This window comes from Cuculus canorus, chromosome 39 (genome assembly GCF_017976375.1).
Source record: "Cuculus canorus isolate bCucCan1 chromosome 39, bCucCan1.pri, whole genome shotgun sequence".
Taxonomy (NCBI): domain Eukaryota; kingdom Metazoa; phylum Chordata; class Aves; order Cuculiformes; family Cuculidae; genus Cuculus; species Cuculus canorus.
In genome coordinates, this window is record NC_071439.1 from 22,037 (window position 1) to 82,984 (window position 60,948).

Below are 60,948 nucleotides of genomic sequence, written 5' to 3' on the forward strand. Positions count from 1 at the left end.
CTGTTTTCCATACTGGATTCTCTTGTGTTTCTAATGGAGCACTGATCCAGTAGTGAGCCCACACTTGTGCCTTACTTGTCCATACAGCTGCTATACAGCATATTGGTGTCTGTACTGGTGTCCCTAGTGTCTATATTAGGAGTACTGGTCCCATACTGGTTGCGCACTGGTGCCTTACTAGTTCATACTGGGAGCACTGGTACCGTAATGGTTACACAATTGAATCATACTGGTCTGTGGTGATGCTGCACTGGGATCACTGGGAGCACTGGTGTACATACTGGAATCACTTGTCCCATCCTGTTCCCAGATAGGTGCCTTACTAGTCCATACTGGTGCCATACCTGGAACACTGGTAAGACTGGTGTCCATACTTGGAGCACTGTTCCCATACTGGTGCCACACTGGTGACTTACTGGTCTGTACTGTAACTGGGAGCCTTGTTGTTCATCCTGGTGTCTCTGCTGTCCATACTGGGAGTACTTGTCCCATACTGGTCTCATGCTTGAGTCTTACTGGTCTGTACTGGGAGCACTGGAAGCCCTGCTGTCAATACTGGGAGCACTGGTCTCATGTTAGTCCCATTCTGATGCCTTACTGGCCTGTACTGAGTGCCCGATTGTCCATACTGGTGTCTCTGCTGTCCATGCTGGGAACACCTGTGTCCATAATGGTGCCTTACTGGTCTGTACTGGGAGCACTGGTGCTGCACTGGGGACTGTGGTGCCCATATTGGTCTCGGTGGTGTCCATACTGGGAATACTGGCTCCATATTTGTCCCACACTTGTGTCTTAGTGGTGCCATGCTGAGGGCACTCTTAGAATCATAGAACCATGGCATGGGTTGGGTTGGAAGGGACCTCAAAGCCCATCCATCCCGACCCACTGTCATGGGCGGGGACACCTCCCACTGGAAAACATTCTCCAAGCCCCATCCAATGTGGCCTTCAACACCTCCAGGGATGGGGCAGCCTCCACTGCTCTGGGCAACCTGGGCCAGGGCCTCCCCATCCTCATGGTGAAGAATGTCCTCCTCATGGCTGGCAGTATCCCAGCAACATCCATAATAACTGTGACTTCAGCAAGAAGAGAAACTGAGAAACGACAGCTGGTGGATCAAAGGAAAATTCAAAACTTGCTGGATGTCAAGAAACACAAGAAGAGGAGTAAAAAAATAAGGAAATTCCATCAGTGTATAAATTACAGAATGAGAAAAAGCTTCCCTGCCCCTCCCCCTCCCTGGGTCCCAACCCTTGTCTGTGCCCAATGACAGCTCAAAGAGGGACGTGGCTCTGGGAGGTCAAACACCAACTGTTCATGCTGTCTGTGCTCCAGTTCCCCTCAGAGAAGGGCCTGGAGAGAAAGCTTAGGCTGGAGATGCCTGGGGAGGTGAAAAGGACTGAGTCCCATCCCTCCACTGTGGGGATCTACATTTGTACAGCCTGGTGTGGCCCCAGGGCCTAAAACACTGGAGGACTGATTCTGACCAAGGAAGCCTTCAGCAACAGCCACCAACGCAAACAACCCTTCCTGCCCTTGGGTGAGGCTCAGGCAGTCCTTGATTTCCTTCTCTGAAACCCATCAACATACAGGCGGTCCTATCAGGGTGTCCAACAAAGCCAGGATCAGGACAGTGAGGCCTTATCCCAGCAGGATCCCCAAATCAGAAAGGCTACAAAGAGGCAACAGCGTGAGTTGGAGCCACCATGGGCAAATCCAGGCACTGTGGGGTGATTCCTTCTGTGAGACACGTAGGACTGTCGGTATGGGGAGAAAGAGGAGTCAGAGGAGCTGCTGCATGAGGAACTGCCTGTCCACAGCCTGGGTGTCTGTCACAGTCAGTGTTGTAAAAAAGAACGGAAAAGTGGTTCATTTGACCCAAAAAGTCTGACTTGGGTGGCACAGAGTGGCACCTGCAGATCATGAGGGAGCAGTCGGCAGTTCCTTATGCTCCCATGTCTTGATCTGGAATGACAAGGTGATAGGAGGATGCTCATCAGCCCCAGTTGTGCTGCCTCTAGAACCACATCTGTTTTATTTCTGACATTACCATGGTATCCTTGGAACAATGTGAAATTACTGCTGTGGTCCCATTGCTGCTGTTGGCCTGGGAAGATGGGATACTGTCACGGCTAGTTCTGAGTTAGTCAGCGTTTGAGTGCAGGTTCGAGAGAGGGCTCCGGAAATGGTTTAAATTTGGGTTTGAGTTTCTGGAAAGGTCATCACCCTCTCCCCCATCTCACTAAGAGCACATTGCTTTTGTCGGTATTTAATTACTCATCATCAACATTCCACTCCATCGGATTCCTTTCATTGCAAAAAGTTGTCAGTTATTTTTCCCAAAGTGGTGCTAACAAATCTGTACAGTGTTAGCTCTATATCAGACCCTCATCTCCGTACATTCCAGCTCTTTTTGATATGAAACTGAGTTTTCTACTCCAAGCACTGGGTTTGATTATCTTTCTTTTTCACTCCTTCAAAATGATGCTGTTCCATGAGGGATAATTGCTAATTGATGCTTGATTGAGAGATGCCAAATCACCACTTGCTCTCAGTGCATTGCGGAGGAGGAAACACCTCACCCTTAGAGCATCAGGGTCTCATGGCTTCCTCATCCCCACCCAGGAGCCTGAGAGGGGTTCTTTCCACAGTCCTGTCCTTGGCATTGCACATCCCCACATGCCACTGTCCCAGGATGAGACCTGAGGAATGAGTGAGGGACAGGATCTCCATTACCAGGGGCTGAGGGGTCAGGGTTTGGCCCTTTGGATTCTTGAAACACATCCAGGTTGACTCAGCATCAGAGCCACCTTGACCTTGCTTTTCCCAACCTTTCATCACTGCCTCCACTTTCCTGCTCTAACGGGGCCCTGGAGATGCTTTCTCAGCAGTGCCCTCAGTGGGACCCATTAACACCACAAGAAACTTTGGAGCTTGAATTTGACTTTGACTTCTGGAGAAGTTTGTCCCACTTCCTCTCAGGGTCTGAGGTTCATGGACTCGGCATCAAAGCCACCAGAGGGGTCATTACAATGCCCTGGGCTGCTCCTCTGCTGCTGAGCTGGGCTGGGCTCTTGGCACTGAGGGAGCTCCTGCTCTGCCCAGGAACTCTGCAAAGCCCAGCAGGGCTGAGGGCACTCCCAGGGTTTCTCGGAGAGATGATGGAGGCAGAGAGAGCTTAAAGGTGGTCAGGAGTGGGAGGATGACTGAGAGCTGATGGGAGGAGTAACCTTGGCAGTCCTGGACACGGTGAGTGTGGGTGCAGGGCAATGCAGGTGTGGATCCTGGTGGGCTCTCCTCAAGCTGGCACAGCCCCCAGATCATGGGATGTGTGAGGCAGTCTGAAGGGCTGTGAATCCAGGGGGTGCAGCCAGGGGTGCCGCGGATGGTTCTGAGGTGACTTTTCAAGGGGAAGGACATTGAAGATAAGGAGCTTTCCTGATTCTTTCTTTTCAGTTTTCTACTCTTGGGGAGTTCAGGGAGAGGAATGGAAGAAGAGGTCCTCATGCTTGAACAAATCATTGAGACTCCTCAGCTGTAACTGTGAGTGAACAATGAGTCTGATGGGAGCCTTCTAAAGCACCTCGAGCCACTCCTCTGCCTATGGACAGCAGCAGCATCACCTCTGCTGGAGTCACCAGGTTGTTCTACTCTTTGGAAGACCCAAACAGGACCATATGCCCAGGCAGAGTCCTGCATACAGGAAGGTTTGTGTAGGGGAATGCCCAGAGTCTGAGATGGGGTCTGTGAGCAGGGTATGAACAGTAGACAGGGAAACAGCTCTAAGGAGAAATTTCTCCATGCATCAGGAATAGGATCAGGGAATGAGAGGAAACTTAAACAGAGATGTGGGAGGGAGAACCCAGAATGTTCTATCTGATCCCCTCCAGGGCAGCCCCTTCCTCTAAGCAAGCCCCCTTGCCTCCTCTCCCACCCAGCAAAGCCTCTGCCCTCAGGGCTCTGGGCTCCAGGGCTGAACCCCCTCCTCTGCAGCCACAGCTCCAGTGCCCTCTCCAGAGCCCAGGGGCTGAGAGCAACTGCCCGGCAAGGTTGGTGTCTGGGAGGGGGTGAGCACAGCTGGGGAAGGGGAACGCTGTCTGTGTGCCCGGCTGCCTCTGCCCTGGCCTCTCACAGCCAGACACTCACTCTCTTTCTCCCTATTTCTCCCCTTGTCTCTGTTCTTGCTGTTATGCTCTTGTTCTCTCTCTCAGGCTCTCTGGGGATGGGAATTGCAGCTTTGATGTTCTTCAGAGATATCTCCTGTAACTTGGCAGCATCTTTTTCTTCATGTTCAGTGCTTCACATGCAGAGGCAGCAGATGTCCAACAGTAGCTCCATCACCCAGTTCCTCCTCCTGGCATTCGCAGGCACACGGGAGCTGCAGCATTTCCACTTCTGGCTCTTCCTGGGCATCTACCTGGCTGCCCTCCTGGGAAACGGCCTCATCATCACCACCATCGTCTATGACCACCACCTCCACACCCCCATGTACTTCTTCCTCCTCAACCTCTCTATTCGTGACCTGGGATCCATCTCCACTACTCTCCCCAAATCCATGGCAAATTCTTTCTGGGACACCAGGGGCATCTCCCATGCAGGATGTGTTGCCCAATTCTTTCTCTTTCTGTTTTTTATTGCAGCAGAATATTTTCTCCTCACCATCATGTCCTACGACCGCTACGTTGCCATCTGCAAACCCCTGCACTACGGGACCCTCCTGGGCAGCAGAGCTTGTGTCCACATGGCAGCAGCTGCCTGGGGCGCTGCGTTTCTCAATGCTCTGCTGCACACGGCCAATACATTTTCCCTGCCCCTCTGCCAGGGCAATGCTGTGGAACAGTTCTTCTGTGAAATCCCCCACATCCTCAAGCTCTCCTGCTCACACTCCTACCTCAGGGAAGCTGGGATCAGTGTGTCTGTTGTCTGTTTAGGTTTTGGCTCTTTTGTTTTCATTGTGGTGTCTTATGTACAGATCTTCAGGGCTGTGCTGAGGATCCCCTCTGAGCAGGGACGGCACAAAGCCTTTTCCATGTGCCTCCCTCACCTGGCTGTGGTCTCCCTATTTGTCAGCACTGGAGCATTTGCCTACCTGAAGCCCCACTCCCTCTCCTCTCCATCACTGGACCTGGTGGTGTCAGTTCTATACTCAGTTGTGCCTCCAGCATTGAACCCCGTCATCTACAGCTTGAGGAATCAGCAGCTCAAGGATGCAGTGTGGAAACTGATATCTGGATGGGTCTCTGAAGCAATACATCGCTCATCATGTACTGCATAGCTGTTTTCATGAAACTCATAGCACACCCAGTCTCGCTTCTGTATATTTTGGGGTTTTTTTAGTTATCATGATGTCCTTTCTCTTTCATTGTTTACTGTTCTTGTCTGACTGAGCTCTGCAACTGAGGAGCTGCGCTCCCTCTCTGTTGAAACCAAATAGAACACCTTCAGTGATGGTTTTGTTGTTCCTGAGAACTTTCCCTTTTCTTACTGGTCGGCTGTGTAAATGAGGAGCTGTGCTCTCTGTGTGTTTCAACAAAATAAAGAGATATTCAATGACGTTTCTTTCCTGATATCTTTCCTCCAAGGCGTTTTTTGACCTGCAGGGACAGTTTCTATGGGCAGGGGTGGAGGGGAAGGTGTCCCAGCACGGCAGCACTGCCAGGCACCAGCGCTTGATCTCCCAGAACTCTTCTCTCTCCACTTGCACACTCTGCTCCTCACCCCTTGCTTTGCTGTAAGGCCTGAGGGCTCTGAGCTTGGTCACAGCGGTGCTGCGTGGCAGTGCTGTGCCCGCAGGCAGGGACAGGCAGAGGGTATTTGTGACAGAAATGCCTCCAGAACAGCCTTCGCATAAAGAAAGGGGATCTCCTCAGGGCAGGTTGTGAGGGCTTAAGCCCTCTTCCAAGGATTCTCTTAAGAACATTGCCAAGAATATTTCTCGCCGATACAAACACCAATGTGCAGATCAGCAGTTGTCTGTGCAGGGTTGGGACAGGCTACTACAACCAGGCCTCCTGTGAGAGACCTGAAGAAGCGGCAGAGCAGGGTCTGGTCTGTGCCCAGGTGTGTCTGAAACCCTGGGACAGCTGCCCCATGGCAATCATCCCAGAGCAGCCCCTCACAACCACCAATGGTCTCTCACCCCAGTTTGCGTGAGGGGAGATGAACCCAAGTGAGACCAGACTTGAGACCAAGTGTTCCTTGGAGTCCATGAAGGACTGTGGGAATGATATTTCCTTGAGGTCACTTCACACTGAAAGTAAAATCCCGTGGGAAATTGCCTGAACTTGGATGTTCTTCCTTGAACCGAGATCCCTCTGCCCATTTCTCACGACGTGGGGCATCTCAGAGAAATGCAGGTCAGGGCGACACACTGCAGGGCTGAGGTGTTTCCCATCTTACGGGATTGACAACCAGAAGCCAGAGAGACACTGTGACTCCTGAAGTGCCTCTGTGTGCGGAAGGGACAGATCTCGCCAGTGAATATCCTCGGGTGCATTAGAGGTGCACAAGGCCAGCTCAGATGAGGACTCCTGACAGAACCCTGGCATTTCTGTGTGTGACTTCAGGAAGACACCCCACCGGCTCAGGGAGATTCATCTCAGCTGCCTTGGACAGCCTTTTCAAAAAAAGGCCTTTTTGAAGGTCCCCGATTCCCAAAAACCCACAAAAAGCATTTACTACTCTCACCCAGGAACCCCGAGAGCTCAGAGTCAGCACTTCTATGCAATTTATAGCTAGATGACAATGAAGATCATGGTGTGGACCCCATTTCTCCCCCGTACGGTGCCGTAAGGTCATCGTATAGCGCAATTGGTATTAATTCCCAATAATTACGGGATGGACACCCCTGATTCTCACCAACACTATCAAAGGAGGGTTCGGATCTACCGGGGATCCACAAATCTTGTGGGTGCAGTCTATCTCCCCGAAAGTGACCTCTATGTCAGCGTACCCTCGTTCGCGGGGAAACAACAAATAGGGATTATTGACACCGGAGCTGATGTTACTGGAATATCTCGGGCCAAATGGCCACCACGATGGCCTTTAGCCGCTGGAATCGGCGGGACCGGTAGCGGTCACCGAAGTCACCAAGTACACAGCCTCCATTATGCCTTCTGTATGGCCCATTCCGATGATTTTGTGGGGGCGAAATGCGTTGTCCCAGTGGGGGATGTCTATTCAGACCCATTTTTAGATGGGGGTTTAGCGCGTGACCCCCCTGAAAATAACCCGGAGGACTGAGACCCCCATTTGGGTTAATCCATGGCTCCTTCCGCCGGAAAAGCTTTGCGGCCCTCCAAGAATCAGCGGCCGAACAACTGCTGAAAGGACATATTGTGCCTTCCGCCACTTCTTGGAATTCACCGAATAACGAAATGAACATTGAGGGTCATCCGTAGTCAACGCAGGTCAATGCGATCGAAGGTAACACTCCGTCGGCCCTCGGTTGTGTGGGGGCACAGTAATGGACGCCATCGGGGGTCGCCTCAGTGGTAAAGAGAAGGTGGTGAAGGGGCTTTCCCCACCGAAACGGTTAAAGAAGTCCCTCCCAGTCCCTCCCAGTCCCTCCCAGTCTCTCCCAGCCCCTCCCAGCCCCTCCCAGTCCCTCCCAGTCCCGCCCAGTCCCTCCCAGGCCCTCCCAGTCCCTCCCAGTCCCTCCCAGTCTCTCCCAGGCCCTCCCAGGCCCTCCCAGTCCCTCCCAGTCTTTCCCAGGCCCTCCCAGGCCCTCCCAGTCTCTCCCAGGCCCTCCCAGGCCCTCCCAGTCTCTCCCAGGCCCTCCCAGTCCCCTCCCAGTCCCCTCCCAGTCCCTCCCAGTGATTTGGGGAGGAAATGGTGGATTCTGAGAGGGAAAATGGGAGTGGAAGGGAGGGAAAGGGGCGATTTTGAGGGGAAAATGGAAAATTTGGGGAGAAAAATGTCGATTTTGAGGGAAAAGCGGAAGATTTGGGGAGGAAATGGTGGATTCTGAGAGGGAAAATGGGAATTTAAGGAAAAAAAGGACAATTTTGAGGGGAAAGTGGAAAATTTGGGGAGGAAATGGTGGATTCTGAGAGGGAAAATGGGAGTTGAAGGGAGGAAAAGGCGATTTTGGGGGGAAAGTGGAGAATTTGGGGAGAAAAATGTCGATTTGGAGGGAAAAGTGGAAGATTTGGGGAGGGAAAAGTGAGTTCTGAGAGAAAAAATGGGAGTTTAAGGAAAAAAAGGACAATTTTGAGGGGAAAGTGGAAGATTTGGGGAGGAAATGGTGGATTCTGAGAGGAAAATGGGAGTTCAAGGGGGGGAAAGGGCGATTCTGAGGGGAAAGTGGAGAATTTGGGGAGAAAAATGTTGATTTTGAGGGAAATCAGAAAATTTGGGGAGGAAAAGGTGAGTTCTGAGAGGAAAATGGGAGTTGAAGGGATGAAAAGGGCGATTTTGGGGGGAAAGTGGAAAATTTGGGGAGAAAAATGTGAATTGTGAACGAAAAATGGGAATTTAAGGAATAAAAATTACAATTTTGAGGGAAAAGTGGAAAATTTCTGGGGGAAAATGGGAAATTTGAGGGGAAATGTGAATTTTGAGGGAAAAGTGGAAAATTTTGGGGGGAAAAATGTCGATTTTGAGGGAAAAGCAGAAAATTTGGAGAGAAAAATGTGAATTGTGAGCGAAAAATGGGAATTTAAGGAATAAAAATGACAATTTTGAGGGAAAAGTGGGAAATTTATGGGGGAAAAAGAGGAAAATTGAGGAAAATTGGGTCCTAGTGCCCTCCCAGTCCATCCCAGTGCCCTCCCAGTATCTCCCAGTGTCTCCCAGTCCATCCCAGTGCATTCCCAGTGCCGTCCCAGTATCTCCCAGTGCCCTCCCAGTCCATCCCAGTGCCCTCCCAGTATGTCCCACTGTCTCCCAGTCCATCCCAGTACCCTCCCAGTATGTCCCAGTGTCTCCCAGTCCATCCCTGTGCCCTCCCAGTATGTCCCAGTGTCTCCCAGTCCATCCCAGTGCCCTCCCAGTATGTCCCAGTGCCCTCCCAGTATGTTCCAGTGTCTCCCAGTATGTCCCAGTGCCCTCCCAGTCCATCCCAGTACCCTCCCAGTATGTCCCAGTGCCCTCCCAGTCCATCCCAGTGCCCTCCCAGTATGTCCCAGTGCCCTCCCAGTCCATCCCAGTGCCCTCCCAGTCCGTCCCAGTGCCCTCCCAGTATGTCCCACTGTCTCCCAGTCCATCCCAGTGCCCTCCCAGTCCGTCCCAGTGCCCTCCCAGTATGTCCCACTGTCTCCCAGTCCATCCCAGTACCCTCCCAGTATGTCCCAGTGCCCTCCCAGTCCATCCCAGTGCCCTCCCAGTATGTCCCAGTGCCCTCCCAGTCCATCCCAGTGCCCTCCCAGTCCGTCCCAGTGCCCTCCCAGTATGTCCCACTGTCTCCCAGTCCATCCCAGTGCCCTCCCAGTCCGTCCCAGTGCCCTCCCAGTATGTCCCACTGTCTCCCAGTCCATCCCAGTACCCTCCCAGTATGTCCCAGTGCCCTCCCAGTCCATCCCAGTGCCCTCCCAGTATGTCCCAGTGCCCTCCCAGTCCATCCCAGTGCCCTCCCAGTACGTCCCAGTGACTCCCAGTATGTCCCAGTGCCTCCCAGTCCATCCCAGTGCCCTCCCAGTATGTCCCAGTGTCTCCCAGTCCATCCCAGTGCCCTCCCAGTCCATCCCAGTGCCCTCCCAGTATGTCCCAGTGTCTCCCAGTCCATCCCAGTGCCCTCCCAGCATGTCCCAGTGTCTCCCAGTATGTCCCAGTGCCCTCCCAGTATGTCCCAGTGACCTCCCAGTGCATCCCAGTGCCCTCCCAGTATGTCCCAGTGTCTCCGAGACCATCCCAGTGCCCTCCCAGTATCTCCCAGTCCATCCCAGTGCCCTCCCAGTACGTCCCAGTGCCGCCCAGTCCATCCCAGTGCCCTCCCAGTATGTCCCAGTATCTCCCAGTCCATCCCAGTGCCCTCCCAGTATGTCCCAGTATGTCCCAGTGTCTCCCAGTCCATCCCAATGCCCTCCCAGTATGTCCCAGTGCCCTCCCAGTGCGTCCCAGTGCCCTCCCAGTATGTCCCAGTGCCTTCCCAGTTCTCCCAGTATGGCAGCAGTGAGGTACCAGTCTGGGACCAGTGCTCCCAGTATGGACACAAACCACACCAGTACAGACACTGAGCCTCCCAGTATGGCACCAGTATGGACCAGTAAGGCACCAATGTGGGACCAGTGTGCCACCAGTGCTCCCAGTATGGACACCAGGACAGACAGCAGACCTCCCAGTACGGACCAGTATGGCTCCAGTACAGCCCAGAAAGACACCAGTACAGACACCAGTGCTTCCAGTACGGCACCAGTGCAAACCAGTAAGGGACCAGTGTACCACCAGTGCTCCCAGTATGGACACCAGTGCAAACCAGTAAGGAACCAGCGTACCACCAGTGCTCCCAGTATGGACACCAGTCCCCTCCCAGTCCCTCCCAGTCCTCTCCCAGTCCCTCCTAGTCTCTCCCAGTCCCTTCCCAGTCCCCTCCCAGTCCCTCCCAGTCTCTCCCAGTCCCTTCCCAGTCCCCCCCAGTCCCCTCCCAGTCCCTCCCAGTCTCTCCCAGTCCCTTCCCAGTCCCTCCCAGTCCCCTCCCAGTCCCTCCCAGTCCCCTCCCAGTCCCTCCCAGTCCCCTCCCAGTCCCCCCCAGTCCCTCCCAGTCCCCTCCCAGTCCCTCCCAGTCCCGTCCCAGTCCCTCCCAGTCCCGTCCCAGTCCCTCCCAGTCCCCTCCCAGTCCCTCCCAGTCTCCTCCCAGTCCCTCCCAGTCCCCTCCCAGTCTCCTCCCAGTCCCTCCCAGTCCCCTCCCAGTCCCCCCCAATCCCCTCCCAGTCCCCTCACAGTCCCTCCCAGTCTCTCCCAATCCCCTCCCAGTCTCCTCCCAGTCCTCTTCAATCCACTTCCGCGCCGCCATCTTTATTCCCTTAGCCACGCCCCCTTTCCCCCCGCGGTGCATGCTGGGAGGGGGCGGGGCGGGCAGCATGCAGACAGCGAGATCACGTGTCCAGCCCGGTCACATGACACAAGTCCAATAGGGGGTCACGTGATTGGGGGGGTGTGGTCACGTGACTCAAGCAGGGCTAATGGGGGGGTCACGTGACTCGGGGGAGGTCCAACAGGTGTCACATGACTTAAGGGTGTCCCGGAGAGATCACATGACCGAGCGAGGCCCAATCGAGGTCACGTGACCTTATAGTGTGTCCCGACGGCGATCACGTGACCCGAGAGTGTCCAGTAGAGATCACGTGACCTCAGTGAGTCCGACAGAGATCACGTGACCCAAAGCGAGTCCAGTGGAGGTCACATGACTTCAGTGTTGTCAATCCAGGTCACATGACCTTAGCGAGTCCAATAGAGATCACATGACCTCAGGTAGTGCAACAGAGATCACATGACCTAAAAGCGTCCAATGGGGTCACATGACCTAAAGGCGTCCAATAGCGATCACATGACCTCAGTGAATCCAATGGGGGTCACATGACTTAAGCCCATCCAACAGAGATCACGCGACCTCGGCGAAAAGTCTTCAATCCAGGTCACGTGACCGCAGCGAGTCCAGTAGAGGCCACGTGACCTAATGGCGTCAAATGGAAGTCACATGACCAAGAGGCGCCGAACAGAGATCACATGACCCGAGCGTGTCCAATAGAGGTCACATGAGCCGAGTGTGTCCGATTGAGGTCACATGACCAAAAAGAGCCCAACAGAGGTCACATGACCCAAGTGTGTCCAATGATGATCACATGACCCAAGCCTGTCCAGTGGAGGTCACATGACCCAAGTGTGTCCAATGATGACCACGTGACCCAAGTGTGTCCAATAGAAGTCACATGACCCAAGCGTGTCCCACCAAGGTCACATGACTGAAGTGTGTCCAATGGCGATCACATGACCCGAGTGTGTCCAATAGAGGTCACATGACCCAAGCGTGTCCGATCGAGGTCACATGACCCGAGTATGTCCAATCCAGATCACATGACCCAAGCGTGTCTGATAGAGGTCACATGACCCAACTGTGTCCTATAGAGGTCACATGATCCAAATGTGTCCAATCCAGGTCACATGACCTCAGTGTGTCCAATCCAGGTCACATGACCTCAGCGCGTCCAATAGAGGTCACATGACCCAAGCATGTCCGATCCAGGTCACATGACCCCAGCGCATCCATCCCGGTTCCCACTGCCCTCCTGAGACCCCGACGTGCTCCGCCGGCGATCACATGACCCCGGATGGGGGGGAAAGATGGCCGCCGGGTCACGTGACCGCAGGGCTTTTCAGGCGTTTCCTCCGGAGGCGCTGACGCGGACGCGGCCCCACCAGGCGGCTCGAGCCAAACACCCCCCCGCGGCCACCGCCAGCGCCGCCCACAGCGCGTGGAGGGCCCCGGCACGCAGCCACCAGCACCCCACCTGCAGGGACAGCACACACCAGTACAGACCAGTATAAACCAGTATAAACCAGTATAAACCAGTACGGACCAGTATGGACCAGTAATGGTCCCCTGTGACCCCTCGGTGCCTCCCAGTGCTGCCCCCACACCCACCACAACCCCCCCTACCAAACCAGTATAAACCAGTATGGACCAGTATAAACCAGTATAGACCAGTATAAACCAGTATGGTCCAGTACGGACCAATACAGACCAGTACGGACCAGTATGGACCAGAAATACCCCCCAGTGACCCCTCAGTGCCTCCCAGTGCCGCCCCCACACCCACCACAACCCCACCTACCAAACCAGTATAAACCAGTATGGACCAGTATAAACCAGTATGGACCAGTATAAACCAGTATAGACCAGTATGGACCAGAAATACCCCCCAGTGACCCCTCAGTGCCTCCCAGTGTGGCCCCACAGCCATCCTGACCTCACCTGCCAAACCAGTATAAACCAGTATAGACCAGTATGGACCAGTATGGACCAGTATAAAGCAATAATGCCCCCCAGAGACCCCTCAGTGTGGGGCAGAGGGACACATCTATGGGGAAGGAATCCCATCTATGGGGCAGAAATCCTCATCTATGGGGCAGAAATCCTCATCTATGGGGCAGAAATCACCCATCTATGGGGCAGAAATCCCATCTATGGGGCAGGAATCCCATCTATGGGGCAGAAATCCTCATCTATGGGGCAGAAATCCCATCTATGGGGCAGGAATCCCATCTATGGGGCAGGAATCCTCATCTATGGGGCAGAAATCCCATCTATGGGGCAGAAATTCTCATCTATGGGATAGAAATCCTCATCTATGGGGCAGAAATCCTCATCTATGGGGCAGAAATACCCATCTATGGGGCAGAAATCCTCATCTATGGGGCAGAAATCCTCATCTATGGGGCAGGAATCCCATCTATGGGGCAGAAATCCTCATCTATGGGGCAGAAATCCCATCTATGGGGCAGGAATCTCATCTGTAGGGCAGAAATCCTCATCTATGGGGCAGGAATCACCATCTATGGGGCAGGAATCCTCATCTATGGGGCAGGAATCGCCATCTATGGGGCAGAAATCCTCATCTATGGGGCAGGAATCCCCATCTATGGGGCAGAAATGCCCATCTATGGGGCAGAAATCCTCATCTATGGGGCAGGAATCACCATCTATGAGGCAGGAATCCTCATCTATGGGGCAGAAATCCCATCTATGGGGCAGGAATCTCATCTGTAGGGCAGAAATCCCCATCTATGGGGCAGAAATCGCCATCTATGGGGCAGATATCTCCATCTATGGGGCAGAAATCCCATCTATGGGGCAGAAATCCCCATCTATGGGGCAGGATTCCCCATCTATGGGGCAGAAATCCTCATCTATGGGGCAGAAATCCCCATCTATGGGGCAGAAATCCCCATCTATGGGGCAGGAATCCCATCTATGGGGCTGAGATTCACATATAAGGGGTTGTGACCCACATCTATGAGGCTGAGGCCCACATCTATGGGGCAGGAATGACATCTATGGGGCAGAAACCCACATATAAGGCACTGAGACCCCTATCTATGGGGCTAAGACCCACATCTATGGGGCTGGAACCCAATCTATGGGGCTGAGACCCACAACTATGGGGCTGAGACCCCCATCTATGGGTCAGGACCCCCAATCTATGGGTCAGAACCCCCCATCTATGGGTCAGGACCTCCAATCTATGGGTCAGGACCCCCATCTATGGGTCAGGACCCCCAATCTATGGGTCAGGACCCCCATCTATTGGGCTGAACCTCAATCTATGGGGCAGAGAACCACATCTATGGGTCTGAGACCCCCAATCTATGGGTCAGAACCCCCATCTATGGGTCAGGACCCCCAATCTATGGGTCAGAACCCCCATCTATGGGTCAGGACCCCCAATCTATGGGTCAGGGCCCCCATCTATTGGGCTGAACCTCAATCTATGGGGCAGAGAACCACATCTATGGGTCTGAGACCCCCAATCTATGGGTCTGAGACCCCCAAACTATGGGTCAGGACCTCCATCTATGGGTCAGAACCCCCAATCTATGGGTCAGGACCCCCATCTATGGGTCAGGGCCCCCATCTATTGGGCTGAACCTCAATCTATGGGGCAGAGAACCACATCTATGGGGCTGAGACCCCCAAACTATGGGTCAGGACCTCCATCTATGGGCCAGAACCCCCAATCTATGGGTCAGAACCCCCAATCTATGGGTCAGGGCCCCCATCTATGGGGCTGAACCTCAATCTATGGGGCAGAGAACCACATCTATGGGTCTGAGACCCCCAATCTATGGGTCTGAGACCCCCAAACTATGGGTCAGGACCTCCATCTATGGGTCAGAACCCCCAATCTATGGGTCAGGACCCCCATCTATGGGTCAGGGCCCCCATCTATTGGGCTGAACCTCAATCTATGGGGCAGAGAACCACATCTATGGGTCTGAGACCCCCAATCTATGGGTCTGAGACCCCCAATCTATGGGTCAGGGCCTCCAATCTATGGGTCAGGATTCCCCAACTATGGGTCAGGACCCCCCATCTATAGGTCACGACACCCATCTATGGGTCAGGACCCACATCTACGGATCAGAACCCCCAATCTATGGGTCAGGACCCCCAATCTATGGGTCAGAACCCCCCATCTATGGGTCAGTACCCCCATCTATGGGTCAGGACCCCCAATCTATGGGTCAGGACCCCAATCTATGACTCAGGACCCCCCAACTATGGGTCAGGACCCCCCAACTATGGGTCAGGGCCTCCAATCTATGGGTCAGGACCCCCCATCTATGGGTCAGGACCCCCAATCTATGGGTCAGGACCCCCCAATCTATAGGTCAGAACCCCCAATCTATGGGTCAGGACCCCCCAATCTATAGGTCAGAACCCCCAATCTATGGGTCAGAACCCCCCATCTATGGGTCAGGACCCCCAATCTATGGGTCAGGACCCCCATCTATGGGTCAGAACCCCCAATCTATGGGTCAGAACCCCCCATCTATGGGTCAGGACCCCCATCTATGGGTCAGTATCCCCCATCTATGGGTCAGGACCCCCATCTATGGGTCAGAACCCCCATCTATGGGTCAGTATCCCCCATCTATGGGTCCCACTCACCGCCAGCCCCACGGAGGCTCCGCCCATCACCAGCGCCAGAATGAGGCAGCAGAGACAGCGTCGCCGTGGAAACCGCCGCCCAATGGCCGACCTGAGGGGGCGGAGCCAAAGCTCAGGTGGGCGGGTCTTAGGTTAGCCACGCCCCTTCCCACCCAGTACACCCCATAGAAGACTATTGAAGTTAGAAATGGGGCGTGGTTTATGGTTTGGGGGCGTGGCTTACAGTTACAGGGAAATACATTGCAGTAAAGAGGGTGTGGCTTGAGGGATGGGGTGTGGCTTGAGGGATGGGGCGTGGCTTGAGGGATGGCTCCGCCCCCTCCAGCTCTGCATTAAAGCCCATAGAGGAATATTAAGGGAGTGGAAAATGGGGGGGATGTGGGGCAGCTATGGGGCAGAGAGGGCACTTGGGGGGCACTTAGGGGGCAGAGAGGGCACTTGGGGGGCACTTAGGGGGCAGAGAGGGCACTTAGGGGGCACTTAAGGGGCAGAAAGGGTACTTGGGGGGCACTTAGGGGGCAGAAAGAGCACTTATGGGGCACTTGTGGGGCAGAGAGGGCACTTGGGGGGCACTTATGGAGCAGCGTGGGCAGTTAGGGGGCACTTGTGGGGCAGAGAGAGCACTTATGGGGCACTTGTGGGGCAGAGAGAGTACTTAGGGAGCACTTGTGGGGCAGAGAGAGCACTTACGGGGCACGTGTGGGGCTGAAAAGGGTGAAAGAAGGCACTTAGGGGTCACTTGTGAAGCAGAGAAAACAGTAAGGGGGCACTTGTGGGGCAGAGAGAACACTTATGGGTCACTTATGGGGCAGAGAGAGCACTTCTGGGGCACTTGTGGGGCGGCTATGGGGCAGAGGAAGCAATGGGGGATGGCAATATGTGGGGCTGGCAGGGTTCGAGGGGGGATGTGGGGCAGCTATGGGGCAGCCGTGGGGCGGGACTTACACCTTGCGGCAATGGGGACAGCGGGCGAGCGTCCGATCCGGGAGCTCCGACCACTGCGAGAGACCGCGACCCACACTTAGGGGGCTGAGACCCACATCTATGGGGCTGAGACCCACAGATAGGGGGCGGACGTGGCCTCCAGTATCCCCCCAGTCCCTCCCAGTATCCCCCCAGTCCCTCCCAGTGCCCCATAGCCCATAAGGGAGCATTGAAGGGGGCATGGCTTCAAGGAGGGGGCGTGGCTTCAAGGAGGGGGCGTGGCTTAGGTCTACATTGATGCTCATTGATATTGGGGCGTGGCTTAAGAGCAGGGGGTGTGGCTTAACCATCATTAAAGCCTATGGGGCAAAAGGCAGCATTAAAGCCCATAGGGGAACATTGAGTGGCAAAGGGGGCGTGGCTTAAGGCAAGGGGGCGTGGTTTAAGGGTTGGTCACACAACCCCATGCACCGAATTAACACCTATTGGGCTACAAAGGGGGCGTGGCTTAAGGCTTCATTAAAGCCTATGGGGCAAAAGGAAGCATTAAAGCCCATAGGGGAACATTGACTGACAAAGGGGAGTGGCTTAAGGTGAGGGGGCGTGGCTTAGGGCTTCATTAAAGCCTATGAAGGAAAAGAGAGTATTAAAGCCCATAGGGGAACATTGAGTGGCAAAGGGGGCGTGGCTTAAGGCGAGGGGGCGTGGCTTAGTGCTATAGTAAAGCCTATTGAGATAAGGGGCATGGCTTAAGGGCTGGCCACGCCCCCTCCTATCAAGCATTAAAGCCCATACAGAAGCTATGGGGGCAAAGGAGTGTGGCTTAAGGGAGGGGGTGTGGCTTGGGGCTAAAGGGGGCGTGGCTTGGGGCAAGGGGCGTGGCCTCACCAGGAAGGGACCCCCGCAGTGGGCGCAGACGACTCGGAGGCCCCCGGGAGGGGCGGGGTCAGGGCTGGGGGCGTCGCCCGGGACTGGGCCCAGTGTGATGATGCGTTTACTGGGAGCAACTGGTTAGACTGGGAGGCACTGGGAGCAAAGCCGGAACCCGGAACCCCACCCAGTGCCTCCCAGTACAGCTCGATCCACTCCCAGTGCCATCCCAGTGCCTCCCAGTACAGCTCGATCCACTCCCAGTACTATCCCAGTGCCTCCCAGTACAGCTCGATCCACTCCCAGTGCCACCCCAGTCCCTCCCAGTAGAGCTCGATCCACTCCCAGTGCCTCCCAGTAGAGCTCAACCCACTCCCACTGCCATCCCAGTGCCTCCCAGTACAGCTCGATCCACTCCCAGCGCCTCCCAGTACAGCTTGACCACTCCCAGTGCCATCCCAGTGCCTCCCAGTAGAGCTCCATCCACTCCCAGTGCCTCCCAGTCCTTCCCAGTAGAGCTCAATCCACTCCCAGTGCCATCCCAGTGCCCCCCAGTACAGCTCGATCCACTCCCACTGCCATCCCAGTGCCATCCCAGTGCCTCCCAGTAGAGCTCGATCCACTCCCAGTACTATCCCAGTGCCTCCCAGTGTCCCCTAATTCATTCCAGTCCCTCCCAGTCCTCTCCCAGTTCCCTCCCAGTCCCTCCCAATCCCCTCCCAGTCCCCTCCAGTATATTCCAATCCCCTCCCAGTCCCTCCCAATCCCCTCCCAGTCCCACCCAATCTCCTCCCAGTCCCTCCCAATCCCCTCCCAGTCCCTCCCAGTCCCTCCCAATCCCCTCCCAGTGCTCCCAGTCTCACCAGTAAGGCCGGGGACAGGCGATACGCTGGGACGAGGCTTTACACACCAATAAGCAGTTACAGGGACAACGCACATATTTCTTCCCCCCGGGCGCCGTGCGGATGGGCTGGGGGGGGCGTGGCTATAAGAAGGCCACACCCTCTCCCTTGACCACACCCCTCCTCCCTTGGCCACGCCCTCCAATTCCCACCCCTCTTTGATTCGGTGTTACTTCTTTTACATTCCCCCACCACACACCCCCCCCCCCCCTGAACTTTGGTTCCGCCACACTTTGGTTCCCCCCCCCCCCCGCCCTTTCTGACCCACAAGCCCCTATGGGGCTGGGGGGGCCTCTATGGGGCACTATGGGTCCCTATAAGCTCTATGGGTCGCTATGGGTCTCCATACGACTCTATGGATCTCTATGGGCCCCATAGATCTCTATTACTCTTTATGGATCTCTATGGGCTCTATGGGACTCAATGAGTCTCTATGATCCTCTATGGACTCCATGGGTCTATATAGGTCTCTATGGGGTCTCTATGGGTCCCTATGGGGTCTAAAGAACTCAACGGGTCTCTATGGGGCTCAATAGGGCTCCATTTGTCCCTATGAGTCTCTATGGGCTCTGTGTGGTCTATAGGACTCGATAGATTCTATGGGTCTCTATGGGCTCTATAAATCTCTATAGGTCTCTATGGGCCCCTATGGGCTCTGTGTGCTTTATAGGACTCAATGGGTTCTATGGGTCTCTCTGGGGCTCTATGGCCTCTATGGGGTCTCTATGGGGCACTCTTGGCCCCACTGACCCCTATTCGTTCCATTGGTTCCCATTGATCCCTATTGGTTCCATTGATTCCCATTGGTTTTTATAGGCTCTATAGGTCTCTATGGGGCATCTATGGGTCTCTATTGGTTGCTCTTGGCCCCACTGATCCCTATTGGTTCCATTGGTTCCTATTGGTTTCTATGGGCTCTATGGGGCTCTATGGGGCTCTATGGGGCTCTATGGGGTCTCTCTGAGCTCTATGGGGCTCTATGGGGTTCCATAGGCTCTATAGGGCTCTATGAGTCTCTATGGGCTCTATGGGCTTCTATGGGTTTCTATAGGTTCTATGGGTCTCTATGGGGTCTCTATGGGCTTTATGGGTTCTATGGGTCTCTATGGGTCGCTGTAGGCCCCACTGATCCCTATTGGTTCCATTGGTTCCTATTGGTTTCTATGGGCTCTATGGATCTCTATGGGCCTCTCTGGGTCTCTATGGGGCTCTATGGAGCTCTATGGGGCTCTATGGGGCTCTATGGAGCTCTATGGGATCTATGGGGCTCTATGGGATCTATGGGGCTCTATGGGATCTATGGGGCTCTATGGGATCTATGGGGGCTCTATGGGATCTATGCGGCTCTATGGGGTCTCTATAGGGCTCTATGGGGTCTCTATAGGGCTCTATGGGGTCTCTATAGGGCTCTATGGGGTCTCTATAGGGCTCTGTGGGGTCTCTATAGGGCTCTGTGGGGCTCTGTGGGTCCACTCCCTTCAGGCCTCGACCCCCAATCCCCTCCCAGTCCCTCCCAGTCCCCCCCAATCCCCTCCCAGTCCCCTCCCAGTGCCCCCCAGTGCTCACCGTCGCCTCCCCACACGCCCCGCACTTCACCACGTGCTGATGGCTCTTTCCCCTCACGCTGATGGCGCTTTGGCACACGCGGCACGTGACCGCCGGGCCCGGCACTTCCGGCTCCTCCAGCGGGGGCGGGGCTTCCACCGGAAGTGGCACTGCAGGCTCCGCCCCCTGAGCTCCTGCGGGTAGGGAGTGAAAGGGGATCCCAGTGCCTCCCAGTGCCCTCCCAGTAGAGCTCAATCCACTCCCAGTCCCTCCCAGTCGAGCTCAGTCCACTCCCAGTAGAGCTCAATCCACTCCCAGTGCCTCCCAGTAGAGCTCAGTCCACTCCCAGTAGAGCTCAATCCACTCCCAGTGCCTCCCAGTAGAGCTCAGTCCACTCCCAGTCCCTCCCAGTAGAGCTCGATCCACTCCCAGTCCCTCCCAGTAGAGCTCAGTCCACTCCCAGTCCCTCCCAGTAGAGCTCAATCCACTCCCAGTGCCTCCCAGTCCCCTCCCAGTGCCCCCAATCAACTGCCAGTTCCACCCAGTCCCTCCCAGTACAGCCCAGTGCACTCCCAGTGCCCTGAAATCTGTTCCCAGTCCCCTCCCAGTATCAGTATTCCACCTCCCAGTCCATCCCAGTCCATCCCAGTCCCCTCCCAGTACCCGCCAATCCCTTCCCAGTCCCTCCTAATCCCCTTCCAGTGCATCCCAGTCCCTCCCAGTCCTTCCCAGTATAGCTCAAGCCACTCCCACTCCCTCCTAGTCCCCTCCCAGTCCCCCCAAATCCTCTCCCAGTCCCTCCCAGTCCCCTCCCAGTCCCCCCAAATCCTCTCCCAGTCCCTCCCAATCCCCTCCCAGTCTCCCCCAATCCACTCCCAGTCCCTCCCAGTCTCCCCCAGACCCCTCCCAGTCCTTCCCAGTCCCTCCCAGTCTCTCCCAGTCCCTCCCAGTCTCCCCCAGTCCCCTCCCAGTCTCCCCCAGTCCCCTCCCAGCCTGTCCCAACCATCTCCCAGTCCCTCCCAGTACCCCCCAGTCCATCCCAGTCCCTCCCAGACCTTCCCAGTATAGCTCAATCCACTCCCACTCCCTCCCAGTCCCTCCTAATCCCCTCCGAGTCCCTCCCAGTCCCTCTCTATCTCCTCCCAGTCCATCCCAATCCCCTCCTAGTCCCTCCCAATCCCCTCCCAGTACATCCCAGTCCTTCCCAATCCTCTCCCAGTCCTCCCCAGTCCCTCTCTATCTCCTCCCAGTCCCCTCCCAGTCCTTCCCAATCCCTCCTAATCCCTTCCCAGTCCCTCCCAGTCCCTCTCCATCTCCTCCCAGTCCCTCCCAGTCCCCTCCCAGTCCCTCCCAGTCCTTCCCACTCCCTCCCAGTCCCCTCCCAGTCCCTCCCAGTCCTTCCCACTCCCTCCCAGTCCCCTCCCAGTCCCCTCCCAGTCCTTCCCACTCCCTCCCAGTCCCTCCCAGTCTCTCCCAGTGCCTCCTAATCCCTTCCCAGTCCCTCCTAATCCCCTCCCAGTCCCCCCCAATCCCCTCCCAGTGCCTCCTAATCCCTTCCCAGTCCCTCCCAGTCCCTCCCAGTGCTCCCAGTCTCTCACCCCCCCCTTCCACCGGCAGCAAAGGGGATCGCTCTCCATCCGCCATTTCTCCCGCGCGTCACGTGACCCGCCCCGGCCCCTCCCCCTCTTCCCGCCCATTGGCGCGCGCCCGCCTATCACGTGACCCGCCGCGCGCCTCCTCCTCCTCCCCCCCCGCGCCGTCGCCATGGAGACGGAGCGCGTGAGGGGGCGTGGCCCGAGTGACGTCACGGCAGGTACATATAAAGAGGCGGCGCAGAGGGGGCGCGGGCGCAGTTCGGGTCGCGGAGGCGCCATGGAAGGAAGGTGGGAGGGGGGGAAAGAGAGGAGGAGCGGCGCCATTGGGGACAATGGGGAGGGGGCGGGGTTTCCCCGGCAGCCAATCAGGGGCGAGGGGGCGTGGCCAAAGGGGAGTGGTGGGGGGGGAAGCGCGCGCCTGGGACCCCAATGGGGACCCATAGATGGGGGGCAGAGACCCCGTATATAGGGGTCAGGACCCATAGATGGGGGGCTGGGACTCATATATGGGGCTCAGGACCCATAGATGTGGGGCAGGGACCCATAGATGGGGGGACAGAGACCCATATATAGGGGTCAGGACCCATAGATGTGGGGCAGAGACCCGTATATAGGGATCAGGACCCATAGATGTGGGGCAGAGACCCATAGATGGGGGGCAGAGACGCATATATAGGGATCAGGGCCCATAGATGGGGGGCTGGGACCCATATATAGGGGTCAGGACCCATAGATGTGGGGCAGGGACCCATATATAGGGCTCAGGACCCATAGATGGGGGGCAGAGACCCATATATAGGGCTCAGGGCCCATAGATGGGGGGCAGGGACTCGTATATAGGGGTCAGGACCCATAGATGGGGGGCAGAGACCCATATATAGGGGTCAGGACCCATAGATGTGGGGCAGAGACCCACTTATAGGGGGCAGAGGGTCCCTTATAGGGGTCAGTCTCCCCACTTATGGGGCAGGACCCCCTCTATGTGAGTTCCAGCCCCCCATCTATGGGTCAGGACCCCTATCTATGGGTCTCTGCCCCACATCTATGGGTCCCCTCCCCCCCTCTGCCCCCCATGTGGGGGGTGGGGCCCTCCCTCCCCCGTCCCAAGTCCGTTTGGCCCTGTGCCCCACGGCAAAGGGGGGGGACGACCCACGGCACTTGGGGGTCAAGGTCTCGCCGTGGGGCAGAGGGCGGTGCTGTGGCTCAATCTATGGGGCCGGGGGGGGGGGCCCGTTAGGGGTCAATCTATGGGGCTGGGGGCCCCGCTAGGGGTCCCTATGGGGCTCTATGGGGCTCCATGGGTCAATCTGTGGGGTCTCTATGGGGTCTCTATGGGGTCTCTGTGGGTCTCTATGGGTCTCTATGGGTCTTTATGGGGTCTCTATGGGTCTCTTTATGGGGTCTCTATGGGTCTCTTTATGGGGTCTCTATGGGGGTCTCTCTATGGGGGTCTCTCTATGATCTCTCTATGGTTCCTATGGGCCTTTATGGTCTCTCTATCCTTTCTATGGGTCCCTATGGGTTTCTCTATGGGTCCCTATGGGTTTCTCTATGGGTCCCTATGGGTTTCTCTATGGGTCCCTATGGGTCTCTCTATGGGTCCCTATGGGTCTCTCTATGGGTCCCTATGGGTCTCTCTATGGGTCCCTATGGGTCTCTCTATGGGTCCCTATGGGTCTCTCTATGGTCCTTATGGGTCTCTCTATGGTCCTTATGGGTCTCTCTATGGTCCCTATGGGCCTCTATGGTTCCTATGGGCCTCTATGGCCTCTCTATTCTTTCTATGGGTCTCTATGGTCTCTCTATGGTCCCTATGGGCCTCTATGGTTCCTATGGGCCTCTATGGCCTCTCTATCCTCTCTATGGGTCTCTATGGTCTCTCTATGGTCCCTATGGGTCCGCCTATGGGTCTGCCCCCCAGCTACGAGGCGTGTGCCGAGGCCGCGGCCTGGCTGCGTGCCCGCATCGGGGCTGCCCCCCAAGTGGGGTTGGTCTGTGGGTCGGGACTGGGGGCGCTCGCTCAGGACCTCGAAGAGCCCCGAACCTTCGCCTACGCCGACATCCCCGGATTCCCCCGCAGCACCGGTCAGACCCACGGCGGCGCTTGGGGGGCACTTGGGGGGCTCAGAGGGGGTTTGGGGGCTGAGAGGGGGTTTGGAGGGCGTTTGGGGGGCACTTGGGGGGCTGAAAGGGCGTTTGGAGGGCACTTGGGGGGCTGAGAGGGGGTTTGGGGGGCACTTGGGGGGCAGAGAGGGCATTTAGAGGGGGTTTGGGGGCACTTGGGGGGCTGAGAGGGCACTTGGGGGGCTCAGAGGGTGTTTGGGGGGCACTTGTGGGGCAGAGAGGGGGTTTGGAGGGCACTTGGGGGGCTGAGAGGGCACTTAGGGGTTACTTGGGGGGCTGAGAGGGGGTTTAGAGGGGGTTTGTGGGCACTTGGGGGGCACTTGGGGGGCTGAGAGGGCACTTGTGGGGCTGAGAGGGCGTTTAGAGGGGGTTTGGGGGGCACTTGGGGGGCAGAGAGGGCGTTTAGAGGGGGTTTGGGGGCATTTGGGGGGCACTTGTGGGGCTGAGAGGGCACTTGGGGGGCTGAGAGGGGGTTTAGAGGGGGTTTGAGGGCACTTGGGGGGCACTTGGGAGGCAAAGAGGGCACTTAGGGGGTACTTGGGGGGCTGAGAGGGCATTTGGGGGGCACTTGTGGGGCTGAGAGGGCACTTGGGGGGCTCAGAGGGCATTTGGAGGGCACTTGGGGGGCACTTGGGGGGCTGAGAGAGCACTTAGGGGGTACTTGGGGGGCTGAGAGGGCACTTGCGGGGCTGAGAGGAGGTTTGGGGGGCACTTGGGGGGCTGAGAGGGGGTTTGGGGGCACTTGGGGGGCTGAGAGGGCTTTTAGAGGGGGTTTGGGGGGTACTTGTGGGGCTGAGAGGGGGTTTGGGGGGTACTTGGGGGGCTGAGAGGGCACTTAGGGGTCACTTATGGGTCACTTAGGGGGCAGAGAGAGCGCTTATGGGTCACTTATGGGGCTGGGAGGGCACTTGGGGGTCACTTATGGGTCAGAGAGAGCATTTATGGGTCACTTGTGGGGCAGAGAGGGTGCTTGTGGGTCACTTGTGGGGCAGAGGGGTTACTTATGGGGCTGGGAGGGCACTTGTGGGTCACTTGTGGGGCAGAGGGGTTACTTATGGGGCTGGGAGGGCACTTGTGGGTCACTTGTGGGGCAGAGGGCTCACTTGTGGGGCTGGGAGGGCCCTTGGGGGTCACTTGTGGGGCGGAGGGCTCACTTGTGGGGCTGGGAGGGCCCTTGGGGCTCACTTGTGGGGCAGAGGGCTCACTTGTGGGGCTGGGAGGGCACTTGGGGGTCACTTGTGGGGCAGAGGGCTCACTTGTGGGGCTGGGAGGGCCCTTGGGGGTCACTTGTGGGGCAGAGGGGTCACTTGTGGGGCTGGGAGGGCACTTGGGGGTCACTTGTGGGGCAGAGGGCTCACTTGTGGGGCTGGGAGGGCCCTTGGGGGTCACTTGTGGGGCAGAGGGGTCACTTGTGGGGCTGGGAGGGCCCTTGGGGGTCACTTATGGGGCAGAGGGGTCACTTGTGGGGCTGGGAGGGCACTTGGGGCTCACTTGTGGGGCAGAAGGGTCACTTGTGGGTCACTTGTGGGGCTGGGAGGGCACTTGGGGCTCACTTGTGGGGCAGAAGGGTCACTTGTGGGTCACTTGTGGGGCTGGGAGGGCACTTGGGGGTCACTTGTGGGGCAGAGAGAGCACTTATGGGGCACTTATGGGGCTGAAAAGGGTGAAAGAAGGCACTTATGGGGCTGGGAGGGCACTTGGGGGTCACTTGTGGGGCAGAGGGCTCACTTGTGGGGCTGGGAGGGCACTTGGGGGTCACTTGTGGGGCAGAGGGCTCACTTGTGGGGCTGGGAGGGCACTTATGGGTCACTTATGGGGCAGAGGGGTCACTTGTGGGGCTGGGAGGGCACTTGGGGGTCACTTGTGGGGCAGAGGGATCCCTTGTGGGGCTGGGAGGGCACTTGGGGGTCACTTGTGGGGCAGAGGGCTCACTTATGGGGCTGGGGGGGCACTTGTGGGTCACTTGTGGGGCAGAGGGGTCACTTATGGGGCTGGGAGGGCACTTGGGGGTCACTTATGGGGCAGAGAGAGCATTTAGGGGTCACTTATGGCGCACTTGTGGGGCAGAGAGGGCACTTGTGGGTCACTTGTGGGGCAGAGGGGTCACTTATGGGGCTGGGAGGGCACTTGGGGGTCACTTATGGGTCACTTGTGGGGCTGAAAAGGGTGAAAGAAGGCACTTGTGGGGCTGGGAGGGCACTTGGGGGTCACTTGTGGGGCAGAGAGGGCACTTGTGGGTCACTTATGGGGCAGAGAGAGCGCTTAGGGGTCACTTGTGGGGCAGAGGGGTCACTTGTGGGGCTGGGAGGGCACTTGAGGGTCACTTATGGGGCTGGGAGGGCACTTGGGGCTCACTTGTGGGGCAGAGGGGTCACTTGTGGGGCTGGGAGGGCACTTAGGGGTCACTTGTGGGGCAGAGAGAGCGCTTATGGGGCACTTATGGGGCTGAAAAGGGTGAAAGAAGGCACTTATGGGGCTGGGAGGGCACTTGGGGGTCACTTGTGGGGCTGGGAGGGCACTTATGGGTCACTTGTGGGGCAGAGGGGTCACTTATGGGGCTGGGGGGGCACTTGTGGGTCACTTGTGGGGCAGAGGGGTCACTTATGGGGCTGGGAGGGCACTTGGGGGTCACTTATGGGGCAGAGAGAGCATTTAGGGGTCACTTGTGGGGCAGAGAGGGTGCTTGTGGGTCACTTGTGGGGCAGAGGGGTCACTTATGGGGCTGGGAGGGCACTTGGGGGTCACTTATGGGGCAGAGGGGTCACTTGTGGGGCTGGGAGGGCACTTGGGGGTCACTTATGGGGCAGAGGGGTCACTTGTGGGGCTGGGAGGGCACTTGGGGGTCACTTGTGGGGCAGAGGGCTCACTTATGGGGCTGGGGGGCACTTGTGGGTCACTTGTGGGGCTGGGGGGGCACTTGTGGGTCACTTGTGGGGCAGAGGGGTCACTTATGGGGCTGGGAGGGCACTTGGGGGTCACTTATGGGGCAGAGAGAGCATTTATGGGTCACTTGTGGGGCAGAGAGGGCACTTGTGGGGCTGGGAGAGCCCTTGGGGGTCACTTGTGGGGTGGAGGGCTCACTTGTGGGGCTGGGAGGGCCCTTGGGGCTCACTTGTGGGGCAGAGGGCTCACTTGTGGGGCTGGGAGGGCCCTTGGGGGTCACTTGTGGGGCGGAGGGCTCACTTGTGGGGCTGGGAGGGCCCTTGGGGGTCACTTGTGGGGCAGAGGGCTCACTTGTGGGGCTGGGAGGGCACTTGGGGGTCACTTGTGGGGCAGAGGGCTCACTTGTGGGGCTGGGAGGGCACTTATGGGTCACTTATGGGGCAGAGGGGTCACTTGTGGGGCTGGGAGGGCACTTGTGGGTCACTTGTGGGGCAGAGGGCTCACTTGTGGGGCTGGGAGGGCACTTGTGGGTCACTTGTGGGGCAGAGGGCTCACTTGTGGGGCGGGGACGGCACTTGGGGGTCACTTGTGGGGCTGGGAGGGCACTTGGGGGTCACTTGTGGGGCAGAGGGCTCACTTGTGGGGCTGGGAGGGCACTTGGGGGTCACTTGTGGGGCAGAGGGCTCACGTGTGGGGCTGGGAGGGCACTTGGGGGTCACTTGTGGGGCAGAGGGGTCACTTATGGGGCAGAGGGGTCACTTGTGGGTCACTTGTGGGGCTGGGAGGGCACTTATGGGTCACTTGTGGGGCAGAGGGGTCACTTATGGGGCTGGAAGGGCACTTGGGGGTCACTTATGGGGCAGAGAGAGCATTTATGGGTCACTTGTGGGGCAGAGAGGGCACTTAGGGGTCACTTATGGGGCAGAAGGGTCACTTGTGGGGCTGGGAGGGCACTTGGGGGTCACTTGTGGGGCTGGGAGGGCACTTGGGGGTCACTTATGGGGCAGAGAGAGCATTTAGGGGTCACTTATGGGGCACTTGTGGGGCAGAGAGGGCACTTGTGGGTCACTTGTGGGGCAGAGGGGTCACTGATGGGGCTGGGAGGGCACTTGGGGGTCACTTGTGGGGCTGAGAGGGCACTTAGGGGTCACTTATGGGTCACTTGTGGGGCTGAAAAGGGTGAAAGAAGGCACTTGTGGGGCTGGGAGGGCCCTTGGGGGTCACTTGTGGGGCAGAGGGCTCACTTGTGGGGCTGGGAGGGCACTTATGGGTCACTTGTGGGGCAGAGAGAGCACTTAGGGGTCACTTGTGGGGCTGAGAAGAGTGAAAGAAGGCACTTATGGGCTGGGAGGGCACTTGGGGGTCACTTATGGGGCAGAGAGAGCGCTTATGGGGCACTTGTGGGGCTGAAAAGGGTGAAAGAAGGCACTTATGGGGCTGGGAGGGCACTTGGGGGTCACTTGTGGGGCAGAGGGATCACTTGTGGGGCTGGGAGGGCACTTAGGGGGTCACTTGTGGGGCAGAGAGGGCACTTAGGGGTCACTTATGGGGCAGAGGGGTCACTTGTGGGGCTGGGAGGGCACTTGGGGGTCACTTATGGGGCAGAGAGAGCATTTAGGGGTCACTTGTGGGTCACTTGTGGGGCAGAGAGGGCACTTGGGGGTCACTTGTGGGGCTGGGAGGGCCCTTGGGGCTCACTTGTGGGGCTGGGAGGGCACTTATGGGTCACTTGTGGGGCTGGGAGGGCCCTTGGGGCTCACTTGTGGGGCTGGGAGGGCACTTATGGGTCACTTGTGGGGCTGGGAGGGCACTTATGGGTCACTTGTGGGGCTGGGAGGGCCCTTGGGGCTCACTTGTGGGGCGGAGGGCTCACTTGTGGGGCGGAGGGCTCACTTGTGGGGCTGGGAGGGCCCTTGTGGGTCACTTGTGGGGCGGAGGGCTCACTTGTGGGGCTGGGAGGGCCCTTGTGGGTCACTTGTGGGGCGGAGGGCTCACTTGTGGGGCGGAGGGCTCACTTGTGGGGCAGAGGGCTCACTTGTGGGGCTGCCCCACAGTCGCGGGCCACGCGGGGCTCCTCCTGGTGGGGCGCTTGGGGGGCGCCGTCGTCGCTGTCCTTCAGGGCCGTTTCCACCTCTATGAGGGCTACAGCCCCGCCCAGGTACCGCCCCACACTTGGGGGGCAGCCCCACACGTGGCACCCCCCAGCCCTACGTGTGGGTCTCTGCCCCATAAGTGGGGGTCCTGCCCCATAGATTTGGCTCCTGAGCCCTAGATGTGGGTCCCTGCCCCATAGATGTGGGTCCCTGCCCCATAGATTTGGCTCCTGCGCCTTAGATGTGGGTCCCTGCCCCATAGATGTGGGTCCCTGCCCCATAGATTTGGGTCCCTGCCCCATAGATTTGGCTCCTGCGCCTTAGATGTGGGTCCCTGCCCCATAGATGTGGGTCCCTGCCCCATAAGTGTGGGTCCCTGCCCCATAGATTTGGCTCCTGAGCCCTATATGTGGGTCCCTGCCCCATAAGTGTGGGTCCCTGCCCCATAGATTTGACTCCTGAGCCCTAGATATGGGTCTCTGCCCCATAAGTGTGGGTCCTGCCCCATAGATATGACCTCTTGATCCTTATATGTGGGTCCCTGCCCCATAGATTTGGGTCTCTGCCCCATAAGTGTGGGTCCAGCCCCATAGATATGACCTTTTGATCCCTGTATGTGGGTCCCTGCCCCATAGATTTGGGTCCCTGCCCCATAGATGTGACCCCCAATCCCTATATGTGGGTCCCTGCCCCATAGGTGTGGGTCCCTGCCCCATAGATTTGGCTCCTGAGCCCCAGATGTGGGTCCCTGCCCCATAGATTTGGCTCCTGAGCCCTATATGTGGGTCCCTGCCCCATAGATTTGAGTCCTGCCCCATAGATGTGGGTCTCAGCCCCATAAGTGGGGTCCCCCCAAACCTCCTTTCCCTTTGCTTTTACCTCCATTTCCCTTTACTTTTCCCCCTCTTTCTGCCCCATAACCCCTCTCTGCCCCACATCTATGGGTCCCGCTGCCCCCCAACCGCTCTGCCCCCCAACTTCTACCCCTCTTCTGCCCCACAACCCCCCTGTACCCCAACCTTTGTCCCCCCCAAACCCCCCTTTGTCCCCCCCAAACCCTTTTTGTCCCCCCCAAACCCCCTTTCCCTTTACTTTTCCCCCTCTTTCTGCCCCATAACCCCTCTCTGCCCCACATCTATGGGTCCCACTGCCCCCCAACCGCTCTGCCCCACAACTTCTACTCCTCTTCTGCCCCACAACCCCCCTGTACCCCAACCTTTGTCCCCCCCCAAACCCCCCTTTGTCCCCCCAAACTCCCCCCAAACCCCCTTTCCCTTTACTTTTCCCCCCCTTTCTGCCCCATAACCCCCTTCTGCCCCACATCTATGGGTCCCGCTGCCCCCCAACCGCTCTGCCCCCCAACTTCTACCCCTCTTCTGCCCCACAACCCCCCTGTACCCCAACCTTTAACCCCCCAACACCCCCTTTGTCCCCCCCAAACTCCCCCTTTGTCCCCCCCAAACTCCCTTTCCCTTTGCTTTTCCCCTCCTTTCTGCCCCATAATCCCTCTCTGCCCCACATCTATGGGTCCCGTTGCCCCCCAACTGCTCTGCCCCCCAACTTCTGCCCTTCTTCTGCCCCACAACCCCCCTGTACCCCAACCTTTGTCCCCCCAAACTCCCCTTTGTCCCCACAAACTCCCCCCAAACCCCCTTACCCTTTACTTTTCCCCCTCTTTCTGCCCCATAACCCCTCTCTGCCCCACATCTATGGGTCCCGCTGCCCCCCAGCTGCTCTGCCCCACATCTTCTACTCCTCTTCTGCCCCACAACCCCCCTGTACCCCAACCTTTAACCCCCCAAACCCCACTTTTTTTCCCCCCCAAACCCCCTTTCCCATTGCTTTTCCCCCCCTTTCTGCCCCATAACCCCCTTCTGCCCCACATCTATGGGTCCCACTGCCCCCCAACTGCTCTGCCCCACAACTTCTGCCCCTCTTCTGCCCCACAACCCCCCTGTACCCCAACCTTTAACCCCCCAAACCCCCCCTTTTCCCTCCCCAAACCCCCTTTCCCATTGCTTTTCCCCCCCTTTCTGCCCCATAACCCCTCTCTGCCCCACATCTATGGGTCCCGCTGCCCCCCAACTGCTCTGCCCCACAGGTGGTGATGCCGGTGCGGACGTTGGCCTTACTCGGGGTTCACACTTTGGTTCTCACCAACGCCGCCGGAAGCCTCAGTCCCGATCTTTTACCCGGAGATCTTCTCGTGATCCGGGATCACATCGATCTGCCCGGACTGGGGGGGCGGAACGCCCTCGTGGGGCCCAACGACGAGAGGTGGGGCCCATAGCGACCCATAGAGACCCATAGGAACCAATAGAGCCCATAGAGCAAATATGGACCCATAGAGACCAATAGAGACCCATAGAGACCAATGGGAATCAATGGAACCAATAGGGATCAATGGGGCAAAGAGTGCCCCATAGGGACCCATAGAGACCCATAGAGCCCATAGGGACCCATAGAGCCCATAGGGACCCATAGAGACCCATAGGAACCAATAGAGCCCATAGAGCCAATATGGACCCATAGAGACCCATAGAGACCAATGGGAATGAATGGAACCAATAGGGATCAATGGGGCAAAGAGTGCCCCATAGGGACCCATAGAGACCCATAGGAACCTATAGAGACCCATAGGAACCAATAGAGCCCATAGAGCAAATATGGACCCATAGAGACCCATAGAGACCAATGGGAATGAATGGAACCAATAGGGATCAATGGGGCAAAGAGTGCCCCATAGGGACCTATAGAGACCCATAGGGACCTATAGAGCCCATAGAGCAAATATGGACCCATAGAGACCCATAGAGACCAATGGGAATGAATAGAACCAATAGAGATCAATGGGGCAAAGAGTGCCCCATAGGGACCCATAGAGCCCATGGGGACCCATAGAGCCCCATAGGAACCAATAGAGACCCATAGAGACCAATGGGAACCAATGGAACCAATAGGGATCAATGGGGCAAAGAGTGCCCCATAGAGACCCATAGGGACCTATAGAGACCCATAGGGACCTATAGAGCCCATAGAGCAAATATGGACCCATAGAGACCCATAGAGACCCATAGAGACCAATAGAGACCCATAGAGACCCATAGAGACCAATGGGAATGAATAGAACCAATAGGGATCAATGGGGCAAAGAGTGCCCCATAGGGACCCATAGAGCCCATGGGGACCCATAGAGACCCATAGGAACCAATAGAGCCCATAGAGACCAATGGGAATCAATGGAACCAATAGGGATCAATGGGAGCCAATGGAATCAATAGGGATCAATGGGGCAAAGAGTGCCCCATAGAGACCCATAGAGACCTATAGAGCAAATATAGACCCATAGAGCCCAATAGAATGCATAGAGACCAGAAAGACCCATAGAGACTCATAGGGACCCATCGAGCCCCATAGGAACCAACAGAGCCCATAGGGACCCATAGAGTTAATATGGACTCACAGGGACCCATAGGAACCAATAGAGCTCATAGAGCCCCATAGGAACCAACAGAGCCCATAGGGACCCATAGAGGCCCATAGAGTCAATATAAGACCCATAGAAACCCATTGGGAACCATAGGAACCAATAGAGCCCCATAGAGTGTCATAGAACCCTACAGAGCCAATAGAAACCAATAGGGATCAATGGGGCCAAGAGTGACCCACAGCCGCCCCATAGAGCCCCATAGAGACAATAGAAACCAATGGGAACCAATAGGGATCAATGGAGCCAACAGTGACCCATAGGGACCCCATAGAGCCCCATAGAGACCAATAGGAACCAATAGAACCAATAGGAATCAATGGGAACCAATGGAACCAATAGAGATCAATGGGGCCAAGAGACCCCATAGAGCCCCATAGAGACCCCATAGAGACCCATAGAGCCCATAGAAACCTCCAATAGGGCCTGAAGCCCCGCCCCCTCAAGCCCCGCCCCTCTCCTCTAACAGGGTCCTAAAGCCCCACCTCTCCCCCTCTATGGGTTTCTCCATAGAGCCCCCATAGAGACCCCATAGAGAGACCCATAGAGCCCATAGAGACCCATTGAGCCCATAGAAACCTCCAATAGGGCCTGAAGCCCCGCCCCGCTCAAGCCCCGCCCCTCTCCTCTAACAGGGTCCTAAAGCCCCACCTCTCCCTTTCTATGGGTCTCTCCATAGAGACCCCATAGAGACCCCATAGAGACCCAAAGACACCCCATAGAGACCCATTGAGCCCATAGAAACCTCCAATAGGGCCTGAAGCCCCGCCCCCCCTCAAGCCCCGCCCCTCTCCTCTAACAGGGTCCTAAAGCCCCACCTCTCCCTTTCTATGGACCTCCCCATAGAGCCCCCATAGAGACCCCATAGAGAGACCCATAGAGAGACCCATAGAGACCCATTGAGCCCATAGAAACCTCCAATAGGGCCTGAAGCCCCGCCCCCCTCAAGCCCCGCCCCTCTCCTCTAACAGGGTCCTAAAGCCCCACCTCTCCCTTTCTAGGGGCCTCCCCATAGAGCCCCATAGAGCCCCCATAGAGCCCCATAGAGCCCCCACAGAGACCCCCACAGAGGCCCCATAGAGACCCATAGAGCCCCCATAGAGCCCCATAGAGACCCCATAGAGCCCCCCAGCGCCCCATAGAGCCCCCATAGCGCCCCTCCGCCCCACTGCAGGTTCGGTCCGCGCTTTCCCGCCATGGCGGCCGCCTACGACCGCTCTCTGCGGCGGTTGGCGTTGCGTTGCGCTCCCGCCGCCCTCCGGCCCCGTCCCGGCGTTTACTGCGGCGTCGGCGGTCCCAGTTACGAAACCCCCGCCGAGTGTCGGCTCCTGCGGCGCCTCGGGGCCCACGCCGTCGGTGAGTCCCCACACGCTAACGACACGCTAACCACACGCTAACCACACGGGGAGAGCGGTATGGTGGCCGGAAGGGGCCATTAGGGGGTAATTAGGGGGTATTTAGGGGCAATTAGGGGGTATTTAGGGGGTGAACATGCTAAGAACACGCTAAGGACACACTAAGGTCATAGGAAGAGCAATATGGCGGCTGAAAGAGGGCATTAGGGGGCAATTAGGAGGCAATTAGAGGGCATTTAGGGGCAATTAGGGAGTAATTAGGGGGTGAACATGCTAAGAACATGCTAAGGACACGCTAAGGTCATGGGCAGAGCAATATGGCGGCTGAAAGAGGGCATTAGGGGGCAATTAGGAGGTAATTAATGGCAATTAGGGAGCATTTAGGGGCAATTAGGGGGTAATTAGGGGGTATTTAGGGGGTGAACATGCTAAGGACATGCTAAGAACATGTTAAGGTCATGGGAAGAGCAATATGGAGGCTGAAAGGGGAGATTAGGGGGGCATTTAGGGGGTAATTAGGGGTAATTAGGAGGTAATTAAGGGCAATTAGGGGGTATTTAGGGGGTGAACATGCTAAGGACACGCTAAGGTCATGCGAAGAGCAATATGGCGGCCGGAAGGGGCAATTAGGGGGTAATTAGGGGCAATTAGGGGTCATTTAGGGGCGATTAGGGTCAATTAGGAGGTAATTAAGGGCAATTAGGGGGTAATTAGGGGGTGAACATGCTAAGGACATGCTTAGAACACGCTAAGGACATGGGAAGAGCAATATGGCGGCTGAAAGGGGCGATTAGGGGGCAATTAGGGGCAATTAGGGGTAATTAGTGGACATTTTGGGGTAATTAGAGGGCATTTAGGGGTAATTAGGGGGTGATTAGGGGGTAATTAGGGGGTGAACATGCTAAGAACATGCTAAGGACACGCTAAGGTCATGGGAAGCGCAATATGGCGGCTGAAAGGGGCGATTAGGGAGCAATTAGGGGCAATTAGGGAGCAATTAAGGGTAATTAGGGAGTATTTAGGGGTAATTAGGAGGTAATTGGGGGTAATTAAGGGGTGAACATGGTAAGAACATGCTAAGGACACACTAAGGTCATGGGAAGAGCAATATGGCGGCTGAAAGAGAGCATTAGGGGGCAATTAGGAGGTAATTAATGGCAATTAGGGAGCATTTAGGGGCAATGAGGAGGTAATTAGGGGGTAATTAGGGGGTGAACATGCTAAGAACATGCTTAGAACATGCTAACGTCATGGGAAGAGCAATATGGCGGCCGGAAGGGGCAATTAGGGGGTAATTAGGGGTAATTAGTGGACATTTTGGGGTAATTAGAGGGCATTTAGGGGTAATTAGGGGGTGATTAGGGGGTAATTAGGGGGTGAACATGCTAAGAACATGCTAAGGACACGCTAAGGTCATGGGCAGAGCAATATGGCGGCTGAAAGGGGCGATTAGGGGGCAATTAGGGATCATTTAGGGGCAATTAGGAGGTAATTAAGAGCAATTAAGGAGTATTTAGGGGGTGAACATGCTAAGATCATGCTAAGGACACGCTAAGGTCATGGGAAGCGCAATATGGCGGCTGAAAGGGGAGATTAGGGGGCATTTAGGGGGTATTTAGGGGCAATTAGGGGGTAATTAGGGGGTATTTAGGGGGTGAACATGCTAAGAACATGCTTAGAACACGTTAAGGTCATGGGAAGAGCAATATGGCGGCCGGAAGGGGCAATTAGGGGGTAATTAGGGGCAATTAGGGGGCATTTAGGGGTAATTAGTGGACATTTTGGAGTAATTAGAGGGCATTTAGGAGTAATTAGGAGGTGATTAGGGGTAATTGGGGTGAACATGCTAAGAACATGCTAAGAACACGTTAAGGTCATGGGAAGCGCAATATGGCGGCTGAAAGGGGCGATTAGGGGGTAATTAGGGGTAATTAGAAGGCAATTAGGGGGTATTTAGGAGCAATTAGGAGGTAATTAGGGGGTATTTAGGGGGTGAACATGCTAAGAACATGCTAAGGACACGCTAAGGTCATGGGAAGCGCAATATGGCGGCTGAAAGGGGGCATTAGGGGGCAATTAGGGGTAATTAGGAGGCAATTAGAGGGCATTTAGGGGTAATTAGGAGGTAATTAGGGGGTATTCAAGAGGTGAACATGCTAAGGACATGCTAAAAACATGCTAAGGACATGGGAAGAGCAATATGGCGGTTGAAAGGGGCGATTAGGGGGTAATTAGGGGCAATTACGGGGCATTTAGGGGTAATTAGTGGACATTTTGGGGTAATTAGAGGGCATTTAGGGTTAATTAGGGGGCGATTAGGGGGTAATTAGGGGGTTAACATGCTAAGAACATGCTAAGGACACGCTAAGAACATGGGAAGAGCAATATGGTGGCTGAAAGAGAGGATTAGGGGTAATTAGGAGGTAATTAGAGGGCAATTAGGGGTATTTAGGGGCAATTAGGAGGTAATTAGGGGGTAATTAAGGGGTGAACATGGTAAGAACATGCTAAGGACACACTAAGGTCATGGGAAGAGCAATATGGCGGCTGAAAGGGGCAATTAGGGGGTGTTTAAGGGTCATTTCGGGCCCCAACACGCTAATTACACGCTAAGGTCCCTCTAAACGGCTCTTTCCGGCACCGGCAGAGGCTCCACGTGCCCTTAGCGTGTTCTTAGCGTGTCTTCTCTCGTGCTCCGGCCTTTCCTCCCCCGCCCTTAGCGTGTCCTTAGCGTGTGACGAATCCGCTCTTCTCCTTCTCCCCCGGGCGACGCCATTAGTGAGTCCTTCGCATGTCCTTAGCGTGTTTTTAGCATGTTTGGATGCCTTTACTGTCCTCTTAGCATGTTTTAGCATGTTTGGCTCTTCATATGATGCTTTTAGTGTGTCCTTAGTGTGTTTTTAGCATGTTTGGATGCCTTTAGCGTCTCCTTAGCATGTTTTTAGCATGTTTAGGTCTTCATATGATGCCTTTAGTGTGTCCTTAGCGTGTTTTTAGCATGTTTGGCTCTTCATTCTATGACTTTAGCGTCTCCTTAGCGTGTTTTTAGCATGTTTTGATGCCTTTAGCACCTCCTTAGCATGTTTTTAGCATGTTTTTCTCTTCATAGAATGCTTTTAGTGTGTCCTTAGTGTGTTCTTAGCATGTTTGGCTCTTCATATGATCCCTTTACTATGTCCTTAGTGTGTTCTTAGCGTGTTTTTAGCATGTTTGGATGCCTTTAGTGTCCTCTTCGCGTGTTTTTACCACGTTTCGCTCTTCATTCTATGTTCTAACGTGTCCTTAGCGTGTCCTTAGCATGTTCTTAGCATGTTCTTAGCATGTCCACCTCATTCTATGACGCTTTTCGCCTCTTTTCCCCCCCTTTCCCCCCTCCTCAGCGCCTTTTCCGCCCATCCCCACGCCTTTATCCCCCTCCTTCGCGTGTTCTTAGCGTGTTTCGCTCTTCCCACGACGCCCTTAGCGTGTTCTTAGCGTGTTTTTGGCGCGGGCGGGCAGGGATGAGCACGGTGGCGGAGGCGGTGGCGGCGCGGCACTGCGGGCTGCGGCTCTTGGGGCTGTCGCTCATCACCAACGCGGCGCCGGGAGACGACGACGACGACGAGGATGACACGCGTGACGCCGCCGAGGACACGCGTGACGCCGCCGAGGACACGGATAACGCCGAGGATTTGGGACACCACGAGGTGTTGGCGGCGGCTCAGGAGGCCGCGCGGCACCTGCGGGCGCTGCTGGTGGCTCTCGCCCCGCGCCTCGCGCAGCGCCGCCAATAAAACATGGCGGCAGCGGCGCCGCAACACCCCCGAAACGGCCCCGTTCCGCCCTAAGGAGTTTGATAGACCCAAAAAAGAAATGCGTTCCTACACACATTCTGGGGTCTCGCCTTCAAATTGCTGAATTTTTTTTGAAATTCTCAAAATTTTTGAAATTTTCAAAATTTTTTGAAATTTTGAAATTTTTTTTGAAATTTTGAAAATTTTTTGAAATTTCAAATTTTTTTTAAAAAGTTTGAAATTTCAAAATTTCAACATTTTCCCTCAAAATTTCCAAATTTCCCTCAAAAAAGTAATTTTCCCTCAAAATTTCCAATTTTTTTACAAAAATTTTAAAATTTTTTGAAATTCTTGAATTTTCAAAATTTTTTGAAATTTTGAAATTTTTTCAAAACTTCAACATTTTTCCTCAAAATTCCCAAATTTCCCTCAAAAAATTAATTTTCCCTCAAAATTTCCAATTTTTTCACAAAATTTTAAATTTTTTTGAAATTTTCAATTTTTAAAATTTCAAAATTGTTTCTTGAAATTTCCTAATTTTCCTCAAAAAATTAATTTTCCCTCAAAATTTCCAATTTTCCACAAAATTTTTAAAATTTTTTTGAGATTTTTGAAATTTCAAAATTTTTCCTCAAAATTTTCAAATTTCCTTCCAAAAAATTAATTTTCCCTCAAAATTTCCTTTTTTTTCACAAAACTTTTAATTTTTTCCTTAAAGTTTCCACTCTTCCTTAAAATCTCCAATTCTTCCTCAAAGAATTTAACTTTTTCTCAAAAGTTCCAATTTTTCCACAAAAAAATATTTTTTCTCAAAATTTCTGATTTTTTTCTCAAAATTTCCAATTTTTTCTCAAAAGTTCAAAATTTTCCTCAAAAAGTGTAATATTTTCCTCAAAAAATCCACTCTTTTCCTCAAAAATACCAATATTTTCTTCACAAGTTCTAATTTTTCCTCAGAAGTTCCCATTTTTCCTCAAAGTTTCCATTTTTGTCTTCAAAATTTCCATTTTCTCCTCAAAATTCCAGTTTTTCCTTCAAGATTTCCAATTTTTTTGTCATCTTTTGTCTCATTTTTCCTCCAAATTTCCAACTTTTTGTCATCAAAATTTCCATTTTTATCTCAAAATTTCTAATTTTTCTCAGAGTTTCCATATTTTTTGCAACATTTCCCGTTTTTATCAACACTGATCATTTTCCCCCCAAATTTCCCATTTAGCGCCCGAAAATTCCTTCGATTCCCACTTGGAATTAACATTTCTCTCCTGAAATTCCACACAAGTTTTTCATTTTCCCTCAAATTTCCCCATTTTTCCACACTAATTTCTCATTTTCCTCTCAAAATTCCCATTTTTCCCCAAAAATTCCCCATTTTCCCCTCATATTTCCCATTTTCCCCCCAAAATTCCCAATTTTCCCCTCAAATTTCCCATTTTTCCCCCAAAATTCCCAATTTTCCCCCCCAAATTCCCAATTTTTCCCCCAAATTTCCCATTTTTCCCCCAAAATTCCCATTTTTCCCCTCAAATTTCCCATTTTTCCCCCAAAATTCCCATTTTTCCCCCCAAATTCCCGATTTTCTCCCTCCCACTCCCCCAAAGGGCATTAATTACCCCCAATTACCCCTCATTAAGACCACCCTTTAATTAAAGAACCTCTTTCGTTAACGAAGTTCCGCTCTAATTATTGGCGCCGTCCGCGTAATTAATGAGGGAGGGGGTTGGGAGGCGTTAATTGGGTTCGTTAATGAGGGTTAATTGGGTTGAACGCCTCGATCGGATTCGCTAATTAGGATAATTAATTGATTAATGAGGTCCTGGTGGGGTTAATTAGCTAATTAGCCGCGTTAATTAGCTTAATTGGGTTCATTAATTGCTTTGCGGTTGGGTTAATGCCATTAATTAGCTTAATTGGGCGCCCTCCATTAATTAATTAGCTTAAATTAGGCTTAAATACGCTAATTAGAGTCATTAATTGGGTTAATTAATTGCCTTTTGTGAGTTAAATGAGTCATTGATGCCATTAATTAGGTTAATTGCGCCTATTTGCTTAATTAATTAGGGTCTAATAGGGATAAATTGGGTCTAATTGGGTAATTAATGAGGCTAATTACAATAATTAGGTCTATTAATAACGTTAATAGGGTAATTAATGGGCAAAATAGGTTAATTAATGGAGTTAATTAGGGCTAATAATGGGTTATATGCGTAAATCAGGGCTATTAATAACCCTAATAGAATAAAAGAGGTTAATTAAGTGCCTTAATTGGGTAAATAATTGCTCTAATTGCGTTAATTAAGTCTATTAATGACATTAATAGAGCGAAAGACGTTAATTAGTTCATTTATTAGTGGGATAATGGGTTAATTAATGGCTAATTATGCCTCTTAATGAGGCTTAGAGCCCAAAATAGGGTCATTAAGTGGGCGAACGGCGCTAATTAGGTCTATTAATTAAGCTAATAGGGCAAAATGGGTTAATTAATGGAGTTAATTAGGCCTAATAATTAATTATATGTGTAAATAAGGACTATTAATAACTCTAATAGAGTAAAAGAGGTTAATTAAGTGCATTAATTGGGTAAATAATTGCTCTAATTGCATTAATTAAGTCTATTAATGACATTAATAGAGCAAAATAGGTTAATTAGTTCCTTAATATGAGTAATTAGGGGGAAATGGGTTAATTAATGGGGTCAAATATGTTAATTAGGGCAATTAATTGGGTCTATTCAGCCATTAATTGGCTTAAAGGGTCTAATTAGGCCAATTAATGGCTACAAAGGGGTTAATTAGGCCCATTCACCGCCTCATTAGGTTAATTAATCGCCCTAATTAGCTCAGTTCATCACTTCAAGGCGTTAATGAGGTCCATTAATCACCGGCGATGCGTTAATTAGGTTCGGGGGTTCATTAATTAATGACCCGAGGGGGTTAATTAGGACGGGGAGGGTAATTAAGGGGCGTTAATTAGGGGTGAGGGGGTTAATTAAGGGGGTAATTAAGGGTTGGGGGGGTAATTAATGGGGAGTAATTAGGGTTGGGGGTTAATTAGGGGGTAATTAGAGTGGGGGTAATTAAGAGGGGTAATTACTATGGGAGTTAATTAGGGGGTTAATTAGGATGGGGTTAATTAAGAGCAGTAATTAGAGCGGTGGTTAATTAAGGGAGGTAATTAGCGGGGTTAATTAAGAGGGGTAATTAGGTTGGGGGTTAATTAAGGGGCTAATTAGTCTGGGGGCTTAATTAAGAGGGTTAATTAGGGTGGGGGGTTAATTAAGGGGGGTAATTAGTGGGGTTAATTAAGAGGGGAAATCAATTGGGGGTTAATTACGGGGGTAATTAGCATGGGGGGTTAATTAAGGGGCTAATTAGTATGGGGGGGTTAATTAAGGGACAACCGGGGGCTTAATTAGGGGTAGTAATTAGGGTGAGGGGGTTAATTAGGGGCTTAATTAGGGTGGGGGGTTAATTAAGGGGTTAATTGGGGGGGTTAATTAAGGGGTCTTAATTAGGGGGAGGGGGTTAATTAAGGGGTTAATTAGGGGGAGGGGGTTAATTAGGGGGTTAATTAGGGTGGGGGGTTAATTAGGGAGTTAATTAGGGGGAGGGGGTTAATTAGGGAGTTAATTAGGGATTAATTAAGGGGTTAATTAGGGGAGGGGGTTAATTAAGGGGTCGTAATTAGGAGGAGGGGATTAATTAGAGGATTAATTAGGGGTCATAATTAGGGTGAGAGGGTTAATTAAGGGGGTTAATTAGGGTGGGGGGTTAATTAAGGGGTTAATTAGGGTGGGGGTTAATTAGGGGGTTAATTAGGGGGAGGGGGTTAATTAGGGGTCGTAATTAGGGTGAGGGGGTTAATTAGGGGGTTAATTAGGGGGTTAATTAGGGGGTTAATTAGGGTGGGGGGTTAATTAAGGGGTTAATTAGGGGAAGGGGGTTAATTAGGGGGTCGTAATTAGGGGGAGGGGATTAATTAAGGGGTTAATTAGGGTGAGGGAGTTAATTAGGGGGTTAATTAAAGGGTTAATTAGGGTGGGGGGTTAATTAAGGGGGTTAATTAGGGGGAGGGGATTAATTAGAGGGTTAATTAGGGGGTTAATTAGGGTGGGGGGTTAATTACGGGGTTAATTAGGGGGAGGGAGTTAATTAAGGGGTCGTAATTAGGGTGAGGGGATTAATTGGGGGTTAATTAAGGGATTAATTAAGGGGTGGGGGTTAATTAAGGGGTCGTAATTAGGGGGAGGGGGTTAATTAGGGGATTAATTAAGGGGTTAATTAGGGTGGGGGGGTTAATTAAGGGGTCGTAATTAGGGTGGGGGGGTTAATTAAGGGGTTAATTGGGGGAGGGGGTTAATTAAGGGGTCGTAATTAGGGTGGGGGGGTTAATTAATGAGGGCGCGGTTAATGACGAAGGGGGGGGAGGGGCTCATTAAGGTGAGTAATTAAGGCGCGGCGGTTAATTAGGAGCGCTCCGGCGGCCTCCGGGGGTGGGGGAGGGGCCTTAATTACCGCCTCTTCATTAACGTGGAAGGCCCTGATTGGGCCCCTCCCCCCCCCTCCCCCTCCCCCCCCCCCCTTTCCCGGCATCCCCCGCGCGGGGGGGGGGGAGGGGCGACGCAGAGGAGACTCAAAGGTGAGGGACCCCCCCCCCTCCCCCCCCCCCAGAATTCCCGAATTCCCGAATTTCCCTTCGGAATTCCCCCATTTCCCCTCCGAATTCGAAATTTTCCCCCCTCGAAATTCACGATTTTCCCCCTCAAAAATCAAAATTTCGCCTCAAAATTCACCGTTTTCCACCTCCAAATTCCCCTTTTCCACTTCCAAATTCCCCTTTTCCACTTCCAAACCCCTTTTCCCACCTCCAAATCCCCTTTTTTCTCCCCCTATTCCCCGTTCCCCCCCCAAAAATTCCCATTTTCCCCCCAAATTCCCCATTTTTCCTTCAAAATCAACAATTTTCACTCGAAATTCCCCATTTTTCACTCCAAATTCCCCATTTCCCCTCCAAAATTCTGATTTTCCCCTCCGAAATTCCCATTTCCCCTCTGAAATTCCCATTTCCCCTCTGAAATTCCCATTTCCTCCCCAAAATCCCCATTTTTCCTTCAAAATCAACATTTTTTCACTCAAAATTCACGGTTTCCTCCCCAAATTCCCCTTTTCTCTCCCCAAATTCCCCATTTTTCTCCCCAAATTCCCCATTTTCCCTCTAAAATTCCCATTTTCCCCTCCAAAATTCCCATTTCCTCCCCAAAATCCCCATTTTCCTTCAAAATCAACATTTTTTCACTCCAAATTCCCCATTTTTCTCCCCAAAATCCCCATTTTCCCCTCTAAAATTCCCATTTTTCCCTCCTAAATTCCCATATCCCCTCCAAAATTCCCATTTCCTTCCCCAAATCCCCATTTTTCCTTCAAAATCAACATTTTTCCACTCGAAATTCACGGTTTTCTCCCCAAATTCCCCATTTTTCCACCAAAATTAAGTTTCCTCCCCAAATTCCCCATTTCTCTCCCCAAATTCCCCGTTTTTCTCCACAAATTCCCCATTTTCCCTCCACAATTCCTATTTTCCCCTCTGAAATTCCCATTTCCCCCCCAAATTCCCCGTTTTTCCTTCAAAATCAACATTTTTTCACTCAAAATTCCCCATTTTTCTCCCCAAATTCCCCATTTTTATCCCCAAATTCCCCATTTTCCCCTCCAAAATTCCGATTTTCCCCTCCTAAATTCCCATTTTCCCCCCGAAATTCCCATTTCCTCCCCAAAATCCCCATTTTTCCTTCAAAATGAACATTTTTCACTCCAAATTCCCCATTTCTCTCTCCAAATTCCCCGTTTTTCTCCCCAAATTCCCCATTTTCCCTCTAAAATTCCCATTTTCCCCTCTGAAATTCCCATTTCCTCCCCAAAATCCCCATTTTTCCTTCAAAATCAACATTTTTCACTCGAAATTCCCCATTTTTCTCCCCAAATTCCCCATTTTCCCTCTAAAATTCCAATTTTCCCCTCCTAAAGTCCTATTTTCCCCTCCAAAATTCCCATTTCCTCCACAAAATCCTCATTTTTCCTTCAAAATCAACATTTTTCCACTCAAAATTCACGGTTTTCTCCCCAAATTCCCCATTTTTCCACCAAAATTAAGTTTCCTCCCCAAATTCCCCTTTTTTCTCCCCAAATTCCTTGTTTTTCTCCCCAAATTCCCCATTTTCCCTCCACAATTCCTATTTTCCCCTCTGAAATTCCCATTTCCCCCCAAATTCCCCATTTTTCCTTCAAAATCAACATTTTTCACTCCAAATTCCCCATTTTTCACTCCAAATTCCCCATTTTTCTCCCCAAATTCCCCATTTCCCCTCCAAAATTCCCATTTTCCCCTCCTAAATTCCCATTTTCCCCCCGAAATTCCCATTTCCTCCCCAAAATCCCCATTTTTCCTTCAAAATCAACATTTTTTCACTCCAAATTCCCCATTTTTCTCCCCAAAATTCCCATTTCCTCCACAAAATCCCCATTTCCTTCCCCAAATCCCCATTTTTCCTTCAAAATCAACATTTTTTCACTCGAAATTCACGGTTTCCTCCCCAAATTCCCCATTTTTCTCCCCAAATTCCGTTTTTCCATCAAAATTAACATTTTTTCACTCAAAATTCCCCATTTCTCTCCCCAAATTCCCCATTTCTCTCCCCAAATTCCCCATTTTCCCTCTAAAATTCCTATTTTCCCCTCCGAAATTCCCATTTCCTCCCCAAAATCCCCATTTTTCCTTCAAAATCAACATTTTTCACTCCAAATTCCCCATTTTTCTCCCCAAATTCCCCATTTCCCCTCCAAAATTCCGATTTTCCCCTCCAAAATTCCCATTTTCCCCTCTAAAATTCCCATTTTCCCCTCCAAAATTCCCATACCCCCCAAAATTCCCATTTCCTCCCCAAATTCCCCATTTTTCCTTCAAAATCAACATTTTTCACTCAAAATTCCCCATTTTTCTCCCCAAATTCCCCATTTCCCCTCCGAAATTCCCATTTCCCCCCCCCCAAAATCCCCATTTTTCCTTCAAAATCAACATTTTTTCACTCCAAATTCCCCATTTTTCTCCCCAAAATTCCCATTTCCTCCACAAAATCCCCATTTCCTTCCCCAAATCCCCATTTTTCCTTCAAAATCAACATTTTTTCACTTGAAATTCACGGTTTCCTCCCCAAATTCCCCATTTTTCTCCCCAAATTCCGTTTTTCCATCAAAATTAACATTTTTCACTCAAAATTCCCCATTTTTCTCCCCAAATTCCCCATTTCCCCTCCAAAATTCCGATTTTCCCCTCCAAAATTCCCATTTCCTCCCCAAAATCCCCCTTTTTCCTCCAAAATCAACATTTTTCACTCTAAAAATCCCATTTTCCCCCCAAATTCCCCATTTTCCCATCAAAATCAACATTTTTCACTCCAAAATCCCCATTTTTCTCCGAAATTCCCCATTTCTCCTCCAAAATTCCCATTTTCCCCTCCAAATTCACCGTTTTCTCCCCAAATTCCCCCTTTCAGCCCCAAATTTCTCCCATTTCCCCTCAAATTTCGCTTTTTTTCTGCCAAATTTCCCGTTTTCCTCCCCAAATTCCCAATTTCTCCCTCAAAATCCACAGATTTTCCCCAAATTTCCCACAACCTTTGGACTTTTCCCCCCCGCCCCTCCCCCACCCGTGGGAAAACCTCCGCCCCTCCCCCACCCGTGGGAAAACCACCCCCAACCTCCAAATTCCCCTTTTCAGCCCCAAATTTCCCATTTTCCCTCAAAATTCACCTTTTTTCCCCGAATTCCCCATTTTCTCCCCAAACGCCCCAATTCTCCCCAAAAATGCACATTTTTCTCCCAAAATTCACCATTTTTCCTCAAAATTCCCCATTTTATCCCTCAAAATTACACTTTTCTCCACAAATTTCCTTTTTTCCCCAAAAAAATGCCATTTTTATCCTCAAAATTCACATTTTTCGATGAAAACTCCCGAAATTCTCTTTTTCTCCCTCAAAATTCACATTTTTGACCCCAAATTTCCCCCTCTGAAATCGGAACTCGCGTTTTTCTCCCCAAATTCCTCATTTTTCCCCTCAGAACTCAAACGTTTTGCCCCAAATTCCCCGTTTTTCTCCCCAAAATTCTCCATTTTCTCCTGAAATTCACTCATTTCTCCTAAAATTCCCCATTTCTCCCAAAATTCCCCATTTCCCCCAAAAAATTCCCTCATTTCCCCCCATATCTCCCTTTTTCCTCCAAAATTCCCTCAGAAATCCCCTTTTTTTCCCCAAAACGACAATTTTTTCCCTCAAATTTCTATTTTCTCCCCAAACTCTGAATTTTTCCTCTCGGAATCGCTTTCCCTACAAAATTCCTCCCAAATTTCCCTTTTCACTCCAAATCACTTTTCTTCCACACTTCCCATTTATTCCTCCAAATTCCTCCTTTTCTCCTCAAATTTCTTCATTTTTCACTCAAAATTTCCCATTTCCCCTCAGAATTCGCAATTTTCCCCGGAAAATTCCCCAATTTTCACCCCAATTCCCCATTTTTCCCCTAAAATTTCCTAATTATGCCTCAAAATTCCTCAATTTCCCCTCAAAATTCTTCATTTCCCCCAAAAATTCTCCATTTCCCCCCAAAATTCTCCATTTTCCCCCAAAATTCTCTCTTTTCTTCCCCCCTTTCCCTTTTTCTCTCCAAAATTCCTCAATTTCTATCAAAATTCTCCGTTTTCCCCTAAATTCCCACCCCCGGATCCCCCCCCCCCCCCCCTTCCCGCAGGCGATGGAGCTGCAGGAGACCACCCCTCCCCCACCCGGCAAGGTGAGAAAATGGGGTGAAAATCACGAATTTTGGGGAAAATGAGGAATTTTGGGGTAAAATGGGGGATATTGGGGGTAAAAATCAAAAATTTGGGAGTGAAATGGAGAATTTGGGGGGAAAACAAAAAAATTAGGGGGAAAGTGAGGATTTTGGGGGGAAAATGGGGAATTTTGAGGGCGAAACGAGGAAATTTGGGGGAAATTTGAGGAATTTCGGTGTGAAATGCAGAAATTGAAGAGAAAAAGGTGAATTTTGAGGAGGGAAATGAGGAATTTGGGGGGAAATTTGGGGGAATGACGGATTTGGGGGGAATTGGGGTTGTGGGATTTTGGGGGTGAAAATAGGGAATTTTGAGGGGAAAAACAGGGAATTCTGCGGGAATTGAGAATTTTGAGGGAAAAATTTAGGACCTCGGAAAGAAAAATGTGAGATTTGAGGGGAAAACGGTGAATTTTGGGGGGGAAAAATACAGACGGTGTTGGGTTGGAATTGGGAGGATTTGAGTTAAAATTGAGATATTTTTACCGGAAAAGGGAATTTGGGGTCGAAATTGGGAAATTTTATGTGGACGCTGAGAATTTGGGGCTGAAATTGTGGATTTGAGGTGAATTTGGGCAATTTTGGGTGAATTTGGGCGGATTTGGTCAATTTTGGGCATTTTTGGGTGGATTTTGGGCGGATTTGGGCAATTTTGGGCGGTTTTGGGCATATTTTGGGCATTTCTGGGTGGATTTGAGCAATTTTGGGCATTTTTGGGTGGATTTTGGGCAATTTTGGGCATTTTTGTGTGGATTTTGGGCGGATTTGGGGCAATTTTTGGGTGGATTTTGGGCAATTTTGGGTGGATTTGAGCAGTTTTGGGCCATTTTGGGTGGATTTTTGGGCAATTTTGGGCATTTTTGGGTGGATTTGAGCAATTTTGGGCATTTTTGGGTGGATTTTGGGCGGATTTGAGCAATTTTGGGCAATTTTGGGTGGATTTTGGGCAGATTTGGGCAATTTTGGGCATTTTTGGGTGGATTTTGGGTGAATTTGGGCAATTTTGGGCATTTTTGGGTGGATTTTGTGCATTTTTGGGTGGATTTGGGCAATTTTGGGCAATTTTGGGTGGATTTGAGCAATTTTGGGCATTTTTGGGTGGATTTTGGGCGGATTTCAGCAATTTTGGGCAATTTTGGGTGGATTTTGGGTGAATTTGGGCAATTTTGGGCATTTTTGGGTGGATTTTGTGCATTTTTGGGTGGATTTGGGCAATTTTGGGCAATTTTGGGTGGATTTGAGCAATTTTGGGTGGATTTTGGGCGGATTTGGGCATTTTTTGGTGGATTTGAGGTGAATTTGGGAAATTTTGGGTGGATTTTGGGTGGATTTTGAGCAATTTTGTGCATTTTTGGGTGGATTTTGGGCGGATTTGGTCAATTTTGGGCATTTTTGGGTGGATTTGAGCAATTTTGGGCATTTTTAGGTGGATTTTGGGTGGATTTTGGTCAATTTTGGACATTTTTGGGTGGATTTTGGTCAATTTTGGGCATTTTTGGGTGGATTTGAGCAATTTTGGGCATTTTTGGGTGCATTTTGGGTGGATTTGGGCAATTTTGGGCATTTTTGGGTGGATTTTGGGTGGATTTGGGCAAATTTGGGCATTTTTGGGTGGATTTTTGGACAATTTTGGGCATTTTTGGGTGGATTTGGGGCGAATTTGGGCATTTTGGTGCATTTTTGGGTGGATTTTGGGCAATTTTGGGCATTTATGGGTGGATTTTTGGGCAATTTTGTGCATTTTTGGGTGGATTTTGGGCGGATTTGGTCAATTTGGGGCATTTTTGGGTGGATTTTGGGCAGATTTGGTCAATTTGGGGCATTTTTGGGTGGATTTTGGGCAATTTTGGGCATTTTTTGGTGGATTTTGGGCGGATTTGGGCAATTTTGGGCATTTTTGGGTGGATTTTGGGCAATTTTGGTCAATTTTGGGTGGATTTTGGGCGGATTTGGTCAATTTTGGGCATTTTTGGGTGGATTTTGGGCGGATTTGGGCAATTTTGGGCATTTTTGGGTGGATTTTGGGCAGATTTGGGCAAATTTGGGCATTTTTGGGTGGATTTTGGGTGAATTTGGGCAATTTTGGGCATTTTTGGGTGGATTTTGGACGGATTTTGGTCAATTTTGCGTGGATTTCAGGTGAATTTGAGCAATTTTGGGCATTTTGGGTGGATTTTGGGCGGATTTGGTCAATTTTGGGCCATTTTGGGTGGATTTTGGGTGGATTTTGGTCAATTTTGGGCATTTTTGGGCGGATTTGTGCAATTTTGGGTGGATTTTGGGTGGATTTTCGTCAATTTTGGCCATTTTTGGGCGGATTTGGTCAATTTTGGGCATTTTTGGGTGGATTTTGGGTGGATTTGAGCAATTTTGGCCAATTTTGGGTGGATTTTGGTCGATTTTGGGCGGATTTTGGTTGGATTTTGGGGCGCAGGCGGTGCCGGTGCCGACGCCGTTCGGGCCGGCGCTGGTGACGGCGCACGGGGAACCGCGCCCGGGACGTCCCGCGCTCCTCACCTTCCCCGACGTCGGCCACGACCGTGAGTCCTCCTTCCAAATTCCCAATTTCCCCCCCAAAAAATCCCAATTTCCCCCCAAAAAATCCCAATTTCCCCCAAAAAATCCCAATTTCCCCCAAAAATTCGCAATTTCCCCCTAAAAATTTACATATTTCTCCTAAATTTCCCCATTTTTCCCTCCAAAACTCTTCCTTTTCCCACTGAGTTCACGATTTTCTCCTCAAATTCCCCATTTAACCCTCAAAATACCCATTTTTCCCCAAATTTCTAGATTTTTCCCTAAATTTCCAAGTTTTTCCCCAAAATTTCTATTTTTCTCCCAAAATTTCCAATTTTCCCCCAAAATTCCCCATGTTTTCCCCAAATTCCCACTTTTCCCCTGAAGTTCCCTAATTTTTCCTCAAAATTTTCCTATTTCCCTTCAAATTCCCCCATTTTCCCCTCAAGATTCTGTTTTCCCCTCAAAATTTCCCATTTTCTCCTAAACCCCCATTTTCTCCTAAATTTCTCCATTTTCTCCTAAAATTCCCCATTTTCCCCCAAAATCCCCATTTTTCCCCCCAAATCCCCCATTTCCCCCCAAAATTCTGTATTTTCTCCTAAAATTCCATTTTCTCCTCCTAAAATTCCATTTTCCCTCCTAAAATCCCATTTTTTCCTCCTAAATCCCCCATTTTCTCCTAAAATTCCACTTTTTTCTTAAAAATTCCCCCATTTCCTCCTAAAATCCCATTTTTCTCTTCTAAATTCCCCCATTTCCTTCTGAAATTCCATTTTTTCTCCTAAAATCCCCCATTTCCTCCTAAAATTCCACTTTCTCCTCCTAAATTTCTCCATTTTCTCCTAAAATCCCATTTTTTCTTCCTAAAATTCCATTTTTCCTCCTAAAATTCCATTTTTTCTGCCTAAATTTCTCCATTTCCTCCTAAAACTCCACTTTTTGCTCCTAAAACTCCATTTTTCCTCCTAAAATTCCACTTTTTTCCTCCTAAATTTCTCCATTTCCTCCTAAAATTCCATTTTTCCTCCCAAAATTCCACTTTTTCCTCCTAAAATTCCACTTTTCCTCCTAAAATTTGATTTTTCCCTCCCAAAATCCCATTTTTCCTCCTAAAATTCCATTTTTCCTCCTAAACTTCTCCATTTCCTCGTAAAATTCCACTTTTTCCTCCTAAAATTCCATTTTTCCTCCTAAAATTCCCACTTTTCCCTCCTGAAATCCCCCTTTTCCTCCTAAAATTCCACTTTTTCCTCCTAAAATTCCACTTTTTCCTCCTAAAATTCCATTTTTCCTCCTAAAATTCCCACTTTTCCCTCCTGAAATCCCCCTTTTCCTCCTAAAATTCCACTTTTTCCTCCTAAAATCCCACTTTTTCCTCCTAAAATCCCATTTTTCCTCCTAAAATCCCATTTTCCCTCCTAAAATCCCATTTTTTCCTCCTAAAATTCCACTTTTCCCTCCTAAAATCCCATTTTTTCCTCCTAAAATTCCACTTTTTCCTCCCCAAATCCCATTTTTCCTCCTAAAATCCCACTTTTTCCTCCTAAAATCCCTTTTTTCCTCCTAAAATCCCATTTTTCCCTCCCAAAATCCCACTTTTTCCTCCTAAAATCCCACTTTTTCCTCCTAAAATCCCATTTTTTCCTCCCCAAATCCCATTTTTCCTCCCAAAATCCCATTTTTTCCTCCCAAAATCCCATTTTTTCCTCCCCAAACCCCGTTTTTCCCTCCCCAAACCCCTCTTTCCTCCCCCTCCGCCCCCCTAAGCCCCTCCCCACGGGCCGGAGCTCCGCCCCCATGCCCCCTCCCCACGGGCCGGAGCCCCGCCCCCATGCCCCCTCCCCCTGGCCGGAGCTCCGCCCCCCTAAGCCCCTCCCCCCGGGCCGGAGCCCCGCCCCCCCCACGGCCCCTCCCCGCGGGCCGGAGCCCCGCCCCCCCCCCACGGCCCCTCCCCGCGGGCCGGAGCTCCGCCCCCCACGGCCCCTCCCCCGGGCCGGAGCCCCGCCCCCATGGCTCCGCCCCCCATGGCCCCGCCCCCCGTTGCAGACCGCTCGTGTTTCGCCCCTCTCTTCGCCCACCCCGAGATGTCGGAGATCACCCGGAATTTCCTCCTCCTCCACGTGGATCCGCCGGGAATGGAGGACGGAGCCCCTCCCTACCCCGACGGGTGCGTCACGTGACCCCCAGTCCCTCCCAGTTCACCCCAGTGCCCTCCCAGTTCACCCCATTGCCCTCCCAGTCCCTCCCAGTCCACCCCATTGCCCTCCCAGTCCCTCCCAGTCCCTCCCAGTCCACCCCATTGCCCTCCCAGTCCCTCCCAGTCCACTCCATTGCCCTCCCAGTTCACCCCATTGCCCTCCCAGTCCCTCCCAGTCCACCCCATTGCCCTCCCAGTCCCTCCCAGTTGCCCCCATTGCCCTCCCAGTCCCTCCCAGTCGCCCCCATTGCCCTCCCAGTCCCTCCCAGTCACCCCCATTGCCCTCCCAGTCCCTCCCAGTCGCGCCCATTGCCCTCCCAGTCCCTCCCAGTCCACTCCATTGTCCTCCCAGTCCACCCCATTGCCCTCCCAGTCCCTCCCAGTTGCCCCCATTGCCCTCCCAGTTGCCCCCATTGCCTTCCCAGTCCCTCCCAGTCACCCCCATTGCCCTCCCAGTCTCTCCCAGTCGCCCCCATTGCCCTCCCAGTCCCTCCCAGTCCACCCCATTGCCCTCCCAGTCTCTCCCAGTCCACCCCATTGCCCTCCCAGTCCCTCCCAGTCCACTCCATTGCGCTCCCAGTTGCCCCCATTGCCCTCCCAGTCCCTCCCAGTTCTCCCCATTGCCCTCCCAGTTCTCCCAGTTGACCCCATTTGCCTCCCAGTTAACCCCATTGCCCTCCCAGTAAAACCCATTGCCCTCCCAGTCCCTCCCAGTTAACCCCATTGACCTCCCAGTCCCTCCCAGTCCACCCCACTGCCCTCCCAGTCCCTCCCAGTCGCGCCCATTGCCCTCCCAGTCTCTCCCAGTCCACCCCATTGCCCTCCCAGTCCCTCCCAGTCCCCCCCAGTCCACTCCATTGTCCTCCCAGTCCACCCCATTGCCCTCCCAGTCCCTCCCAGTCCACTCCATTGTCCTCCCAGTTCACCCCATTGCCCTCCCAGTCTCTCCCAGTTCACCCCATTGCCCTCCCAGTCCGTCCCAGTTAAGCCCATTGCCCTCCCAGTTCACCCCATTGCCCTCCCAGTCTCTCCCAGTCCACCCCATTGCCCTCCCAGTCCCTCCCAGTTGCCTCCATTGCCCTCCCAGTTGCCCCCATTGCCCTCCCAGTCCCTCCCAGTAAACCCCATTGCCCTCCCAGTCACCCCCATTGCCCTCCCAGTCCCTCCCAGTCCCTCCCAGTCCACCCCATTGCCCTCCCAGTTGCCCCCATTGCCCTCCCAGTCCCTCCCAGTTAACCCCATTGCCCTCCCCGTCACCCCCATTGCCCTCCCAGTCCCTCCCAGTCCCTCCCAGTCGCCCCCATTGCCCTCCCAGTCCCTCCCAGTTAACTCCATTGACCTCCCAGTCCCTCCCAGTCACCCCCATTGCCCTCCCAGTTGCCTCCATTGCCCTTCCAGTTTCTCCCAGTAAACCCCATTGCCCTCCCAGTTGCCTCCATTGCTCTCCCAGTCTCTCCCAGTTCACCCCATTGCCCTCCCAGTTCTCCCAGTTGACCCCATTTGCGTCCCAGTTAACCCCATTGCCCTCCCAGTTAAACCCATTGCCCTCCCAGTCCCTCCCAGTGGCCCCCATTGCCCTCCCAGTCCCTCCCAGTCCACCCCATTGCCCTCCCAGTCCCTCCCAGTTGCCCCCATTGCCCTCCCAGTCCCTCCCAGTTGCCCCCATTGCCCTCCCAGTCCCTCCCAGTTAACCCCATTGCCCTCCCAGTCCCTCCCAGTCGCGCCCATTGCCCTCCCAGTCTCTCCCAGTCCACCCCATTGCCCTCCCAGTCCCTCCCAGTCCCTCCCAGTCCACTCCATTGCCCTCCCAGTTCACCCCATTGCCCTCCCAGTCCCTCCCAGTCCCTCCCAGTCCACTCCATTGCCCTCCCAGTTCACCACATTGCCCTCCCAGTCCCTCCCAGTCCACTCCATTGCCCTCCCAGTCCACCCCATTGCCCTCCCAGTCCACTCCATTGCCCTCCCAGTTCACCACATTGCCCTCCCAGTCCCTCCCAGTCCACTCCATTGCCCTCCCAGTCCACCCCATTGCCCTCCCAGTCCCTCCCAGTCCACCCCATTGCCCTCCCAGTCCCTCCCAGTCCACTCCATTGCCCTCCCAGTTCACCACATTGCCCTCCCAGTCCCTCCCAGTCCACTCCATTGCTCTCCCAGTCCCTCCCAGTCGCCCCCATTGCCCTCCCAGTCCCTCCCAGTGGCCCCCATTGCCCTCCCAGTCCCTCCCAGTCCCTCCCAGTTCACCCAGTTCCCCCCCCTCCAGGTACCAGTACCCCTCCCTGGAGCAACTGGCCGAGATGCTGCCGTGTATCCTCCACCACCTCAGGTGACTTATGGGGCGCCCCACGGCGCTATGGGGCAGAGGGACACCGCCCCCCTCCCCCCCCGACTGACCCACAGCGCTATGGGGCACAACCCACCATTAACCCCCCCCCCCCACCAAAACCAGTATCACCAGTATCATCGGCATCGGGGTCGGAGTGGGAGCCTTCGTCCTCGCCAAGTTTGGGGTGAGGGGGGACTGGGACAGACTGGGAGGGACTGGGAGGGGATTGGGGGGGACTGGGAGGGGATTAGAGGGGACTGGGAGGGGACTGGGAGGCACTGGGAGGGACTGGGAAGCACTGGGAGGGGATTCGGATGTGCTTTAAGGCCTTATTGGAAGGGAGAGGTGGGGCTTTAGGACCCTGTTAGAGGAGAGGGGCGTGGCTTGAGGGGAGGGGGCGGGGCTTCAGGCCCTATTGGAGCTTTCTATGGGCTTAATTGGACTCTATGGATCTCTATGGGCTCAATGGGTCTCTATGGGTCTCTATGGGTCTCTGTGGGGTCTCTATGGGTCTCTGTGGGGTCTCTATGGGGCTCTATGGGTCTCTGTGGGTCTCTGTGGGTCTCTATGGGTCTCTGTGGGGTCTCTATGGGGCTCTATGGGTCTCTATGGGGTTTCTATGGGGTCTCTATGGGGTCGCTATGGGCTCTATGGGGTCTCTATGGGGTTGCTATGGGCTCTATGGGGTCTCTATGGCTCTCTATGGAGTCTCTATGGGTCTCTATGGGGGCTCTATGGGGTCTCTGTGGGGTCTCTATGGGTCCTTATTAGCTCTATGGGTCTCTATGGGTCCATATGAGTCCTTATGGGTCCCTATGGGTCACTATGGGTCTCTATGGGGCTCTATTGCTCTCTATGGGTCCTTATGGGCTCTATGGGGCTCTGTGGGTCCCTATGGGTCCTTATGGGCTCTATGGGTCTCTATGGGTTCCTATGGGTCCCTATGGGTCCTTATGGGCTCTATGGGGCTCTATGGCTCCCTCTGGCCTTGCGCTATGGGGCTGCCCCACAGCTCCTTCACCCCGAGGCCGTGGAGGGGCTGGTGCTGGTGAACCTCGACGCCAAAGCACGCGGCTGGATGGACTGGGCAGCCAGCAAGGTGGGCGCTATGGGGCTCTATGGGGCACTATGGGGCTCTATGGGGCGCTACGGGGCCCTATGGGGCTCTATTGGTCTCTATGGGGCGGCTGTGATTCCTTATTGGTCCCTATTGGTTCCCATTGGGTTCTATGGGCTTCTATGGGGCTCTATGGGTTTAAAGGTCATTATGGGTCTCTATGGGTCCCTCTTGGCCCCCATTGATCCCTATTGGTCCCATTGGTTCTATTGATTCCCATTGGTCTCTATGGGGTCTCTATGGGTCACTGTGGGTCACTGTGGGTCTCTATGGGCTCTATGGGGCTCTATGGGTTTCTATGGGTCTCTATGGGTCACTATGGGGCTCTATCGGTCTCTATGGGTCACTATGGTCTCTATGGGGTCTCTATGGGTCACTATGGTCTCTATGGGGTCTCTATGGGGTCTCTATGGGTCTCTATTGCTCTCTATGGGTCACTATGGTCTCTATGGGGTCTCTATGGGGTCTCTATGGGTCTCTATGGGGTCTCTATGGGGTCTCTATGGGGTCTCTATGGGTCACTATGGGTCACTATGGGTCTCTGCCCCACAGATCTCTGGCCTCACCTCCTCCGTCAACGAGTTGATCCTGGCCCATCTCTTCAGCCAGGTGGGGCACGAAGGGGTCACTTATGGGGCTGGGGGAGGCACTTATGGGGCTGGGAGGGTCACTTATGGGGCTGGGAGGGTCACTTATGGGGCAGAAGGAGTCACTTATAGGGCTGGGGAGCCACTTATGGGGCAGAGAGGGTCACTTATAGGGCAGGAGGAGCCACTTATGGGGCCCTAAAGGCACTTATGGGGCAGGACGACTCACTTATGGGGCAGGAAAGGCGCCATCGTTGGGGCTTCAGGGGGAGGAGCGCGCGAGCACTTCCGGGTACACGGGGGAGGCGGTCACATGACCTCATCACGTGCCTCTTCCTCCCCGTCACGCGCCTCGTTGTCCCTCGTCACGTGGTACCTATGTCCCTCGTCACGTGGTACGTCCCGCCCCCTCCTTCGTCACGTGAGCAGTCGGAGCTCTCCGCCCCTCCCCCCGCGCTGCGCGAGGTCCGCGATCGTCTCGCGGGAGCGCCGAACGCGGGATTGTTGTGGGCGATGTGGAACAGGTCACGTGACCGACTGGGAGGGACTGGGACGGACTGGGAGGGACTGGGAAGCTCTATGGGGCCTCTATGGGGTCTATGGGGTCTCTGTGGGGTCTCTGTGTCCTCTATGGGTCCCTATGGGTCTCTATGGGCTCTATGGGGCCTCTGTGGGGTCTCTGTGGGGTCCCTATGGGGCTCTATGGGGTCTCTGTGGGCTCTATGGGGTCTCTGTGGGCTCTATGGGGTCTCTATGGGTCTCTATGGGGGCTCTATGGGGCTCTATGGGGTCTCTGTGGGGTCTCTGTGGGGTCTCTATGGGTCTCTATGGGGTCTCTATGGGGTCTCTGTGGGGTCTCTATGGGGTCTCTGTGGGTCTCTATGGGGCTCTATGGGGTCTCTATGGGGTCTCTATGGGATCTCTGTGGGGTCTCTATGGGTCTCTATGGGGTCTCTATGGGGTCTCTATGGGGTCTCTGTGGGTCTCTATGGGGTCTCTGTGGGGTCTCTATGGGGTCTCTGTGGGCTCTGTGGGGTCTCTGTGGGATCTCTGTGGGTCTCTATGGGTCTCTATGGGGTCTCTATGGGTCTCTATGGGGTCTCTATGGGGTCTCTATGGGGTCTCTGTGGGTCTCTATGGGGTCTCTGTGGGTCTCTATGGGGTCTCTATGGGGTCTCTGTGGGGCCTCTGTGGTCTCTATGGGGTCTCTATGGGTCTCTATGGGGTCTCTATGGGGTCTCTATGGGGTCTCTGTGGGTCTCTATGGGGTCTCTATGGGGTCTCTGTGGGGCCTCTGTGGTCTCTATGGGGTCTCTATGGGTCTCTATGGGTCTCTGTGGGGTCTCTGTGGGTCTCTATGGGTCTCTATGGGGTCTCTATGGGGTCTCTATGGGGCTCTATAGGAGGCGATTGGGGGTTATTGGGTAATACCGGTCTATAGGAGCCTATACTGGTCTGTAGTGGTCTATACTGGTTTGTACTGGTCGTTGCAGCCGTGGGGATCTCGGCCTGGAGCGCAGCGGGGCCGGTGCCCTCAGGTGATCCCAGTCCCTCCCAGTTCATCCCAGTCCCTCCCAGTCCCCCTTTAATCCCCTCCCAGTCCCCCCCAATCCCCTCCCAGTCCCTCCCAGTCCCTCCCAGTGCTCCCAGTTCCTCTCTCACAGGTGTCCAGTGCTCCTCGTGGTCGGTGATCACTCTCCGCACGAAGACGCAGCGGTGAGTGGGGGGGCAGTCACGTGACACACACCCCCCTCCGGGGTCATGTGACCCTCCCCGGGTCATGTGACACCACCGGGTGGTCACGTGGTCCCTCCCCCTTCAGGTCGAGTGTAACGCGAAACTGGATCCGACGCAGACGTCGTTCTTAAAGGCACTGGGAGGGACTGGGAGGGGATTGGGGGGGACTGGGAGGGACTGGGAGGGGATTAGGGGGGACTGGGAGGAACTGGGAGGGGATTGGGAGGGACTGGGAGAGACTGGGAGGCGATTAGGGGGAACTGGGAGGGACTGGGAGGGGATTGGGGGGGACTGAGAGGGACTGGGAGGGGATTAGGGGGGACTGGGAGGGATTGGGAGGGACTGGGAGAGACTGGGAGGGGATTGGGGGGGACTGGGAGGGACTGGGAGGGGATTAGGGGGGACTGGGAGGAACTGGGAGGGGATTGGGAGGGACTGGGAGAGACTGGGAGGCGATTAGGGGGAACTGGGAGGGACTGGGAGGGGATTGGGGGGGACTGAGAGGGACTGGGAGGGGATTAGGGGGGACTGGGAGGGATTGGGAGGGACTGGGAGAGACTGGGAGGGGATTGGGGGGGACTGGGAGGGACTGGGAGGGGATTAGGGGGGACTGGGAGAGACTGGGAGGGAACTGGGAGGGGATTGGGAGGGATTGGGAGGGACTGGGAAGGACTGGGAGGGACTGGGAGGGGACTGGGAGGGACTGGGAGGGGACTGGGAGGGACTGGGAGGGGATTAGGAGGGACTGGGAGGGACTGGGAGGGACTGGGAGGGGATTGGGAGGTTCACTGGTTTATACTGGTCTTTACTGGTCTTTACTGGTGCAGATGGCCGATGGGGGGGGTCAACCCCAGCTCAGCCAGGTGAGGGACTGGGATGGACTGGGAGGCAACTGGGAGGAACTGGGAGGCACTGGGAGGGATTGGGAGCACTGGGAGGGCACTGGGAGGCACTGGTTTGTACTGGTTTACACTGGTTTGTACTGGTCTGTATTGGTGTATACTGGTCTGTATCGTTCTATACTGGTCTATACTGGTTTATACTGGTCTATACTGGTTCATACTGGTCTATACTGGTTTCCAGCCAGCCAAGCTGACCGAGGCATTCAAGTACTTCGTGCAGGGAATGGGTTACAGTGAGTAATTAATGCCTAATTAACGGCTAATTAGTATCTCTGGGGCTTAATTAGCAGCTCTGAGGAGTTAATTAGTGGGTCTGAGGGGTTAATTAGCGGCTCTGAGGTGTTAATTAGTGGTTCTAAGGGTTAATTAGCAGCTCTGAGGGGTTAATTAGCGGCTCTAAGGTGTTAATTAGCGGCTCTGGGGGTTAATTAGCAGCTCTAAGGGGTTAATGAGTGGCTCTGAGGGTTAATTAGTGGTTCTAAGGGTTAATTAGTGGCTTTGAGAGGTTAATTAGTAGCTCTGAGAGGTTAATTAGCGGGTCTGAGGGGTTAATTAGCGGCTCTAAGGGGTTAATTAGTGGTTCTAAGGGCTTAATTAGCGGCTCTGAGGGGTTAATTAGCGGCTCTGAGGGGTTAATTAGCGGCTCTGAGGGGTTAATTAGCAGCTCTGAGGGGTTAATTAGCGGCTCTGAGGGGTTAATTAGTGGTTATAGCACTATAAACCCCTATAGCTCTAAAGCGGGAGGGGGCGTGGCTTAGCCACAGTGGGGCGTGGCTTAGGTCCCTATAGTCTTCTATTGTGTGGGCGTGGCTTACTTTGACCACGCCTCTCCCCATTAACCTCAATGGGAAGCGGGGTTGGGTAATGGGTTTAAATGGAGAGGGGCGTGGTTTGAAAGGGAAGGGGGTGTGGTTTGAAGGGGAAGGGGCGTGGCTTAGCGCCGGTTCTCTTTTAACCCCTTAGTGGCCGCCTCGGCCATGACTCGCCTCTCGCGTTCCCGCACGGCCTCGCTCAGCGCTGACCCCCAACGGACTCGCAGTAGGACCCTGTCCAGGGGCAGCGCCGGGGGGGACCCCAAATCCCCCCCCTGAACCCCCAAATCCCCCCTTTAAACCCCCAAATCCCCCCTTTGAACCCCCAAAATCCGCCTTTGAACCCCCAAATCCCCCCTTTGAACCCCCAAATCCCCCTTTAAATCCCCAAATCCCCCTCTGAAACCCCAAATCCCCCCTTTGAACCCCCAAAATCTGCCTTTGAACCCCCAAATCCCCCATTTGAACCCTCAAATCTCCCCATTTGAACGCCCAAATCCCCATCTGAACCCCCAAAATCCCCCCTTTGAACCCCCAAATCCTCTCTTTGAACCCCCAAATTCCCCCTTTAAACCCCAAATCCCCTCTTGAACCCCCAAATCCCCCTTTGAACTCCCAAATCCACCCCCTGAACCCCCAAATCTCCCCTTTGAACCCCCAAATCCACCCCTGAACCCCAAAATCCCCTCTCTGAACCCCCAAATTTCCCCTTTGAACCCCCAAATCCACCTCTTAAACCCCCAAATCTCCCCTTTGAACCCCCAAATCCCCCTTTGAAACCCCCAAATCCCCCTTTTGAACCCCCAAATTCCCCCTTTAAACCCCAAATCCCCTCTTGAACCCCCAAATCCACTCCTCTGAACCCCCAAATCTCCCCTCTGAACCCCCAAATTCCCCCTTTAAAACCCCAAATCTCCCCTTTGAACCCCCAAATCTCCCCTTTGAACCCCCAAATCCTCCCTCTGAACCCCCAAATCTCCCCTTTGAACCCCCAAATCCCCTCTTTGAAAGCCCAAATCCACCCCTTGAACCCCAAAATCCCCCCTTTGAACCCCCAAATCCCCTCTCTGAACCCCAAAATCCCCCCTTTAAACCCACAAATCCCCCTTTGAACCCCAAAATCCCCCCTTTGAATCCCCAAATCCCCCTTTGAACCCCAAAATCCCCTCTCTGAACCCCCAAATCTCCCCTCTGAACCCCCAAAATCCCCCTTTAAACCCCCAAATCCCCCTCTGAACCCCCAAATCCCCCTTTGAACCCCCAAATCCGCCCCTCAAAGCAATAAAGTCCATCCCAGTGCTCCCAGTTCAGCCCAGTGACCCCTCCCAGTGCCTCCCAGTTCATCCCAGTATGGCGGAAAGCCGTCCGAGTGGCTCCGCCGGTAGTCCCGGTGTCCATACTGGGAGCACTGGTGTCATACTGGGAGCACTGGTGCTCTATTTGTGCCTTATTGGTCTGTACTGGTGCCATACTGGGAGCACTGGTGCCATACTGGGAGCCTTAAGTGACCATACTGGTGTCTCTGGTGGCCATACTGGGAGTACTGGTGCCATACTGGGAGCCTTAGTGGCCATACTGGTGTTTCTGGTGGCCATACTGGTCCATACTGGTGCCAAACTGGGAGCACTGGTGTCACACTGGTGCCTTACTGGTCCATACTGGTCTCCCTATTGGCCATACTGGGAGCACTGGAGGTCATACTGGTCCATACTGGGAGCACTGATCCCATGGTGGGTCCCCACTGGTGCCTTACTGGTCTATACTGGTTTATACTGGGAGGGCCAATTCCCCCTTTTCGGGGCCCGAATCCCATTTTCCCCCTTTTTTGCCCCATTTTTGAGGTTGAAAATCCCAAATTTGTGAATTTTGAGGGGAAAAATCAAATTTGAGAATTTTTCGAGGCCAAAAAAGGGGAAATTTAAGATTTTTTTTAAGGGAAAAAGTGAAAAAATGATCGTTTTTAAGCGCAGAAAAGCGGAAATTTGGGTTTTTTTTTCACGCTGAAATGTATAAATTAATGATTTTTGAAGTTTTTCAACAAAAATCAATAAATTTTAAAGTTTTAAAATGAAAATTTGGTGTTTTGAAGGCGTCGCCGAGAGGAAAAAGCGGAAAAAATGGGGGGAAAAAGGGGAAAAATGGGGAAAAAAGTGTTAAAAATCGCTATTTTGGGGCCATTTCAGCGAAACGGAGGGGAAAAAATGCCCCAATTTGGGTGAAATTGGAGAGAAAGTGGTGAAAAATTATGAATTTGGGTCAAAAATTAAAGGAATGGGTTAAAAAATGAGGGAAATTGGGTTAAAAATGGGGAAATTTGGTTAAAAAGGGAAATTAAGGAAAAAAAAGGGGGGAAATTGCGGTGGGAAGAGGTAAAAAAGCGCAAAATCAGCGTTAAAAAGGGCAAAAATGGTTTAAAATGGTGGAAATTCAGTGAAAAAGTGGGAAATTTGGTTAAAAATGGTTTAAAATGATGAAAATTCAATGAAAAAGTGGGAAATTATTGAATAAAAAGGGTTTAAAGCAGTGAAAATTCAGTGAAAAAGTGGGAAATGAGGTTAAAAAGTGGTTTAAAGTAATGAAAATTCAGTTAAAAAGTGAAAAATTTGGTTTAAAACGGTTTAAAATGATGAAAATTCAATGAAAAAGTGGGAAATTATTGAATAAAAATGGTTTAAAGCGATGAAAATTCAGTTAAAAAGTGGGAAATTGGGTTTAA

General features: G+C 53.2%; 4 protein-coding genes across 6 annotated transcripts; 3 read left to right on the plus strand and 1 right to left on the minus strand.

Moving 5' to 3' along the window:
- Window positions 1–4,381: 4,381 nt before the first annotated feature.
- Window positions 4,382–5,275, plus strand: LOC128850174 (olfactory receptor 14A16-like; the record flags this gene model as incomplete). Its single annotated transcript, XM_054053161.1, has 1 exon — window positions 4,382–5,275. A coding segment is annotated over one exon (894 nt), but the record flags the coding sequence as incomplete, so codon positions are not given.
- Window positions 5,276–11,683: 6,408 nt separating this feature from the next.
- PIP4P1 (phosphatidylinositol-4,5-bisphosphate 4-phosphatase 1) lies at window positions 11,684–21,534 on the minus strand. 2 transcript variants are annotated; one of them, XM_054053095.1, is made up of 7 exons: window positions 21,447–21,534; window positions 19,870–20,042; window positions 18,265–18,371; window positions 17,420–17,528; window positions 16,553–16,605; window positions 15,608–15,698; window positions 11,684–12,446 (listed from the first exon to the last, which is right to left on the minus strand). In XM_054053095.1, exons 1-7 carry the CDS (start codon window positions 21,490–21,492, stop codon window positions 12,312–12,314), a joined length of 714 nt encoding a protein of 237 aa, XP_053909070.1. In that variant the 5' UTR covers window positions 21,493–21,534; the 3' UTR covers window positions 11,684–12,311. The 2 variants fall into 2 exon arrangements, with proteins under 2 accessions (XP_053909070.1, XP_053909071.1); XM_054053096.1 differs by lacking the exon at window positions 11,684–12,446 and adding an exon at window positions 15,523–15,542 and having other exon boundaries at window positions 15,584–15,698.
- A 144-nt stretch (window positions 21,535–21,678) lies between these two features.
- On the plus strand, window positions 21,679–37,591 carry PNP (purine nucleoside phosphorylase). The gene is made up of 6 exons (XM_054053094.1): window positions 21,679–21,731; window positions 23,365–23,528; window positions 28,505–28,608; window positions 30,645–30,820; window positions 33,205–33,386; window positions 36,884–37,591. The coding sequence occupies exons 1-6, from the start codon at window positions 21,721–21,723 to the stop codon at window positions 37,156–37,158; spliced, it is 912 nt and encodes a 303-aa protein (XP_053909069.1). The 5' UTR covers window positions 21,679–21,720; the 3' UTR covers window positions 37,159–37,591.
- An 8,348-nt stretch (window positions 37,592–45,939) lies between these two features.
- On the plus strand, window positions 45,940–58,875 carry NDRG2 (NDRG family member 2). Of its 2 annotated transcripts, XM_054053089.1 has the most exons (15): window positions 45,940–45,998; window positions 48,472–48,577; window positions 50,604–50,724; window positions 53,015–53,077; window positions 53,201–53,261; window positions 54,090–54,176; window positions 54,747–54,803; window positions 55,211–55,305; window positions 56,275–56,319; window positions 56,446–56,497; window positions 56,604–56,651; window positions 57,346–57,381; window positions 57,602–57,653; window positions 58,384–58,520; window positions 58,794–58,875. In XM_054053089.1, exons 1-14 carry the CDS (start codon window positions 45,960–45,962, stop codon window positions 58,509–58,511), a joined length of 990 nt encoding a protein of 329 aa, XP_053909064.1. In that variant the 5' UTR covers window positions 45,940–45,959; the 3' UTR covers window positions 58,512–58,520; window positions 58,794–58,875. The 2 variants fall into 2 exon arrangements, with proteins under 2 accessions (XP_053909064.1, XP_053909063.1); XM_054053088.1 differs by lacking the exon at window positions 58,794–58,875 and having other exon boundaries at window positions 58,384–58,565.
- Window positions 58,876–60,948: the final 2,073 nt, after the last annotated feature.

Coding starts and splice junctions, on each gene's coding strand:
- PIP4P1 (XM_054053095.1), bottom strand. CDS start 21,492: ATGGCGGATGGAGAGCGATCCCCTTTGCTGCCGGTGGAAGGGGGGG. Junction 20,043..21,446: donor GCTGCCGGTGGAAGGGGGGG/GTGAGAGACTGG, acceptor CCCTACCCGCAG/GAGCTCAGGGGGCGGAGCCT. Junction 12,447..15,607: donor GAGCCTCCGTGGGGCTGGCG/GTGAGTGGGACC, acceptor CTGTCCCTGCAG/GTGGGGTGCTGGTGGCTGCG.
- PNP (XM_054053094.1), top strand. Junction 30,821..33,204: donor GTGGGGCCCAACGACGAGAG/GTGGGGCCCATA, acceptor GCCCCACTGCAG/GTTCGGTCCGCGCTTTCCCG. Junction 33,387..36,883: donor CCTCGGGGCCCACGCCGTCG/GTGAGTCCCCAC, acceptor GCGGGCGGGCAG/GGATGAGCACGGTGGCGGAG.
- NDRG2 (XM_054053089.1), top strand. CDS start 45,960: ATGGAGCTGCAGGAGACCACCCCTCCCCCACCCGGCAAG. Junction 48,578..50,603: donor CCCCGACGTCGGCCACGACC/GTGAGTCCTCCT, acceptor CCCCCGTTGCAG/ACCGCTCGTGTTTCGCCCCT. Junction 55,306..56,274: donor TTGTGGGCGATGTGGAACAG/GTCACGTGACCG, acceptor TGGTCGTTGCAG/CCGTGGGGATCTCGGCCTGG.